Source organism: Schistocerca piceifrons, chromosome 5, assembly GCF_021461385.2.
Source record: "Schistocerca piceifrons isolate TAMUIC-IGC-003096 chromosome 5, iqSchPice1.1, whole genome shotgun sequence".
NCBI lineage: Eukaryota > Metazoa > Arthropoda > Insecta > Orthoptera > Acrididae > Schistocerca > Schistocerca piceifrons.
The window spans coordinates 317008180-317080268 of NC_060142.1; the positions used below are offsets into that span (position 1 = coordinate 317008180).

The following is a 72089-nucleotide window of genomic DNA, read 5'->3' on the forward strand; positions in this document are numbered from 1 at the left end:
TGAATAAACTGAAAAAAGTCCGAAATTTTCGAAGTTTTTTTACTGCAGAAAGTCTTCCCAAGCGAAATTTTGTTGGCAAAACTCGGTTTTCTAAACTTTCCAACCATATGAACGAGTTGAAAAAATAAACTCTTCTACCCCACCTTTAACAAGGTATATCTACTATTTGACTGGACTACGTAGCGTTACCAACATAAAAACCTAAACAGCCTACTTACAGCCTTAACTATTTCGGTTATCCATGGAACGGTCCAAACTTCCGCATGTCACGCTGTCCACATCCTTATACGACTGCAAAAAATCCAAATTGCTCTGTGCACTATGGGATTTAGCTTCTGAGGTCATCAGTCCCCTAGAACTTAGATCTACGTAAACCTAACTAACCTAAGGACATCACACACATCCATGCCCGAGGCAGGATTCGAACCTGCGACCGCTGCGGTCGCGCGGTTCCAGACTGTAGCACCTAGAACCGCTCGGCCACTCCGGCCGGCTTATACGACTGCAATAGCAGGATGTAGACAGTGTGAAGTATGCACGTTTGGGACTGTCCAGTAGCGATAGCGGTTATCATTGAAACAACCGGTTTTCGGTTGTTTCTGTTTTTCCCCACGAGATTTTAAACTGACTGCTGCAACTGCTCAAAGTACCGGGTTCTTGAAATAACCGAGTTTAGGTTACTTATTTCTATTATTTCTGTAATAACCGTCAAATCGAACAACGATTGAAAAATTCTGATTGTGTCGGTTTCAAGATACATGTACACAAATATTAAATTAAACAGACAAGTAAAAGAAAAGTTACTGCGCCCACTATTCGCTGCTTTTCTCTAGAAGTGATAAGTGGTTAAATACGAAAAAAGTCGCCAGTATTCTCCCATTCGCTCTAATTTATTGAAACTCTGCAGAAAAATCATTTTGTAGTCGGAGATCAACTACTATTTAGGCATTACGAGTTATCATTGCTAAAGGGTGAAAACTGAGGCTGAAGAACTCTGTTTCTCGTGTTTATTTGTCCGTTTTCAACAAGTATATGAAGTAATATTATGTAGACACAGGTTGCAGACGAGCCACTGTCTATTCTTTTTTATTTCCTATGAATGAAGCGTTAAGTTTTAATTTATTACTTCTACCATAATTTCCATCCTCTTTTCTTATTTCATAGAAATGGCAGCCAAATATTTAATCTTGTAAAGCAAATGAAGCATTATTCTTCATTGATACAATCGCAGACTAGGACTGGTGCCATTCTGCAATACAACGGATGTACGGTGGCGACAGCGAGAGACTACCGTTTTAAAGTTCTTATTTTTATTCACTCTATTATTTAATGAGCGTTTTATTAATGTGATTGCGTATTATTATTAACTGATTTTTTTATGGTTTGGCTCAGAGTATCCTTTTCACTGTCTGCTCCTTTTATTTGAGTTGAGTCCTTTTAATTATGTTTGCGGTGGTTATGAAGTCTATATTGCTTACTGTTCTCCGTAAGTAAAAGAATACGGTAATACCATATGTGTTTCGCAGCAGCAGATCTCGTTGAGTCTCCTTGCTGGAGCTTCTCCACCTGAAATCGCTAAAGATAATTTATCGCTCTACAGAAATCGATCGGTACATCCAAGTGCTATGCTGTGTCACGTGAATGGAATGTGGCGTCCAACTTTAGTTCGTGGAATTATTTAGGTTTTGGAGAAACATTCTCGACCATTCCCAAAACCGTGTAAAACTGCAGGTTCGCACCATCAAACCACACAACACTTCCAAACGACTTGCGTCTTTATAATCACAGAATATTTCTTTTGAAATGATTAAGGGTTATGAACTCTACACACCTGATACTCCTTTTGTGCTTTTATATGTATTTATTTTCTTCAGTACCATAAAACATAGACTATTGCCGTAATGGCGGCTTCAAACAGTCTCCTCTCAATCCGACACAGAACATCTCTCTTCCAATGTCCAACATGGAATAATTATCTCTTTGCCGTAGCTTAATACCGTCTGTATATCTTTGTTATCGAGCTCGCACGGAGATGCTTAAATTCCACAGAGTATTTATTTCTCGCGCAGGTATTTTACATTTCTTGTCATATTAATAGTGTGTCGTACACCTGCCTATGTTAGGCAAAATTTTCTGCGTGACTCACGTAGTAGTATCACCGTCAGAGGGTGGTACGGGTCTACATAGTTGGACCGCAATAGACCGGTGATGCTGTATTGTAACATATCACCCCGGACTACAAGACCGTTTTTAAATAAAAAATTTAAAAATTAACTTTGTAGGCTAGGACGCTGTCTCCAACATAAATGTGTGAGGTGCTCTTAGGTCAGTTCCCGACTCGGGCATGGATGTGTGGGATGTCCTTAGGTTAGTTAGGTTTAAGTTGTTCCAACAAATAAGTTCCAGGGGAACATTACGAAACACTACACCGCATAGAGCAGGTGGGGTCTAGTCTTTCCCACTGCTTGTATACGTGTACTTCTAAGCCACGACGTGCGGTAACAGGGATAGTATTTCTCAGTAATGCTGTATCAGTTCTTATGCTCGTTTCTGGTGGCATTGTTATCAGAAGAAGCGCTGACCACATTTTCCATTTTCCATATAACGCAATGTTTCAAACCAATATAAATTCTACGAATAAAAATGACCGTTTTTTTTTTTTTTTTTTTTGAACGGATACGAAGGCAAGTTGATATCCCGGTTTTTAGTCGGTTATTAGTAACAAATAAGAAACAACCAGTTAAACCGAGACCAAACACATACTGAGAACTTCAGAACCAAAATACCGATTTCGATTTCAACCGATCGGTTTGTCCCATCCCTACAGTCCAGATTGGGTGCATGGATAATCGAAGTGTTTAAGGCGATCGCTCGCGATAGTTAGGAAACCCGGGTACGAGTCCCGGCCTGGCACCAATTTCCATATGTCACTATTGGGATCTGTTGATGTGAAAGAATTCAGAGTCAGCGAGTTGATTTAGAAATATTTCGTACATCTGTGGATCGTCGACAATGTCTGCTCTTTCAGACAGGCACTTAAATTACGATCTGAATCTATTACATTTTATGGAGAGCAGAGCGTCGTGGCCATTACATGCTAGATTCTTACAGCCAGTATGTAATTCAACTGAAAAGCCTGCACCTGTACGATCCCCGTACTTACTGTGGAACGAAAATCCCACAGGAGCTGGCTTCCGTGCTGGGACGTAATACCCGCATGCGAGCATGTACACATGATACGCAGTTCCGTGAAAGGCCCGTGCTCCGCCTCGAGTACCAATTACACGTGGCATCCGAGTGATTCCTGATGAGATTAAAATAACCAACACTCTGCGTCCGGAGCGCTCACGCAAGCGCTTGTCCATTACTCGTAACGTGTAATTACTTGTTGGTGTCCGGGGCGACCGTGTCGAAGCATTTTGCGGCGCTGTGATTTGCCTGCCGCCTCGCAGGCGCTAGCCTTCGAATTAAAAGCCACAAATATCTGCAATCTCTCATTAGGCAGTAGCCGCGTTGCCGGCTAACGAGAGTGGGTGCGATGGACGGTGGCTGACCCGGCGCGGCCAGCGGAGAGCACCCGTGCGACGGCCGAGTGAGTGCTCCGTCCACACACTCGAGCGCCGCCACAAGAGCGCCCGAGAACTTCGATGGATGACGACAGGTTCGATCTTGTCTCTTGCAGAAGCCAAGGCATCCTCGAAACTCTACTTCTCTTTCGGCACACTTTCCTGCGTTCGGTAAAAGAAGCCTTACTTTATGGCTTTCATTAAACGTACGATAATTTTCCTGTTTTGAGCGCGTACATTTCGAGTTTGTGACACTTTTACGGAGATTGAATGTGTCTGCGGAGCCCAACACATTTCGGATAGGGATGGGCTATAATTAGGGTGACCAGATGCAATTGTTTAAAAAGAAGGACAAACAGCTTCAAAAAGGAGGACAAAAGAAGAAAAAAGAGGACACATCAAACGGGTCAACTGCAGTTTAGGATACCACCCGTCAGCTTTGGACAAGTCACGTGACTGCCCGGAATTACCGGTAAAACTAGTAATTAATTGTTACTGGTGGTCGGTGGTGATTCCCAGAGCAATATTTTATATTTTAAATTAAAAAAAAACATTCATTGTGGTGACAGTGTTTTTATATTTACGCGTAGTTTTAAGATTTAACAAAGACGGCTGCCTAAACGCCACTCCTGATTGGCTACTTTCAAGTGACTTGTCCAAAGCTGACGGGTGGTATCCTCATCTGCAGTATTCCCCGTCAAACAAACGTTCAATTTTTATTAAATGAGTTTATTATTTATAGACATAACATACATACATTTCTTAACAATTATTGATACTTCTACAAATAAACTGAATGACTATGAAACAATGAAATAAAACCATGACAGTCAATCTGTCGAGCTATTTCTTACCTTTATTGGCCACTGAGACGTACGTTCCAGCTCCACATATCTTACATTCCGCTTCATATTCATTTCCCTGTTTCTTGAAAGCCGGATATTTGCAGGAAAGGACATAAGAAAATGTACACTTTCGTTTAGGCATAGCCAAATATTTTACGTAACTCACTCGGTTAAAAATTACACTCACAAATCACAAGTGCACTGCAGGAAGCCAAGCCAATACAAAGCGAAGATACGAAACGAAAATTTTAAATAATCGATATCTGCATTCGCTTACAGGTCGATCAGCGATAACATCGCCGATCCTCGTGCCACCTACTCACACCACCTTCGTGTTTGTTTATCACGAAGGCTGTGCCAATAGGTAAAGTATTTAAGAAAAGAGCAATAGAACGGGACGAATTGTAAATTTAACTGTATTACTCTCAACTTTGCGAAAAAGCCGGACACTGTAAAAATCCGCCCGGAGCCCGGACAAAGAGCTAAAAAGAAGGACATGTCCGGATTAATCCGGACGTCTGGTCACCCTAGCTATAACCGTGCTCGAGAAACGCATGCTGCTAAGGCAAATTCTCGAGAATTAATCGGCTGCTCTCGAGAGTTTGTTGATGGTGCTGCGCTTTGTGAGAGACTGCACGAAGTTGCTTTCCAAAAGAAGCACTGAGCGCAACAGCCATAATCGTTTTCTTCCGTACTATGTGCATTGAAGAATTTGAAATTGCACTCTTTACATTGGTGTCAATTGCATTACCTTTATTAACTTTTTTATGCTATTTTGTAAAAACTGATATTTTTAGACCGTTACTCCGTACAAAATAGAGTTGATGCCGACATAGAAGATAACAGCAACCAGCCACCTTTTTTATGATGCTGTTTATTTGTTTAAATACCGCCGTTACCGGTTTAGAACCGACAGGTTCATCTTCGGAATGCTAGTTCGCGCTAAGATACATTTTACATTACCTTTCGCCTTTTATTTTCCTAACTGATGAAATTTCCTTGCGGTGGTGGTGTCCTACAACCAAAACAAGATGTGAGACAATTTCTTTCTAAATGTAATTGTGTCTCACAACGATTTTAAGTGGTGTAAACAAATTATTAAAGTGAAGATGTTTCGGTTACTTACGATGAAGAGTCCGCGCCATTACATTCCAGTGTGGACTACTTAAGAGCTTGCTGCAGCATATACGTATAAAGGTGCATCATACAGTATTTGCTGCTGCAAGATCATAAGCAGTCTGCACTGAACGTAATGGCGCGAATTTTCACCGTAAGTAACCGAAACATCTTCCCTTTAATAATTTGTTTACAACATCACTTAAAATCGTTGTGAGGCACAGTTACACTTAAAAAGACATTGTCTCACATCTTGTTTTGGTTGCAGGACACAACCACCACAAGTATATTTCATCAGTTGGGAAACCAATAGCCGAAAGTTAATGTAAAATGTATCTTAAAGTGAACTAGCATTCTGGAGATGAATCTGTCGGTTCGAAACCGGTAACGGTGCTATTTAAATAAATAAATAGCCTTATAAAAAGTGGCTGGTTGCTGTTATCTTCTGTGTAGGAGTGAACTCAAATTTTTATTGAATTAGTGGTATATTTCTCACAAGGGAAACTCCCCATAGCACCCCCTCCCTCCCCCAGATTTAGTCGCAAAATGGCCCAGTGGATAGCACGTAAAAAACTGAATGCATATCAAGCATGAAAACAGGAAGAAGGTGTACTGAACTGTGAAAAAAGAAGCAAAATAGAAAAATTAAACGGTCCAAGCTCAAGATGTGCAACATCGAGCGCATTGCAAGAATCACAGTGTCGTGGTTGTGTGGTCACGGTAGTGGACTGCAAAAGCGGGATATCCGCGTACATATCTCCCTCGTGATCCATTTTTCCCTCAAAATTATGAACTTTACGTCCGGTTACTGACGTGTCTTTCTCCTTCTATAGTCTTGGAAATTGTCATACTGTACATTGGTTAGAGAATATGAGTCATGTGGTAAGAATATTTTAGCGTGGCAAGTTGATGTGATGAATAGTGAGAGCAGCCGAGATGTCGTATATACCTCTCACTGAATGAAATCAAGAAATAATCAGATGTAAACTATGCTACAACAAAGCAATTTAGTCGTAACATAGCTACTTGTGTAGAACAAACAGAAGGTAGGTACGTCTGTAACTCCTTCCTTACACCTCGCTGTTGCAAATGGACTTTACACCGCGACACAGATACAAATTTGAAGACACGCTTCACTGACTGGACGGACAGGTCATAATTTTGTCTAAAAAAGTGGGCATCAGGGACATTTGAACACGGACCTCCTGGTTCGTAATCCAACATAGGAGCCATGTAACGATGAGGCAGCTATTCACGTTTGCCCACTGATGTAAATCATTGCCTTGTCTCTTTCACTGTTTCGAGTTTCCTTCTTTTGCACAGTTTAGTATACCTTCTTCCTGTTTTCTTGCTTAATCCGTGTTCTACTTCCACTGTGCCATCTTACCGCTGAAGGGGATGTGGTGGTGAGTTTCCCTTGTCAGAAGACTAAAATCGTAGAATTATTATTTAAAGAAAGACAGATCTCGCACGAAACAAAAACTGAAATCCTTTAAAAAGATTTTGCGCATATGCATATTTCTATAGAAGGAAAATACTGTAATGGATTATAACCAGAAAGTGGTTATGTACATTTACTTTCTGTAGAAAGCAAAAAAACAATTCTCATCAATCAGAATACATTTCTAGTTCCTGTTATCAATGCCGTCAATTTTTGTTTATAAATATGATTTTGTTAATCAGTTGGCCTTTAAGTTCCTGCTTATGTGTTTGTTTATACGTAGTTCTGAATTTTAAAAAATGTGTTTTTACAGAGAACGGAAGTTGCAGGTATTGCGAGGTTGACGACAGCTGGACCTGGGTAACTGTTTTCATTTTCCTTCCAGAACTGTGTAAGATCCCCCGTGCGTTGTAGGTAGATCTCCAGGTCTAGACTATCACGGCCGTTTTTCACGAGATTTATACTAGAAACTTCTTCGTCGAAAGGAGTCGATAAGGAACTACAAGAGTTATTGTTTGAAATGGCACTCATGGCTAGTATCGTTAGTAAATGGTAGTAAATAGTAAATGTTAAGGTCTCTATCTACAATTAAGCTTTCAGCGGCATTGTTTAAATTAATGGGATTTGTAAATGTTAACTTTTCGAAGTTTGGGTCGAGCATAGTAGCAACCACATCTACTCTGCTGGCCTCTGTAAATCGTAGTCTGACTATTAATGAGTTATATAAGAGTTGCAGTACAGCCATTACGAAAGAGAGGTATCGTTTTCAGTTGAGATATCACTTGTTACCAATTCCAAAGGCTCCAGTCCATTTAAACATATGTTCAAAATTCACCACTCGTGAGCTTGAGATTCTGAACATACAAATACAAAGATGATGAGCAAGTTGCAACGCGTTCCATTTACTCTGGTAGTCGTTGTAGCATACACACTGAGGTGATAAATGTCATTGGACAGCGATATGCATACATACTGATGGTGGTAGTATCGCGTACACAAGGTATAAAAGGACAAAGCGTTGTCGCAGCTGTCATTTGTATTCAGATGGTTCATGTGAAAACGTTTCCGATGTGATTATGGGCACAGGACGGCAATTAAGAGACTTTGAGTGCATAATGGTAGTTGGATCTAGACGCTTGGGACATTCCCTTTTGGAAATCGTTAAAAAATTCAATATTCCGAGATGCAGAGTGTCAAGAGTGATCCCAGAATACCAAATTTCAGGCATTAGTGGGCGATGGCCTTCACTTAACGACCGAGAGCAGCCAGTTTACGTAGAGTTGGCAGTGCCAACACACAAGCAACACTGTGTGGAATAACTGCAGAAATCAATGTGGAACGTACGACGAAATTCGACGTTTATGGACTATGGAAGCAGGCGACTGACCCGAGTGCTTTTGTTAATAGCAGGACATCGCATGCAGCGCCTCTCCAGGGCTCGTAACCACGTCGGTTCGATCCTAGACGACTGGAAAACCTTGGTCTGGTCAGATGAATCCCGATTTCGATTGGTAAGAGGTGATGGTAGGGTTCGAGTTTGGGGCAGACCCTGCAAAACGATGGACCCAAGTTATCAACAAGGTTCTGTGCAAGCTGGTGGTGGCTCGATATTGGTGAGGGCTGCGTTACATGAAATGTTCTGTTCCAATTGAACCGATCATTGACTGGAAATGTTTATGTTCGGCTGCTTGAAGACCATCTACAGCCCTTCGTATTTACAAACAACGATGGAATTTTTATGCGTGACAATGCGCCATGTCACCGGTCCACAATTGTTCGCGAATGATTTATGAATCCCATCGAACATTTATGGAACATAATCAGGAGGTCAGTTCGTGCACCAAGTCGTGCACCGGCAACACTTTCGCAATTACGGACTGCTATAGAGGCAGCATAGTTCCATATTTCTGCAGCAGACTTCCAGCGATTTGTTGAGTCCATGCCACGTCGATTTCCTTCATTAAGTTGGTTAAAAAAGACGATCGACATGATATCAAGAGGTATCTAATAACTTTTGTGATTTCAGTGTAAGACGTACCGTTAGATCTGGTTTCGGTTTCCTGAATTAGTGTACAGGTCTTACCATTAAATCCTGAATTTCAGCCGGCCGCGGTGGTCTAGCGGTTCTAGGCGCTCAGTCCGGAGCCGCGCGACTGCTACGGTCGCAGGTTCGAATCCTGCCTTGGGCATGGATGTGTGTGCTGTCCTTAGGTTAGTTAGGATTAAGTAGTTCTAAGTTCTAGGGGACTGATGACCATAGATGTTAAGTCCCATAGTGCTCAGAGCCATTTGAACCTGAATTTCATGGAGTTTTTCATTAGCATTGCATCTTGTTTTCTTGCCTTTTCTCGCATAATGCAAAGCTCACCGTTACTGTTAAAATAACTGCCATAACTAAATTCATAGTGTGTGCTAAACAAGACACCTGTTGCGTATCTACGCTGCCACAGTGAACAGGCTGTTACTGACATTGGCAGTTGTGAAGCGTACAACCTTGTTTTCGGTGTTCCATTTGGAACTACGGTATCTAATGCTTCACTAATGCTTAGCACTGTGTACTTTTCTAAGAAACGGTATGTCTCGATAGCTAAAGCTTTCACTTCCAAGTTTACAGTCTCTTCCTCTTTCTGATAATTTTCATCAATTTTTTTTCGATTTGGCAATGAATATTTTTGGTCCAACAGTGTATCAAAACCTCGAAAACAAGTGTTCTCTGCGATCGAGAGTGGTTTAAAATGGTCTGTTATCGTGGACACTAGTGCTGCAACTAGTTCTTGTTGCCTTTTACAACCCTCTATGAAGCGAAAAGTAAGATTTAGGTCAATGCTCCTGCAAGGAGATAGGTTTTGCTCGAGAACTAGTCCAATAAAATTACTTATCGTACCGTTCAAAAGCTTGGATATGTTTTAATTTTGGAGTACGTTGTATGTTAGCGGAGTCAGATTGAAAAATCCGACTTGGCGTGTTGTTTCGGTCACTATCTGACTCTTGGAACGGAATTGTCTTTGAATGGATAAGACGCATTTTGATGGGCTCGCATTATTAGAAGAATCAGCCTCCATATACATGGACGTCGGTGCTTCATCGCTCGATGAACTGTGTAGTTTAAGATGTGTTGTATTTTTTGAAATATTGCGGAGGTTATTAAATCAAATGTTGCAACAAACGTTACCTGCCGCCTCCGTAAAGTATCGCCAGGCATACGACATTCGTTTTCGTGTAGCCATACTGTTCTCAATCACAGCTTCATTTGAATGGGATCTGAGACACGAATTAGGGGCACAGACAGCCGAGCTGCGAGCCTGTTTGCCTAGCTGTAGTGCGAGCATTCACTCCAGATACCAACCGCGGCTCATGTTGACGCAGTCAACTAGCGCGCAGCGACACGCTCCGCCGCACTGTTTCCCGTGAGCTTCTCGGTAAGCGCTTGAGAACTACAAGCTCTAGAAATTCTCAGCAGGCTCTAGTGGCCGCGCCTCATCGTCCCGTTCCTAACTTTAGATAGTCTTTCTGAGACGTGGTACTTAGGGAAAACCAGTAAAAGTTGTGGACGGGGCCTAATCAGTTACCGTTGGTTGCACAGTAAACACGTACACTTTATTTAAAAAAATAAATTTTTTAAAACAATAATTTAAAAAAAAAGTTTGTAACACAAGCTACACGGAAGGCTGAAGGCCTTATTAAGAAAGAATTCAAATTATTAGTCAGCTGAAGACCACGAGCAATACTTCAGAACAATTAACGGCTGAAGGCCTAAATTACAAATGAGGAAGACAATACACGTTAAAAATGCCAAAATAATTTTTTAAACAATCATTAAAAAAGATTGACTGTATCACAAGCTACATTGACGTCTTAAGGCCTTATTAAGAAGAACTCAAATTATTTGTCGGATGAAGGCCACAAGCAATAGGAATAATTTAAACAAATTATTATTTTTAAACAATTGACTCAATCAGACCAAATGAAGAAGGGAGTGTTCCACAAACAGTGCTCCAAGGATCGACCTGAGAAAAGTCCCTACAGAAATACTAGAGGTCGCTCCTAAGATAGTACCACAGAACCCGCTATTGATAAACGCCGCTGCTGCCACTCCCGGACAGACAAAGCGAGCAAACGTAGTGGCGCCAGTGAACGCACTAAGAAAAAGAGAGATCACAATCCGAATACACGACGCCAACCTGTCAACGGCACAAACAGGAGCCGGAGCACGGCTCATTTTTGCTTTCACATTCCTTGACTTCGCCCGCTCGCAGCAAACTGTCGCTTAACAACCTAACCTAGACCTGGTCTGAAATACGCAAAACAGTCTGAAATTACGGACGCAAAAATATAATACCGTAAAATTGACTGATCGCACGTTTTCTTGCTTTCATCATATGCTAAACCTAAGTCCTCTGCTACACTATTAAACAAGTAACATCTTCTTAGTGTGGCGGTATGCCACCTGTGGAAAGCGGCTTACTCCAGCAAGAGCGCCAGGCCCCACAGAAATATCTCTCCACAGGTGTCGGTCTGTGAATGTGTTTCAGCCTGGAATATTACCGTCTCTGTGGCCCACGTCATCACAATGTGGTACCACTGTGTCAACGGTCAGGTAGAGTGCTGGACAATGTGTCTGTGTCTTGACTATCGGAAAAGTACCATTACCGGAGATGAGTCACGAACTGAGTGCATTTTTTTCCATCAGTCTTTGACTGGTTCGAAGCGACTCGCCATGACTTCCATTCCTGTGTAAACTTTTATATCCCAGTGTAGCACTTGCGCACAACATCCTCGATTATTTGATGGATATATTCCGATCTTCATTTTATCCTACAGGTTTATACCCTCCAGGACACTCTACTACCATCTAAGGTATTCCTTCACGTCTTAATGTATGTCCTTTCATACTGTCCCTTCTTCTTCTCAGTGTACTCCACATATTCCTTTGCCTAGCGGAGTGACCGCGTTGTTAGAGGCGCCATGTCACGGATTGCGGGCCCCTCATGCCGGAGGTTCGAGTCCTCTGTCGGGCGTGGGTGTGTGTGTTGTTCCTAGCATAAGTTAGTTTAAGTCGTGTGTAAAACTAGGGACCGATGACCTCAGCAGTTTGGACCCTTAGGAACTCACACACTGTAAGCAGGCTGTTTAGGTTTTTATGTTGGTAACGTCACGTAGCGCTCTGTATGAAAATCACTAACTGTGCTGTGTGCAGTGTGTGGCTGGTTTGCATTGTTGGAATTTGCTATTGTAGTGTGGGGCAGTTGGCTGTTAACAGCGTGTAGCGTTGCGCAGTTGGAGGTGTACCGCCAGCATTGGTCAATGTGGGGAGAGAGATGGCAGAATTTTAAGAGCGGACGATCTGGACGTGTGTCCATCAGAGAGAGTAAATTAGTAAGACTGGATGTCATGAACTGATATGTATATTATGACTTTTGAACACTATTAAGGTAAATACATTGTTTGTTCTCTATCAAAATCTTTCATTTGCTAACTATGCCTATCAGTAGTTAGTGCCTTCAGTAGTTAGAATCCTTTATTTAGCTGGCAGTATTGGCGCTCGCTGTATTGCAGTAGTTCGAGTAACGAAGATTTTTGTAAGGTAAGTGATTCATGAAGGGTATAGGTTATTGTTAGTTAGGGCTATTCTTTTGTAGGAATTATTGAAAGTCAGATTGCGTTGCGCTAAAAATATTGTGTGTCAGTTTAGTGATGATCAGAATAAGTAAAGAGAGAAATGTCTGAGTACGTTCAGTTTTGCTCAGCTGTTTGAAAATCAAATAACGTAAGGGGCTTACCAGCACAGTAATTCACTAATTTTTCTAAGGGGACGTTTCAACAATTTAAATTTACATATTCCTTTCCTCGCCATTCTTGCGGGAAATCTCCTAATTTCTTATTTTATCAATCCACTTAACTTTCACCAGCCGTGTAAAGCACTACATTTCCAACGTAATGATTTTCTTCCCATAGCCAATGTTTCAAGCTCCAACCGTGCATTATCTCAAATTATGACGGAATTTGATACTAGTAGATTTATTCTGAGCAAGAATGGCCCCCTTGTCTGTGCCAGTCTGCTTTTTACGTTCCTCTTCCTGATCAGTCACGAGTTACTTCGCTTCAAAGGTAGAGGAATACCTTAACTTTGTCTACTTCGTAGTTATCAATTGTCATAGATTGACGTAGTTTAATTTCTGCTACTCCTCATTTTGTTCGTCTTTCTTCGGTTTACTCTCAGTCCTTGTTCTGTGCGCAGTAGACTGTTGATTCCATTCAGTATGCCCAGCAGTTCTCACGTATTTGCGCAGAGAATAGCAGCTTCATCAGGGAATCTCATCATTGTCATTCTTTGACTCTGAATTTTAATCCCATTCCTGAAACTATGTTTTGTTTCAGTCGTTAACAAGATAGAGAGACTATATTCCTGTCTTGCACCCTATTTAATCGGAACACATCTTTCTTGGTCTTCCATCCTTATTGTTCATTCTTGTTACCTGTATGTACCGTATATTACTAGTCTTACCCCGTAATTCAAACAATTTTGTAAATTTTGATCATACAACACAACTTTTCATTTTACCTTGTTTTACAAGGTCGACAGATCCAATGAAAGTGTCCTGATTTTTCTTAAGCTTTGCTTCCATTATCAAGCTCAATGTAAGAAGTCGCTATCTGGTGCCAACCCTTCGTGCCGAAACCATCGTCACCCAAAAAATCCTCAGTTTCCTTTTCCATTCTTTTGTATAATATTCGTATCAGTATCTTGGAGAATCGGATATTAGATTCATTTTGCGGTAATTCCTACACTTATCTGCCCATGCTATCTACGGAATTGCTTAGATTATGTGTTTCGCCAAGTCTGATGGTATGTCTCCATTCCTATCGATTTTAAAGACCAATCTGAGTAGTCTTTTGGTTGCCACATCCCCCTATAGTTTTAAAAATCGCAAAGGAATGTTATACACGCCATCTGCCTTATTCGATCGTAAGTTTTCCAAAGCGGTGTTAAACTCCAATGCTGGATCCACTATATCCTCCATATCGATTCATATTTCTTCTTCTATTACGTCATCAGATAGTTTTTTCCTTTCATAGACGCCTTCGGCATGCTCTTTCCACCGCTCCACCCTCTTGTCTGTTATTAACAGTGGATTCCCATTCCCACTGCACTCTGAAGGTTTGGCGCCCATGTTTTGCTTTTCATTTCTTTTTCGAATTCTTCGCATTTTTTCTGCAGCCTTTTCGCCTTGGCTTCCCTGTAAATCCTATTTGTTTCATTCTTAAGTGTTTCACATTTCTGTTTTCCAGAATTTCCTAGAGCGTTAGTACATTTCCTTCATTAGTCGATCAGTTGAGCTATTTCTTCTGCTACCCAAGGTTTCTTCGCAGTTAGCTCCCTTGTACCTCGGTTTGTCAAAGTTCTGTGATTCCTCGTTTAGAGATGTATACTCCTCTACATCTGAATTTCTTCCTGTGATATCGCAGTAGCTATAGCTTTAGAGAACTTCAAAGACACTAATCATTTTTCATTACTTCAGTACTTTCTTCCTAACGATTCTTTTACTCTTCAGCCTGCTCTTCGTCATTACTAAAGTGCGGCCTTAGTAGTCTATATCTTTTTCGGGTACACCTTATAATCCAGTATCTGATTTCGGACACTGTCTGATGATGATATAACCCGTGTGCAATGTTCGCGTCTTCCCAGGCCTTTTCCGAATACACCTCCTTCTCCCGTGATTTTTTCAGTTTATTTGCTATTACCGGCTGAAAGTTACTGCAGAACCTAATTAGTATTTCTCTTCTCTCACTCGTTCTAACAAGCACATACTATCTCGTACCTCTGTCTTTTAATCCTCCTACTACTACTCGTTTCAATCTTCCATGGTTAGTATGAAAAGTGACTCATTTTTGCCATGATGATTTTCAGGAACTTCTGGTAATAAATGTGAATGAAGTTGCGAATGTGATAAATGTACTCAACCTCTACAGTAATGATACAACCATATTCTTTGTAGGGCTGTGTTTGAAACTATAGATGTTGGTGAGTGTGAGTCAGAGAGGAGCACAATTTTTGTGTGTTGGACAGTCCGTACATGTAACTGGTTTGAGGAGGATGGAAGTTGTCCTGCCGTGTAGTGGAGGGAGCATTATTTGAAAAGGAGTTTGAAATAAAATGTTTTTGGGAAAGATATTAATGACATTATATTAATGGAAGAATGAAAAAAGCCAGATTTTAAGGTAATCCAGTTTTTTTATGAAACTTCCTGGCAGATTAAAACTGTGTGCCCGACCGAGACTCGAACTCGGGACCTTTGCCTTTCGCGGGCAAGTGCTCTACCATCTTTTTTTTTTTTTTTTTTTTTTTTTTTTTTTTAAATCTTTATTATGGAACAAACGGAGAGTACATATATATATACACAAAGCAAAAGTTCTTCAAGGTACCAGTTAAACATATACAAAGGAGTGTTAGGTAAACAAATTATTAGAATAACATGAAATACAACAAATTAGAACATATCCTGTTTTCCTTTTTTTTTGTTTTTGTTTTTGTTTAAAAATTTGTATTGAACAAACTAAAAGTACATATATATTCACTATGCAAGAGTTCTTCAAGGTACCATTTAAAAATATACAAATGACTGTTAGTTAAACAAAAAAAAATATTAAAAAAGAAAAACATTAAATACAACAAAATATAACATATTCTGTCTTCTTCCTTTTTTTTAAAAAAAAATAAAATTGTGTTTGTTTTTGGTCGATGCATGAGAACGTGGATAAGGGTGTTGTATCATGTGACAGGTAGGCATGATACACCCCAACTTTGAGGGGGTCAAGGAAGACGCTGCGGAGATAACCGGCAAAAGTTTGTCTGTAAGATGGTTGTCGGGTGAGGGTGCTATGCGCGGTCACAACTTTGTACCAGAAGTCAAGGACTGTATGCGGACCACTCCGAAAGAGATATTCTAAGGCCTGTCCTCGAAACCAGATTAGGGTATGGTGCTTAGCAAGAGGGTAGTGAAATGTCTGGGGCAACAACAGGAAATCCGGGGTTACCGTCGTTGGCGGGGCACGGAGGTAAAAGCCCACGATTCGTTGGATGAGGAGCCATACGTTTTGTTTCAGGGGGCACGTAAGACGGTGCTCGTCGGTGTCTTCGAGCTGACAGTCAGGACAGAGTGGGGAGGTGGCCAGTCCTATGCGATAAAGTCGACTATTAGTCGGGAATTTTCCATAGACTAAAACATACCAGAGTGCAGACACAGACGACGGTAAAAAAGGGTGCATGCACACACCCCCAAACCGTGCGCCAGTTAATGTCAGGATGCTGTAGCACCATGGGGTCGCAAGGGTTGGACAGCATAAACAAACGATAATAATCTTTTGTACGGGGAGGACGGGTGACTGGAAGATCGGCCCGAACGTAGCTGAGTTCTATGAAACAATTCGCGACGTAGTACAATAATGGAGAAATAGGTGCCACATTGATCGGTGGATCGAGAGAAGCTGGTCGGAGGGTATCTAAGAGACTGCGTGTTAAAGACGGGACCGGCCCCTGCCAGTGCCGCAACAGAGTGTGGACAAAGAGTGCAGAAGAGCGTGCCCGCACGTTGATGAGTCCGAGGCCACCTTTTGCAGGAGGCAGTGTTAGAGTGTTGTAGCGGACTTTGAAAAGTGCCCCTGCTGACACGAAATATCCAAAGGCTGATTGGATGCGGCGGCCAAGGAGTAACGGCAGTGGGAGGATCTGGGCGACGTGTACCAGTTTAGGGGCGACATAGATGTTTACATAGGACACACGTTGGAGTTGGTTTAAGTTACGGTGCACTTGACCGCGAACATGGTGCCGAATTGACTGCAAAAGCCGCCGGTAAGCCAGGGCCACTGTGCGGTGTGTGGAGCTCGTAAATTCGATACCCAAGTAACGAAGGGTGGCACTAACTGGGAGTGGGGTCGGCACCATAGCCGGGAGGCCGCGCCCAATGTGCATCATAGTCGATTTACGGACATTAAGAATGCTACCAGAAAGACGTCCATACTGCTGGATCCATTGGATGGCGTCATTGAGTTCCGTGGAGGAGCAGGTGAGAAAGAGGAGATCGTCCGCATAAGCCCTACAGTGAAAGGTGTGGTCACGCAAAGTGAGGCCCTGCAGTCTAGAGGTAAGTCCCGTGATGAGGGGCTCAAGTGCAATGGCATATAGTAAAGTAGACATAGGGCATCCTTGACGCACAGAGCGGCGTATAGGAATCGGTCCTACAAGCCTCCCATTGACTTGTACCATCGAGACCGCGGGAAGGAGCAACCGGCGAATGGCATCGACAAAAAGCAATGGGAACCCCATACGTGTCGCCACCATGAGGAGGAAAGGGTGTCGAACGCGATCAAAGGCACTCGTGAAATCGACGGATACCAGTGCTGCACGAAGGCGACAAACCGACGCCAGTGCAATGAGGTCACGGCATTCTCCCAGGGCTGTTTGTAAGGTGGCCCCACAACCACGTGCAGTCTGCTCAGGAGAAAGGACCGTAGGTAAGACGGTGCGTATGCGCGCTGCTAAGAGGCGTGCATAGATTTTATAGTCTGCATTCAGTAGTGTAAGGGGGCGATATGCAGAGACATGAGACCCTCCCTTCGGTTTAGGCACAGGTAGAAGAATGCCAGTGACGAATTCAGGTGGAATTGGGAAGGACGGAGTAAAGAGTTCCTGAATCATTTCCGTCCAGCGAGGAAGCATTAACGTGGTGAACGCCCGGTAAAACTCCACTGGGAGACCATCTGGTCCGGGTGATTTGTTCTTGGCCCCTTTGTTGATCGCATCTACCACCTCTTCTGCGGTGATTGCAGACATCATGGACGTTGACTCCGCTACGGTGAGGGTCCGTTCAGGGGAAGGACGGAGATCATCAGGAATGGGCGTCGCCATCGGTTCATCATCATAAAATTGGCGATAATGTTCAGCAAAGGCAGACACGACCGCCGCCTGTGTTGTGTGGTGAACACCATCGGAGGTCGTGATGTTGGGGACGAAAAGCCGACGTCGACGACTATGGTCGGATGCGGCATGGATTGTGGATGGGGTTTCGTCGTGGAGGAGGTCTTGTCGTCGGGAACGCACCACGACACCATGCAGTCGTGCACGTTGAAGAGAGAGGAGACGAGCTTTAGTACGTTGTCGTTCCCTGTGGGTGTCAGGTGATGGAGGGAGCGCATCGAGCTCACGGAGGACGGCGTAGTGAAAATTTGTGGTTTCTCGATGCCATGCTGCTGCTTCCTTGCCACATTGTATGAAGGCCTTTCTGATCGCAGGTTTGGCACATTTGAGCCACCAATGGAACGTGGATGTGTACTGCGGAAGGCGTCTTTCGCAAGACGCCCATGTGGTGGCAATACATTGTCGGCAATGTGGATCATTAAGGAGGGAGGTATTAAGCTTCCAGTAACCTCTGCTGCGCCACACTGACTGAGGTGGCAGAGCCAGGGAGCAAATGACGGCGCAATGGTCCGAAAATGCAAGGGGCCATCGTTCAGCTTGGGCGACTTCATTGCCGAGGTGAGCAGAGACATAAAACCGGTCCAGTCTGCTCGCAGAATGTGCTGTATAATGGGTAAAACCGGGGGTATTGCCATGAATTTTCTCCCAAACATCCACTAGATGAAAATCTTCGATTAAGGTGAGCAGCGCCGGGCATGGCGAATAACCAGGTACTTGGTCCTGCGGATGGAGGACACAGTTGAAATCCCCTCCCATGATAAGGCGATCATAGCGTCCAGAAAACAGGGGCGCCACGTCATGTCCGAAGAAAGTGGACCGCTGCCGACGGTTCGTGGACCCAGACGGAGCGTAGATATTGATGACGCGCGTGTCGAAGATGGTAACAGCCATGCCTCTTCCACAGGGAAGGATTGTCGTGTCCGTGAGTGGGATTCCTTCGCGTATGTAGAAAGCCACTCCACGCCCTGATTGATCACATGTGGACGTGTATGAGTCGTAGCCGTAGACTGGTGGTAGTGTGGCAACGCGTACTTCCTGAAGAAGGGCGACGTCGACGTCAGAGGCCCGAAGCATGTCACATAGGAGTTGCAGCTTGGGTGCAGTGCCGATCATGTTGATGTTCAGTGTGCCAAACCGGTATGTTTGTTTCAGTGGTGGTGGACGCGCATCTACCATCACCAAGGGAAGTAAGAGGAGGGCACCGACAGGAAGTCCCGTCCCATCAGCTGCAATGCCTCGCTTTTGATGTTAACAGGTAGCCTCGTCCGGCGGAGGTAACTCATCCGGAGGAGGGGGCGTACCTTCCTCAATGTCGTCGGCCCATGCTCCTGTGCCGTGGGTCTGTCCAATGTCCATGGGAATTGCGTCGTGGTGAGAGAGATCTGGAGTTGTCGGCGGGGAGACAGGCGTCTCAACCGGCGCACCGATCGTTACATAGTGCGTGGCGACCTCCATAGTGGTCCCGTCCTGCGAAACGTCTTGTTCATCGTGAAAGTTGTCCGCCGACCTCTGCGTGGAAATGTCGGCTGCTTGGGTGTCGTCTTCGTCGTCGCGGGTGGCAACGCTCTGAGAGCCCGTGGGTGAACGGCGACGGCGTTTGCGCCTACGTGGCGAGCGTTGTTTGCGCACGTGTTCCTCAGTGTCGGACGACGGCAAGGAGGAGCGTCGACCTGGTTCGAAGGCGTCGGTGGGTACAATGAGATTGTCAAACAGGTGTTGTGAAGATGTACTGGTCTCCTCAGCGTCCGGTGCGGGAGCCTGTTCGGCGGCAAGGTTGTCAGGTGGGACGTCTGTACCGTCCGTTGGTGACTGGGACGGTGGGACGTGCCGATCGGAAGGACCGGGCGACGGACTGGACGAAACTGTAGACGTGGCAAGAGCCGCTGCGTAAGTGACCGGTAGGGCGGTCATCGTGGGTGTGACGGACGCTTCCGACAACGGGAGCTGCGCGACACGTCGTTGAATGCATTCAGACCGTAGGTGACCTTCTTTCCCGCAACCGGAACAGGTCCGAGGTTGGCCGTCGTACATTATAATGGCACGGCAGCCTCCGATACGTAGATAGGAAGGCACGTGTTTCTGCAACTCGATGCGGACCTGTCTAACACCGTTTAAAACTGGATAGGTCTGAAATTGGACCCATCGTTCGGCAACATGTTCCAGAACGTTGCCATAGGGACGGAGCGCCTCGATGACGACGTCTGCAGGTAGTTCGAACGGCAGTTCGAAGATCCTTATCGTCCGTGTGCCGAGACCTGCGTGATCGACGGTAACGGGTCCGACGTTGCCGTCGGAATGACAGAAGCGCAGTCCACGTTTTGCCTCTTGAATCACCTTGTCGCACGCCGCATCGTTGATCATTTTGACGTAGACGGTACTGCTAACTATGGACAAGTGGATACCAATTAGATCCGTTGGTGGTATTTTAACTTCATCGCGTATAAATCGTTCTACCTCCAGGGCCTTGGGTCGGGCGAAGTCGGAACAAAAGTTGAAACGTAATGTCTTCTTCCGATAGTTGTGCGCCATGGTGGTCTAGAAGGAAAACGGCACTTACAGCGGCCGAAGTAAACACAAACACACCGTGCGCGCCTCGCCCGCAGCGCTCTGGCGCGTGACCGCCTCGCAGCACTGCCGGCGGCAGACTGCCATCTGAGCTACCGAAGCACGACTCACGCCCGGTACTCACAGCTTTACTTCTGCCAGTACCTCGTCTCCTAACCTTCCAAACTTTACAGAAGCTCTCCTGCGAACCTTGCAGAAGGTAGGAGACGAGGTACTGGCAGAAGTAAAGCTGTGAGTACCGGGCGTGAGTCGTGCTTCGGTAGCTCAGATGGTAGAGCACTTGTCCGCGAAAGGCAAAGGTCCCGAGTTCGAGTCTCGGTCGGGCACACAGTTTTAATCTGCCAGGAAGTTTCATATCAGCGCACACTCCGCTGCAGAGTGAAAATCTCATTCTGGAAACATCCCCCAGGCTGTGGCTAAGCCATGTCTCCGCAGTATCCTTTCTTTCAGGAGTGCTAGTTCTGCAAGGTTCGCAGGAGAGCTTCTGTAAAGTTTGGAAGGTAGGAGACGAGGTACTGGCAGAAGTAAAGCTGTGAGTACCGGGCGTGAGTCGTGCTTCGGTAGCTCAGATGGTAGAGCACTTGCCCGCGAAAGGCAAAGGTCCCGAGTTCGAGTCTCGGTCGGGCACACAGTTTTAATCTGCCAGGAAGTTTCATATCAGCGCACACTCCGCTGCAGAGTGAAAATCTCATTCTGGAAACATCCCCCAGGCTGTGGCTAAGCCATGTCTCCGCAGTATCCTTTCTTTCAGGAGTGCTAGTTCTGCAAGGTTCGCAGGAGAGCTTCTGTAAAGTTTGGAAGGTAGGAGACGAGGTACTGGCAGAAGTAAAGCTGTGAGTACCGGGCGTGAGTCGTGCTTCGGTAGCTCAGCTGGTAGAGCACTTGCCCGCGAAAGGCAAAGGTCCCGAGTTCGAGTCTCGGTCGGGCACACAGTTTTAATCTGCCAGGAAGTTTCATATCAGCGCACACTCCGCTGCAGAGTGAAAATCTCATTCAGTTTTTTTATATTTGTAACTTTGTAGTTTCTTATTATTAGACCATTCTGCATGGTTAATGTCTGCTGTAGAAATTTTATAGTGAAGCACATGGAGCTGTCTGATAGTTGAAACAACTGCCAAGGAAGGCAACTGTATAAGAGAGAGTTATTAATAAATATTTAAGCTAACTTGTCTAGGTATGGGAACTTTATGAAACGGTGTGTTGTTGTCATGGCTTAATGAAGCATTATTAGCTTGTAGTCTTTGTTCTCATTTCTCAGTCAAGATTAGTTCCACTGTTTCATTTTTACTCTCATGTCTCCGCTTATGCATTCTCGTTGCACATCGCGAGTTGTGTAATGAGAAGCATTTTATGAAATGTGATAAGAGACCGCCTTGCATTGCACATGGCAAGTACGGCAAATAAAATTAGATTTTTGATGTCACGTCATTATTCTTAAGGTCGCAAAGCAGAGGAGGGTTCCGTGCACACAGGCACGTCAAAAAATTTAATTAAGATCTAAGTTCATATTCACTCTAAGGTACAGTGATTGTCAGAGTGTATTTGTGAAAATAATATCATATCAGTTCAGAGGCTTAATACCAGTAAAACGTTTCAATGAAGTACTGTACTGTGAATTTTTAATCAGTTTTATCAGAGAGTACGATGCGTTAATTTTTATGTTCATTTGCTTTGTAATTACAGTAACAGTTATTGTTTACAAGACTAAGATAAAGATTAGCTATATTCAATGCCAACGTTTTAATCTGAGTCATTTGTTTTGCAGTCAGGTAGCACATGTAAACTTCATCGAAAACGGATTGTTTTCTCTCAGACAAGTAGTCTGATGTAGCGGCTAGCCTGAATTTCGCATTGTTTGGCGTGAACTCCACACATTTCCGTTCAAAATTAAATTTTCACCTAGTTCTGTTGCCCTGGACTGAGATTTACGTACTTTGATATCAAAAGAAATTTTACATATTTCTCAGATACGAACTTGACAATTACAAACACGAGTTTAAATTTACACATTAAGCTTTCAATTAAATTGCCATATCATTTTATATACTTAAGTACACTTCAGCATTCTCTACCTTATTCTTGTGACGTCGTCATGTATACCGGAACTGTTATTGTTGGCTTGATGTGTTGTCGATTCTGCACATCGCTATCCCATGACCTGTCACCTCCGTGTATTATGGTTTGTAAAATCAAATACCTTACAATGTCGTGGCTTCAGCAAAAACTTTTGATTGAAAACGGATGTGGAAGAAAGAAATAATGTTTTAAAATGCTTTGACTATTGGGTTATGGGATGTGATATCACTCTGAGATATAGTCAAAATATTATTATTTGACAAATGCAGAGAGATTTTGTTTTGTATTCAGTATTATTAGTACAGGATTTGTTACCCATTTTATATAGAGAAACGTACATCGTTTCTTTGTACTTTTGAAAAATATTCATTAATAAAAGTATAATTTATTAACATGCACAGAAGATGGGGTAATAGTTTTGATCGTCAAATTTTTCAATCCATAAGAGTCACCCAAGACAGTTTAGTTTTCCTATTAATTTAAAGACATGTGCTTCAATATCTTACCAGGTTCAACGTGTCATTGCCTTACAGTTTCGAGAAACTTATAAGCAAAAGCAAACCTAGAATTAGGTTTACAATTCTGGTTACCACAAGCTGAGTTTAATGGCGTTAATTAGAAAGAGATTAAATTCATCTGTAATAATATTGACATCGTTTGTAGCTCTTGCACAATCTCCACTACTACGCAAGTCTATTTTAATGATACTATAACCAGCCTTGTATTTATGAGGGTTTTACATGTAGTCATCATTTATCCAACATCTGGTTAATCTAACTTGTGGTCCCTGTTGTCCTTTCATTCAAATGTAAGCTGCTCTATCTCTACTATCCGTTTCAGCAGCTTACAATCCTAATTCCTAGAAATTAGGTGTGAGTTAGGCAAAGTTTTTGTGCCCACAGCTAATTACTTTAGTTTCATTATGTTTTGTAATCACTGTTCTGGAGAGATTACTGATAGATTTTGTGAAATTATTACCGTCTCGCAACCTCAGGTTATCTCTAATGGTGTTAATATTCAGATTATTTAGGAATCCATCATAGTGGATTTATTCATAATTTTTCTCTTGATCTTTAATCGTTAGTTTTACGAATATAGCTTTGTGATCTGCCAGATAGATAACATTAAACAGCCATAGTTCAAAGTTAATTTTTGTACACACATGTAACAATATTATCAAGGGAGGAAGTAAGTCTCTTGGGTAGTTGGCACAGAAGAGATTATAGGATCTAAACATGTCAATGTTTCTTACGTCGAAGTGTAAACAACCAAAAACTCATTTCTTGGTGTTATTTTTTTACATTGAGACAGTTTTTCTAAATACTGTATGAATTCTTTACTGTCCTTATCAAGAGAGTGATATGTAGGAAAAAAATGTAGTATTGGCAGAAGTATATCAGCTGACTCAAATGCAGTTCCAACGTAGAGTTTTCATCTCAAAGACGTAAATGGGTAGTCCTTGGGTAATGTAGAGACATGTTTTCCTTGTTGGGTTTTATAGATCGCATACCTTGTGGTAATAATTGCACTTGCTTGTTGTAGAACATAAAAAATCATTCCTTCTCATCGACTCTTTTTTTCTTTTCGCCAGTTTTAGACTTGGATGACAGAATGTTTTGTTTCACGTTCAACAAGATTTATGTAAGAATGATTTTAATCACCTAATGTAACATTAGTATGGGCTGGAAGTGGTGGTTCAATACCTAGTGTTGTTGTTTTCTTCGGAATGTGCTGATTTTCCCACAAACACTGTTGAATCCATTGCTTTAGCTCCATTTTGAACTGTTTCCTATAGCTCATCTTCCAATTCGTGCTTACATGACAATAAAGCTGTTAATGACCAGAGGCCATAAATAGTGCTAGTTTGTGTCAGTGAAATCCTCATCACTACCACTAGATTTACGGAAAGCATCGTTTTACCACTTTTCGTCATGTGAACGGCATTTCTTGTGAAATCTGTAGAAACTTAAAGGTATTTTGGCGTAATTGCTTCGTGAGACTATTTACTTTAAGCAGTATCTTGCGAATTTGTACCTGTATGGTGCTGTACGTAATATTAATTGAGTATGACTTGGTTCAGTACACTCTAACCTGATAAGGTAACGACATAGTCATTATTCACCAGATTGAGTAACCTGTCTCATTGTATATGGTATTCGACCTTACAGTTGATGTACATTTATAGCTGGTTGCTAAAATTTCATTCCGTATAGTGGCACAATTCTTACAATGACTATCTTGCAGTAAGAATATTCACTGCAATGTATTTGTAACACGTTGTCGGATCGTTTATGCCCTTGATCAGTTTGCACAGCGCTTTTATCAGGTTCACTGCGTTTACTATAAGGGAGTTTAATTTCCGAATGTTTCCCGCATGCTAAGGCCACTACCCGTTTATTTTCCAAGAATTATGCTATTCTTCACCCAAACTCCCTTCTTGCACCACAATACATTTGACTTTTCATTGTCTGTTTCATTTAGGTTAATACATTTTTTTTGTTTCAAATATACTTTGCTCATTCTGTTGTAGCAAAATTTGACAGCTGTGGTCTAAGGTTATGATCTCGTCATCTAAGACTGATATATTTTGAGTTTACCGTCTGTGTTGTAAAATTTTTTTGGCTAAATTTTTGTCTGCATGTCGAGCACATCCATATTTTTTATTTAGGGTTTATGTTTAAACACTTGCAGAAAGGAATTGGAAATTTCTCGAATACTACGGTATCAAGAAACGAGTCTGCATCGTGTTTGAAAGATTCATGGGCTTGTTCGGGTGCCTTTGTGTTAAGGATTGTGAAAGGTGCGGAATTACTTGCTCGAGACACTGTAACTTGTTCAGAGCTGTTATTGTTTATGAACTACTTCGTCTTTATCCTAATAAGCAATATGAGGTTTGTAGAAATTATGTTTATTTTTGATGAAGTGTTCGTTTTACTCGCAACGACCGCGGGCGTTTTAGCTATGAGGCATTGTTTGCTAATTAAATAGCGAAAAATCTACAGAAACATGGCATCTGTTAATGCAAATTACAGAGCAGTACGTTAGCAATTTCCTACTGCGCTGCTGCTAAACGTTTTAATAAATGCAGAGAATAATAGTTGGAAAGAAATGGTTCAGACATGCTAATTTCGAAGGTTACAAGACGCAAAACGTCAGATCTTAACGTACCTTCCGTAATAATGTATGGCATACTACAAATCGTGGTGCTAACCCACACGAAGTTGACTAGAAATAGAAAACCAGCATGTGCTAGATCAGCTGCCCGATTTGGATGATATCAAACGACTGAAAATTATCATGCGTCTATCGTCTTTTTTCCATTAACAAAAAATTAAATTAATTTACCAGCAAGTGAAAAAATTCAAATATTTTGGGGAATATACAAAAATAGGGCTATTAGACAAGGCATCCAACAAGCAAAGAATAGAAAAACTTTAGATAGCATACAAACTGACTCTAGCGCACTACAATCAAATAAATGTTTCAAGAGAAGCTAAACTCAGGCACTACAATACAGTTGTACTACCAGAAGCAATCTACGCCTCAGAAACGACCACAACTGCAGCATCAGGCATCACAGAGATAGGAAAAATAGAACATAAAATGCAAGAAAAAATTACTGGAGCAGTACACAGAGATTGTATATTATATCAACACAGAGACAGCTCACAGACATGATCAGAGAAGCCGACTAACATTCTGTGGATACATACATAGATGAACTACATAGATGAACTACAACAAACTCAGGAAAAGGATTTTTGATTTAGTAAACAGTTCAATAAAAAATTGGTTTCAAGAACTAGAATGAGACCTAAAACAAGTATGGATCAGTAGTGAAACGATAAATGATAGAGAAAAATTCAGAAACAAAACTGTGTAAATTAAATTTGAAGTAAAGGTAATGAGAAAACAGGCAAAATAAGGACAGAGCAAAGAAAACAGGAACACAACCAAAGAATGATGAAGTTTTGGGAAGAGAAAAAGAAGAAGGAAACGAGAAAAAATTGAATGATCATGTGACATTTGGTGATGAGTATCGCTTTTGTCTGTGGTAATCAGATTGTCAACGTGCCCATAGAAGAAGAAAAGAAAACAGAAAAGGAATACTTGCGGATCAAATGTTTGTGTTTATTGGAAATTTAATACTTATTTTTAACTTTAACTGGCTTCAGTGCCGTAAGTGTGATTATTAACACGAGTTCAAATGGTTCAAATGGCTGTAAGTACTATGGGACTTAACATCTGATGTCATCATTCTCCTAGACTTAGAGCTACTTAAACCTAACTAACCTAACGACATCACACACATCCATGCCCGAGGCAGGATTCGAACCTGCGACCGGCTTAATGCAAGTCTCATGGCCTAGTTAAGAGTATAAGATTACCAACACTTTGTTTCTACTTTCATTTGTACGTTTCAGTTTAATCATGATTTTTATGAGGACGTTTCATATCAGGCACTCACAGTCTTTGACATAACGTTGTAGATTATTTACATTTCTTTCAATTAATTGAACCTGAGGTGCCTCTTACATCCTACCTAGAAACTGTTGTCTTTTCCGAGCTATCTTATCTTTCATCAGCGCATTATCATTTCGCATATCATCAGAGTACTCACTTCTGACCACTTACTTACACTGCAGTTCCCTCCTGTACAGCGCTACACTTTATCGTGGTAAATTTTGTGTGAGGCAGTGGTGGTGGTAGGGGGGGGGGGGGGCGTCGGCAATTGTTGTGCTTGCGTAAGATGCCGGTAGATATCTGGCTCCATTATGACCGGAAGTCAGTTACGCTTTCACAGAAGCGCAAATTATGGATGTAGGTAGGAGCAGCTTGTTTCGCTGCTCCCTGTGGCGGACCATGTCCTCGTTTCTTTATGCTTGGGACCGACTGCAACGTTAAAATATCTGCGCTAGAGGTGATGCCTCCCGTCTATCTCGCTATGCTGATAAGTTATCGATCTACTATTCTTTTAGAATTATGTGAAGAGTTTAGTTTAAGAGAATCGATGATGGTATCAGATATCGTGCGGCCATCAGTGAACCCTTATGTCAAAAGCATTTTGTGTAGTACAGTGGGCATAACATAACTTGGACGACATCTTATGCACAAGCGCATTACTTGACTAGTTGTAAATTACAGCTTTCTAGTCTGCAGATGATAGTATTAAGCGATTATGTCAGCATGGTCATTATTTCGACTAATATAGACGTTCGTATTTCACAGTTTTCCGCTAGAGTACTGAAAAAGAAATAGTCCCATGAGCGAAGGACCAACCAAAGCAAAGCAACTCCAACCCCGTGCTGCTAGAAAGAAATTTCGTAAGACAGATCTAGGAGCCCGTCCAAATTGTAACATTTCGTCGATATGTTTTCGACAACGTTGATTACACTGTCTCAAGTGCCTCTGTCTGGAATAATTTTCACAGCATGAGGCATATCAAACTCATCACCCGAGCCTCACCTCTTTCAAACTCTGAAGAGGCCCAGAGTCCTAAATTGCTTCCCTCTACAACAGAAGCAGGTTACCTAGATGCTACTGAACTTCAGATATTTTAATGTAAGTGAAGCAGTACATTACAGCAGGTTATTGTTCTACAATTGATAAGTCCTTATTAATCATATGCAATTGATGTTCCTGAGACATATTGAGTTCTATATTTACATTAATGGTGCAAGCTGAAGCAATTGTTTCAGCCTACGTCATTATGGTAGGTAAAGATGAGAGTCAATACGTCTCGGGACCATAAGTTATATGTGATTAATTTCTCACCTATACCTGAGATACAGGCAGGATTGACCCCATTTCTCTCAGCGCTAAGGTGTTACTCCAACACTTTAGTGCACTGGCAATACTGATGCGAGTTTAGAAGGGGAATAACAGTGGGATGAGGCGTGAGTTGGAATTAGTATCGGGTTGGGAGTCGAACTGGGGTAGATCGTACAGGATCGGTAGCCGCTGTGCCAGTGCGCCACAATGATACAAGTTTTAATTAATTGCTTCTGCCTATAACATTATCGTATGATCAGTCCAGTTCCGCTGAACATATTCACACTAATTTTCGAAGATACACTGTGTATATGTAGTAAGTGGCTCCACTCAGTGTAGCCCATTCCACACGCGCCAGAAATCCCTGAATGGAAAAGATTTATGCTGTCTACCATTAACAGTTAATGGTGAGAGAAGTGCAGTAAATTTTTAATAATTCATTAATTCACCATCAAGTGGCTTTATAATACACTGTCAACAAAAGACAACACGAAGGTACCACATTGCCAATCAAACCCATTTTTCACCGTCAGTACAAAGGTTACTGACAACATCACACTCACAAAATATACAAATACTTAACTGCGAATAAGTACTCACTTAATAAACTGAAAATAGCTTCACTGTACAAAAACGGTGAATATATTTTGTCTAAACTGGACAGTAAATGCTGGGGAGGTATAGGGTATCTGCAAACTGAAAAGCAAGCCGCGTCCTTGGTGGGGGAAGCTGTCTTTGCCGGAAGAGCACTGCATCTGCTGTACAGGAGACTAAGAATCATTTTCTCCCTTAGCAGATTAGAACAGTGTGCACAGATTTACGTAGATTCCGTCCATACACAGTACCTGTATTAGCGTCATTAGTAATTCGTATCTGTATTCCGTGTGATGTTAAAGCATTTTGTGCAAAATAAGCACTCTGCGGGCGTATCTGCGCACTGCTTCGCCAGTCGTAAGGTTTGCTGTGGACGTCCCGTATATCACACCCTATAGTTGCTTTTTGTGACGTAGTAGGGTAGACAGTGGGGCAGACAGTGGGGAATCACCCGCTCGTTGTTCAGTTTGCAGACCTATGAAGGAGGCAAGTGCATGAACACAAACCGGCAACGTACATTCCCTCGCGCTCCTACCCCTCACATCCTCTTAAATCCATGGAACACAGTTTATTCCTTAAGCCGTTCTCCCGCACAGTAATATGTCAAGCACGTTTACTGTTTGTTTTTAACCCACTTCATTTAAAGATAAACATTTATTTTACACCATTAGAACAATATTTTCAATAATTGCAATTTTCCTATCCACTGCAACACGGAAACTATTAGTCCTAAGAGAAATATGAAGAATATCTATTTTTAGGAAAATTAGTGTAATTTAGTTTTGTATCGATGAACCATGGACCTTGCCGTTGGTGGGGAGGCTTGCGTGCGTCAACGATACAGATAGCCGTACCGTAGGTGCAACCACAACGGAGGGATATCTGTTGAGAGGCCACACAAACGTGTGGTTCCTGAAGAGGGGCAGCAGCCTTTTCAGTAGTTGCAGGGGAAACAGTCTGGATGATTGAATGATCTGGCCTTGTAACACTAACCAAAATGGCCTTGCTGTTCTGGTACTGCGAACGGCTGAAAGGAAGGGGAAACTACAGACGTAATTTTTCCCGAGGGCATGCAGCTTTACTGTGTGATTAAATGATGATGGCATCCTCTTGGGTAAAATATTCCGGAGGTAAAATAGTCCCCAATTTGGATCTCCGGGCGGGGACTACTCAAGAGGACGTTGTTTTCAGGAGAAAGAAAACTGGCGTTCTACGGATCGGAACGTGGAATGTCAGATCTCTTAATCGGGCAGGTAGGTTAGAAAATTTAAAAAGGGAAATGGAATTCAAGAGTAGGAAAAGTGAGAGAAGGAAACATAGTAGGTGAATATGGATTGGGGCTAAGAAATTAAGGAGGAAGCCGCCTGGTAAAATCTTGCGCAGAGCATAACTTAATCATAGCTAACACTTGGTTTAAGAAACATGAAAGTGGGTTGTATAAATGGAAGAACCCTGTAGATACTAAAAGGTATCAGATAGATTATATAATGGTAAGACAAAGATTTAGGAACCAGGTTTTAAATTGTAGGACATTTCCAGGGGTAGATGTGGACTCTGACCACAATCTACCGGCTATGAACTGTAGATTAAAATTGAAGAAACTGCAAAAAGGTGGGAATTTAAGGAGATGGGACCTAGATACACTGAAAGAACCAGAGGTTGTACAGAGTTTCAGATAGAACAGAAGGGAACAATTCACAGGAATGGGGGAAAGAAATACAGTAGAAGAAGAATGGGCAGCTTTGAGGGATGAAATAGTGAAGGCAGCAGAGGGTCAAATAGGTAAAAAGACGAGGGCTAGTAGAAACCCTTGGGTAACAGAAGAAATATTAAATTTAATTGATGAAAGGAGAAAATATAAAAATGCAGTAAATGAAGCAGGAAAAAGGGAATACAAACGTCTCAAAAATGAGATCGACAGGAAGTGCAAAATGCTTAAGCAGGGATGGTTAGAGGACAAATGTAAGGATGTAGAGGCTTATCTCACTAGGGGTAAGATATATACTGCCTACAGGAAAATGAAAGAGACCTTTGGAGAAAGGAGAACCACTTGCATGAATATCAAGAACATTGATGGAAAGCCAGTTCTAAGCAAAGAAGGGAAAGCAGAAAGGTGGAAGGAGTATGTAGACGGTCTATACAAGGGCGATGTACTTGAGGACAATAATATGGAAATGGAAGAGGATGTAGGTGAAGATGAAATGGGAGATATGATACTGCGTGAAGAGTTTGACAGAGCACTGAAAGACTTGAGTCGAAACAAGGCCCCCGGAGTAGACAACATTCCATTAGAACTACTGACAGCCTTGTGAGAGCCAATCCTGACAAAACTCTACCATATGGTGAGCAAGATGTATGAGACAGGCGAAATACCCTCAGACTTCAAGAAGAATATAATAATTCCAATCCCAAAGAAAGCAGGTGTTGACAGATGTGAAAGTTACCGAACTATCAGTTTAATAAGTCACAGCTGCAAAATTCTAACGTGAATTCTTTACAGACGAATGGAAAAACTGATAGAAGCCGACCTCGGGGAAGATCAGTTTGGATTCCGTAGAAATATTGGAACACATGAGGCAATACTGACCCTACGACTTATCTTAGAAGAAAGTTTCAGGAAAGGCAAACCTACGTTTCTAGCATTTGTAGACTTAGAGAGAGCTTTTGACAATGTTGATTGGAATACTCTCTTTCAAATTCTGAAGGTGGCAGGGGTAAAATACAGTGAGCGAAAGGCTATTTGCAATTTGTACAGAAAGCAGATGGCAGTTATAAGAGTCGAAGGGTATGAAAGGGTAGCAGTGGTTGGGAAGGGAGTGAGACAGGGTTGTAGCCTATCCCCGATGTTATTCAATCTGTATATTGAGCAAGCAATAAAGGAAACGAAAGAAAAGTTCGGAGTAGGTATTAAAATCCATGGAGAAGAAATAAGAACTTTGAGGTTCGCCGATGACATTGTAATTATGCCAGAGACAGCAAAGGACTTGGAAGAGCAGTTGAACGGAAAGGAAGGTATAAGATGAACATCAACAAAAGCAAAACGAGGATAATGGAATGTAGTCGAATTAAGTCGGGTGATGCTGAGGGAATTAGATGAGGGTCGAAATTCAAATGGTTCAAATGGCTCTGAGCACTATGAGACTTAACATCTATGGTCATCAGTCCCCTAGAACTTAGAACTACTTAAACCTTACTAACCTAAGGACATCACACAACACCCAGTCATCACGAGGCAGAGAAAATCCCTGACCCCGTCGGGAATCGAACCCGGGAATCCGGGCGCGGGAAGCGAGAACGCTACCGCACGACCACGAGCTGCGGACGAGGTTCGAAGTAGAGAGGATATAAAATGTAGACTGGCAAGCGTTTCTGAGGAAGAAAAGTTTGTTAAAGTCGAGTATAGATTTAAATGTCAGGAAGTTGTTTCTGACGTATTTGTATGGAGTGTAGCCATGTATGGAAGTGAAACGAGGACGATAAATAATGCTGAAGATTAGATGGCTAGATCACATAACTAATGAGGAGGTATTGAATAGAATTGGGGAGAAGAGGAGCTTGTGGCACAACTTGACCAGAAGAAGGGTTCGGTTGGTAGGACATGTTTTCTTGATAACCTGCCATTGTAGAAACAGTAACCGATCTAACAACTATGCCAGACACTTGTTTCATATAGCCGTTGCCGACCACAACGCTGTATCCTGCCTGTTTAGATATCTCTGTATGCGAATGCGCATGCGTATACCAGTTTCTTTGGCGCTACTGTGAAGAACACAGGCTATTAAAAATGGAATATTGGCAAGACTTTCTCGATTGCAACACTTTTAAATTTGAGTAGAATATTTGTTACTAGATATATGACAATGTATGTTCACACTTGGAAAAAGTTACGTTTCTGGAGTAACTTCCATAACTTTATAAAAAGACACCAGCTGACATAAGGCTCACAACGCCCTCTCCTACATGTTAATAAATGTGTATGATTGACAGAAAAGATCGATTATATGTATGTATTAATTGTTTTCTACTGTAACGAATACTACATTTGTGCTGACCATTAGAGACAGACATCAGCTGAGCGTCCTGTCAGCACCAAACATGACCTCGATCAATATACGTCTCTTGCATCGAACTTGGGCTCACTTGATTAACGTCTGCAATTAATATTAATGTAGGTCCAGTTGATATTACTTTACTCCTACAACTTTTCTGCAGTTCTTGTCTGAATATTCATACGCTTGCGGATAACAACTGTAACTTTGATATTTCGCACACGATGTTTCCTGGTTACAAAGTAAGTATTTCGTATGTAGCACAGGTAAAGATTTACTTGTTATCATACATTTTCTCGCATACACCATACTCAATCTGATAAAAAATTACCTTCGTTTCGCCATTAAATATGCAACTGCTCGTTAGTAAAAGTAAATTATCCAAGCAGCAGCTTCTTAGAGGGTAGAGATACATTTTTTAAATATGCTACGACTCTGCAGCTCTGCATGCAGAGTAAGCCGGGAAAAGACGGAGGAGAATGTTAAAATAGCTGTAAGTCGATGAGTAATAAACCATGTTGCGGGTTAGTACTATACAGAGATTTGATGAGATTGAGAGGCTGCACAGCTAGCTCTTTTATTTCTTTTATTTTTAGTTTTAATAGACTAGGATGAAATACGTACGCTGATGTGCAAAACATTATGACCACCTAGTTAATAGCCGGCCGGTGTGGCCGTGCGGTTCTAAGCGCGTCAGTTTGGAACCGCGTGACCGCTACGGTCGCAGGTTCGAATCCTGCCTCGGGCATGGATGTGTGTGATGTCCTTAGGTTAGTTAGGTTTAAGTAGTTCTAAGTTCTAGGGGACTGATGACCTCAGTAGTTAAGTCCCATAGTGCTCAGGGCCATTTGAACCATTTGAACCACCTAGTTAATAACTTATTTGTCCACATTTGGGACGAAATACATTACCACCGATTCTGCGTATCACGGTCCGACGGTTTCTTGGTAGATTTGTGGAGATATGTGGCACTAGATGTCTACGTACAGGCTTTGTAATACGCATAAATAAAGGGCCGCTGATATGCGTACGCGGTGATGGCGCCCGATAGCGACCCAGATGGCTTCCACAGGGTTTACATCGAGTGAATTTGGTCGCCGAGACATCAACGTGAGTTTTCTACAATGCTCCTCAAACCACTGCAGCACTGTTCTAGCTCCGACACACGGACAATTACACTGCTTAAAGATGACATCGAAGTCGGGTAAGGCATAAGCATGAAGGGATGCAGGTGGTTTGCAGCTGTCAGTGTGTCTTCGATTACTATCGAAGGTCCCATGCAAGCGCAAAAGGATGCCTCCCAGAGCATAATACTGCCACCACCAGCCTGCGTCCGTTGCCCGCTGCACGTTTCGAGCCACCGTTCACCCTTAAACGGCGTTTTTGTAAATTTGCAAAAATATTATTCACCCGAAGAACCGACATGTTTCCATTGACCGACGGTTGAAAACCGATGGTCCCGTGCCCTCCGAAATCGTAATTGAAGATGTAATTGGGTCAACAATTGAAATAGTAGGAGTGGTCTGTTGCGGTGCTCCAACAATGTGTGCTCCATCAATGTGTACCCCGAAACCTTTTTGTATGCACCAGAATTGTGCTCTTTGGGCAGAGATGCCACAGATCACCATCTATCCTACCTTACAGAGCAGGCAATCTTCCGTCCCCACGATCTGTGAAGAGTCGCCGAACCATTTAACGCCTAGTGATAGTTCAACTCATTCTACATTTTGTCTGTCAGTAGTGGTTTATCTTGTAGTGAAGTCGAAGTAGATACTCCGTGCAAATTGGTATGGGTGGAAGTTATGCTTAACAGCCAACTAAGTTAATAATTGGCTCCTTCTACCGACCCCCAGGCTCCGATGATATAGTTGCTGAACAGTTCAGAGAAAATTTGAGTCTCGTAACAAATAAATACCCCACTCATACGGTTATAGTTGTTAGCAAAAATACTTATTCAAAACCGGTGGTAGGCAGAAAACATCTTCCGAAATTGTCCTAAATGCTTTCTCCGAAAATTATTTCGAGCAGTTAGTCGACGAACCCACGAGAATTGTGAATGGTTGCGAAAACACACTTGACCTCTTAGCCACAAACAATCCAGAGCTAATAGAGAGCATCATGACTGATACAGGGATTAGTGATCACAAGGTTGTTGTAGCTAGGCTCAATACCGTTTCTTCCAAATCCACCAGAAACAAACGCAAAATAATTTTATTTAAAAAAGCGGATAAAGTGTCAGTAGAAGCCTTCCTAAGAGACAATCTCCATTCCTTCCGAACTGACTATGCAAATGTAGACGAGATGTGGCTCAAATTCAAAGATATAGTAGCAACAGCAATTGAGAGATTCATACCTCATAAATTGGTAAGAGATGGAACTGATCCCCCATGGTACACAAAACAGGTCCGAACGCTGTTGCAGAGGCAACGGAAAAAGCATGCGAAGTTCAGAAGAACGCGAAATCCCGCAGATTGGCTAAAATTTACAGACGCGCGAAATTTGGCACGGACTTTAATGCTAGATGCCTTTAATATGTTCCACAAAGAAACACTGTCTCGAAATTTGGTAGAAAAATTCAGGTCCTACTTAACGTACAAAAGCGGCAAGACGCAGTCAATACCTTGGCTGCGCAGTGCCGATGGTACTGTTACCGACGACTGTGCCGCTAAAGCGGAGTTATTGAACGCAGTTTTCCGAAATTCCTTCACCAGGGAAGACGAATGGAATATTCCTGAATTTGAAACACGAACAACTGCTAGCTTGAGTTTCTTAGAAGTAGATACCGTAGGGGTTGCGAAACAACTCAAATCGCTTGATACGGGTAAGTCTTCAGGTCCAGATTGTAAACCAATTAGGTTCCTTTCAGATTACGCTATTAGAATAGCTCCCTACTTAGCACTCATATACAACCGCTCGCTCACCGATTGGTCTGTACCTACAGATTGGAAAATTGCGGAGGTCGCACCAGTGTTTAAGAAGGGTAGTAGGAGTAATCCATCGAACTACAGACCTATATCATTGACGTCGGTTTGCAGTAGGGTTTTGGAGCATATACTGTATTCAAACATTATGAATCACCTCGAAGGGTGAAACACGTATGTAACATAGCAGCGATGGCGAGGCATTGTAGCATCTGTGACCAGAGAGTATGCGCTTGACCGCGCGAGTGTTGCGAGCGGTTCTCAGTCTGTGAGTTAGTCGTTGCGAGTCTGTAGCTCTGTCTAGTCGGTCAGTAGTAGTCGTGCAGTGCAGTACGCTAATAGTCGTCATGCAGAGCGGTCGGTCAGTAGTAGCAGCCCAGTGCGGTTGTGTGATGTAAGCGGCCGGCAACACTGGTCAAGATGGTGAATGAGGTATACTATTAATTAATATAATCATTAGATAATGAAAAAATTTATTTATTGTAATTATTCTCCAACAAGTCCCCCAATAATAATTTTTATTTCAAAAGCATTTTCTCAAAAAATTTAATTTTTTATTGAACTAAAGATTTCGTTGCACTTCCCATTTCATTCCACTTCTTTTGAAGAAAAATTTCACTAAAATCACAAAAAAAGAGAATATTATTATTTGCAATGCAGTTCCTCCAAGCGGTGCGCAACAACAAGAGCAGAAATGTGACATCCATTTATTCTGAGGTAAGACTTTAATTTTGATTTTTTGCACAGGGCCAAAGACCGATATTTCGGTTTAATTGAATTTTCTTATCACTGAATGGACTTTAATTTTTGGTGAAGAATTTATATTTGAGTCAGATTGCGAATTTCACATTTTGTTGCCATTGTCAGTACATTTCATTGTGGGCAGGTTACGCTTAGAGCAGTGTCCATTAGCATTCATAATTAAATATTGTCATATTTCTTTCTTTCAAATTTTTGTGGGGAGGTTACACTCGGCTCCCATTTCTATTAAGTATTGTCATTTTTTCCTTTTAAAAATTACGGTGGGGAGGTTACACTTGGCGACACCCAGTCCAGGATCGTATTTCGTTGAGAGTCTTTTGAGCGACAGTCAGATATCTGCTCTTATTTGCTTAGATATAATTAGGATTTAGCGCAACGCTTTTAATAATATTGTGACTTTCTTTCTACAGGTCAACGGCAATTTGTTGCTTTGTTGTATTTGTGTGTTGCTTTTGCATTGTGCTTATTTATTTTGTGAATAATTTTGACTATTGTTAAAATGCCGCGAAAGACTGTGAATAGTGTATCGCGAGGTATTATGAATGAAATTACCGACCCAAACAACTTTGCCGATAGGACATGCGACACGCAGTGTAATGATGACAATCCTGCGTTCACTAACAATCAGTGCATTCCAACCACTAATGATGACTTTCACCTTAATGATGAACAAACGAACTCAATTGTCTCGTCTGTTAACTTGACGACAATTGATGACGCAGAACGCTCTATTGTAATGAGCGCTGCCCAGCTTAACACACCCGATTCGGGAAACTCAAGTAATGTACAGACAAATTTGTCTAATGAAAATGAACAGGATACTCAAAGTACGATGGATCTATTTAATTCCGAAATAATGTCTGACAGTGTACATCCGACTGACAAACCTTTTTGTAAATCTCAGAATAACCAAATGGTTACAGTAAGCGAGAGAGTTCCAGATCCACCACTAAACAGTACAGAGAGTATAAACGCTAACTTTGGCTTTGAACAAATTTTGGTAAGATTGCTACAACAACAGAGTGAAAATTTCAAACAACTTAGGGAAGATAACAAACACTTAAATGAAAAACTTGACAATAATGACAAAAAACAAGACAAACTTAGTGAACAGGTCCGACAACAGAGTGAAAATTTCAAACAACTTAGGGAACAGAACAGACAGCTTAGTGAACAAATTAGAGATGTTGCCGCGCAGTGCCATGACACTAAGGAACAGTTGCGCGTGGAAATTGAGGCTTGTTCTCAAAAAAATAGCGAAGAAATTAAGTCTGTTGCGCAAGAATTAAGGGAAATGCAAACAGCCGCAACAGAAACACTCAGAGACGAAATTAGCGGAGTCGCTAAACAATGCTCTGAAAAAGCTGCACAATTACGGGACGAGTTTAAAGCAATGACGGTAGAACTTTCGCGCACAGTGGACGCAAAGATAGACGCGAAATTCGAACAGCAAAACACTCAGATTAACGAGCGCTTTAATCAGCACATACAGAACAGTGATACGCGTTTCCGCAGATTTATTCAAGATCAAAACAAAGTAAAACGACAAGTCATGGAAACAATCACTGCACAAAGACAAGAGGACAAACGTAAAATGTTTGCGAAAGCGAAGACGTATGTAGATAATAATATTACTACAGTGTCCGGCAAAATTAATACCATAGAACAATTGAACGCGGAATTAAGGGATGAAATTTCTGATCTTAAATCAAAAACAGATACACACACAGTAAATATTCAAACAGTGACAGATAGATTCGAACAATTAGATCTAACACAGGATTGCGATGTCATCAAAGCTGATGTTAAAAAACTGAGCGAAACTACGCGTAAGTTGCAAAAACAGATTAATGCGTCTGATTCTAAAACCGACGATCAGGTTAAAATACTGACTGAAAAATGTGATGAATTGGCCAGTCGTATTGAAGTTATCGAAAATACTAATGACAATAAATCAGACGATACTGCACCGGTTTCATTTAACCAAACACCTGAATTTCAAAATTTACAGCAGGCAATTAATGAGATCGATTCGTCTAACAACACGTTACGTAGGAAGTTGTCAAATTTACAACAAGAAGTAACAGAGATGAAAAACATTTCAGTTAATAACATGCCACAACAGACGCCACTTTATGAACATGTGTCAGACTCACGCAGCGCGTATAATTTGGGTAATCTACAGAGAGTACGGGACCTAGATTCCGATCAACCACAGTTCAATAGATTCTCTTACGATCCTGAACCTGTTCCATCACACAGAGATGATAATTTCGACTACAAACATTTTCTGTCAGTGAGAAAGTTTAAGGTTTTCAAAAACGATAGAACGCAGATTCACCCACTGGATTGGATTCAACAATTTAGCTTTGCTCTTCCACCGACTTGGCCTGTAACACATAAACTTGAATTTATTTGCAGTTTTTTGGAAGGCGAACCGGCAACTCGTATGAGACCGATCGCGAGGCAATGCTATTCAGTAGAAGAGTTTCAGAATGCTTTTCTGTCAGCGTACTGGTCGAAGACGACACAGCGCGGAATTAAAGATCAGTTAATTAGTTTGCCGAATTACGAGAACTCAAAATTTCCCAGTGTGACGCAATTTTTTGAGCACATGGTACAACAAAACCAATACCTGAGTGAGCCGTACAGTGAATCCGCACTTATACAATTATGCATTTCCAAATTACCACGGTCATTACGAGTGTCACTTCTAACAGGTCAGCAAAAAGAAAATATTTCAGCGTTCAGAGATCTTTTACAGCTCTTGGAAGTACAGCAATCTGATTATTCTTTTGTAAACAAAAACTTTTCTTATAATAACCAAGGTCAACAAAAGTACAGCAATTATGATCAGACACGTAATTTCAATAGGAAAGATAACAGACACTTTAGGAACGGCAACTACCAAAATTCTAATAACAGCCAAAATTTTAATTATCAATATCGTCAAAATTTTCAGCAACAGGAAACACATTTTGGTAACAATGGAGGTTTTTCACAACAACAACATCAAAACCAGCCGGTTAGCACACATAACCAACAATGTAATGCACAAGGTCAACCAGGCTTTAATGTTCCGCCGCGTTCGCGTATAGTCCAAGATCCAACAAATAGTAACGTACGGCATCAAGGAAACAACTACGTACAAAGAAGACAGTATTTCAATTCCTATCGTAATGCACCGTATAGGAATGACTATTACGACAGACGTAAAAATAATGAGGACAATTTTCAGCGAACATCTAACAACAGTCGGTCATACCAACAGCAAAATCATACGCAAGAACATATTCTCATGAATGAACCCGACAGTAGGTACCATCCAGAGCGTAACACGTCTGGAAGAAGTAATAGGACAGTTCAAATAGTCGAAATGCCACAGAATCCTCCTAATAATAATAACACGTCAGATAGAATCTGACTAGATACTGTACAGATCGCATCTTCCAATAATACAAGCACTACTTCAGACACGCAAAATGTTGTTCACGAAAATGTAATTACTTTTGACGATATCAGAGACACTCTCTTGCAGGAAAGACCAGCTATTCAGAAAACCATTTCTCATCCTGTTATTGAAATTAAAATTGGTTCTTCGAAATTCTCAGCAGTAATCGATTCCGGCTCACCTATATCAGTCATAAATGAGGAGACTTTTAACGAGTGTAACAAAGAGAATACCTATCCGACATTACCTTTAGGCAAAACAAAAGTGAAAGGAGCCGTATCGAGTAAAGGAGTAGACGTTAAATTACAGACGCATTTATCATTTTTTATTGGAGGTCATACTTTCCACTCTAATTTTTGGATTGTTCCTTTATTGACAACAGACGTTATTTTAGGTACGAATTTTCTGGTACAACACGACGCAGTTATCGATTTTCAAAATTCTTATTTAATGTTAAAGGATGAAAATGTACAATTGGCTTTAGAATTTCAACACTCTTTATCTGCGGAAGAACAAACAATTAACCGCACAGAGGTCATTTCCGCAACACGTGACATAGACTGTAATCCCACATTGTTCACGGATACGTACGTACACAACTATAATACTCCAGACGAAGCTGACTACGACGAAATGCAATTGATTTCTGATAAGGTTAAAGAGAGCAGTGCAACTACAGACGATGAACGAACGCAATTACACAAAATTCTTTTACAGCAAGCTCCAGTTTTTGACAACATTCCTGGTACTATGTCCGGCTTTATGTATGAATTTCAAGTGAAACAGCACGACACATTTAAAGCAAAGCATTATCCCATTCCATATATCCACAGAGAACAAGTTAAAGAATTGCAGGATATGCTTGATCAAGGAATTATAGAACCAGCAGTTAGTCCGTACATAAATCCGTTACATATTGTTAAGAAAAAAGATGGCTCACTTCGCCTTGTACTTGATTCACGTCACATTAATGACATTATTATTAATGAAACATATCGACCACAGACATTAGAGGAACTTCTACAGAAATTTCACGGTACAGCAATTTATTCTACACTAGATTTGAAATCGGGATTTTGGCAAATTCAACTTCATCCGAACTGCAGAAAATACACAGCTTTTCTCTGTTTCGGCGACTGTTATCAGTTTTGCAAATTACCGTTCGGCTTAACTATTTCTTCTGCAGCTTTTATTCGCGGTTTGAACACCATACTTCCGACAGAACTAAAGGACAGAATTACGACGTACGTAGACGATATTCTTATCGCAGAAGCTAACTGGTCTGAACACAATCTGATTCTTGAACAACTGTTACAAACTTTCCATGCACAAGGACTTACAGTTAACCTCAGTAAATCGCATTTTGGCAAAACTTCCATAAAATTTCTTGGACACGTAATTTCAGCAGAAGGCATTGCGCCTGATCCAGAAAAACTTCAGGCTCTACGTGACATTAGTGTTCCTACGACGAAGAAACAATTACGCAGTTTTTTGGGCTTAATTAACTTTTTTCGTAAATTTATTCACCATTCTGCTTTAGACACGCCTAGACTATGCCAATAAACAGGTAAAAACACTATTTGGTCTTGGGATAAGCAAGCACATTCTGAATTCATGAACCTGAAACATGCTCTGTTGAATGCTCCACTTTTATCGCACCCAGATCTTACTAGAAATTTTTCCATTGCCACCGACAGTTCCAACACCGCTTTAAGTGTACATATTTTTCAGGAAATTGAAGAAGATGGCTCTACAGTAATTAAAAACATCGCATTTGCAAGCCGCATTTTGTCACCTGCTGAGCGAAATTATTCCGTTACAGAACTGGAAACATTATGTGTTGTATGGGCTTTCACGAGATTTAGGCATTTTCTTTATGGCAGACATACCACCGTATACACAGACCACAGAGCGATACAATTTTTACTTTCGGCTAAATTTACTCACGATAGATTAAGTAGATGGAAACTATGTTTACAGGAATTTAATTTTACGATTGTCCACATTCCCGGCACACAAAATGTTATAGCAGACGCACTATCGCGTTCTCTCAGCAACAATCAGCAAGACGTAGCAACCAACTTCTGCAAAACAAATTTCAGTGTCATGTACATTCAGCAAGTAGCATTTGAAAATTTTATTTCATCGTCATTACAGGACATAGCACAAGAACAAAATAAAGACAACGTGTGGAAAGAAATTAAACACCTTTGGCAAGATAGGAATAATGTTACGATTAGAAACCATTACACTGTGCGCAATGACATTCTGTTTCGCCGCTCTCATCCTGACAGCAACAATTGGTTATTATGCATTCCTGACGAACTGGTTAACAAATTAATTTGGTACACTCATTTAAGCTACGCACATTACGGAGCAAGAAAATGTTTTCTTATACTGAGACAGAACTGTTATTTTACCAACATGGAGAAACGTATACGACGAGTTTTAGCGTCTTGTAAAATTTGCCAGAAAGCTAAATCTGACACCACTTCACATATTCCTCCTTTATATCCCATTATACCTGTTAAGTTAAGACACATGGCCGCAGTAGATATTTTTGGTCCGATTCCGAGAACTAACAGAGGTTTTTGCTACATTTTTGTCGCTGTTGAGCTCACTTCAAAATTTGTTACTTTCACTCCATTACGCAAAGCTACTGCTAAAACTGTTTCGAAAGCATTTGTAAAACATTTTCTATCTCATGTAGGGCATGTAATGAAAGTAATTTCTGACAATGGATCTCAATTTCGTAGTAGCGTATGGACACGCATGTTACGAGCTAGAAACATTTCTCCGATCTATATATCCAAGTACCATGCTTCTTCGAACCCCTGTGAACGATTAATGAAAGAAATTGGTAAGCTGTGCCGAATATACTGCCACAAAAGACATATTGATTGGGATACACACATACTCTCATTCCAAGACGTAATTAATTCCATTCCAAATGAATCCACTATGCTATCTCCGTCTGTTATACAGAAAAATGCTGAACCACCTAACAAAATTAAAGAATTAATAACATTTCCTACATCTCGTCGATTACGACACCACGAAATAATTAACATTGCGCTGAACAACATCAAACGTGCCGCAGAGCGCCGGGGAAGACAGTAAAAACAGGTTTGTACACGCCGCGACTTTCACGTTGGACAGAAGATATTAATACGTACACACTATTTATCCAGCAAATTAAAAGGTAAGTGCAGTAAATTTGAACTTCTATACGCAGGTCCATATCGGATTCGCAGCATCCCTCACCCCAATGTTGTACACGTCGAAACTTTGAGAACCAGAAAATCGAAAGGCAATCACCATATCTCAAACATTAAACCGTTTATTGAATGAAGACACTTTATGATTCAACACACTATGATGCCATTTACTAATGCAATTATATTCACCTGACTAATTACTGATGATTATCGTATTTTTTTCGTGGCAAGTGCCCGGCAAGGTAAGGTTAGCAGGTCGCTCTTCTTGTCGTTACACATCAGACCGTGCATATTTTTTCAGACACACTTACGTATTTTATGACTAATTATGCAATGTTAGCTAATGACATGTTAATTTCATTACATTTTTTTTATTAAAGTCTTTAATTCTCGCCTTGATTAATTACACTACATACAAGCTGAACACAACGAACGTCACATTTGTCTTTTTATGTACGATTGTATTCCAGTTTTGTTTGTATGCACTGTGAAATGGTTAAGATATACCACACACCAGTCGACTTTGACATTTTTTTTTTTTGCCTTATGATATCTCAACATCGTGACTGTTTTACATTTTTTGCTGCTGCATTGTGATATTCTCTGTACATTTTGGCTTTGAACACTGTCAATGTCTTTGACATATTACGTTTTCTGTCATGTTATACTGTATGGTTAATTATGTTACCATAAACCAGTCATTATCTAGTGGGTATATGATTTATATGCAAGACATTAATCTTTGTTCATCAATTTCAGAAAGGAATGATGATTCTAAGAAATAAATTTAACATAAATGGGAATTTCACCTACGGAATAAACGAAAGGAGATGCAATAACTTTATGGGGAAGAGTAAATGGATCAGGATTGGCAGGCATTAACAAGAATATACTATACTCATCACAGAATAGCAGTCTTAACTAATTTTTTCTTTCAGAATACAAGGTGATTGATGCAGGCTGTCAGACTGAACTACACATCTTAGTTTTAGTGATGAAATATGCTAGAGATAAGGAGTAGTTGTATAATGATTAATGAAGTGATTTTTTGCTGATGAAAATGAATACTGATGAAGGATTATGACTAATGAAGTTTTTCTTTACAGGTGATGATAATAATGAAGTTATGATAATGTGGATAATGAAGTGATTGATAATGAAGTTTTTTTTTTTTTTTTTTTTTTTTTTTTTTACAGATGAGGATAATGTTGAAGTTATATTTAGGCTATGTAGTTATTTAAGTATTTGTTGCAGTTTGTTTTGACAGCAGGTGTTACATTGCATAGTAGGATGACGGAAAATTTTGGAAAGGACAGCTATGGAACACATTTTATACGCATTTCACTACCTGTTAATTCGAAGTTCACTACTTTTCAGCATAGTGCGCGTTTCTTCTTTCAGGTCAATAATCCATTTTGTATTTTTCCAGGAGAAGCTTTTCATGATACTTACTGAACCTGTTACTTATTATATCGGTTCTAGTACTTGCATTTTTATTTTTTACCCATTTGTGTTTATCATTTATAAATGTGATCACATATACTGCCTTGTTACATAACCTTGGTACAGCTGACTCATGACGAATGACGTTACCTATCCTCATTTGCAGCAATAGGTCAAAAACAAATAGTGTTATGTCTCAGCAATTAATTATCGATCCCAACGCAATGCATTGCTAACAAAAAAAAATGTATTACCAGTCCCAAGTAGTGATACCAGTTTGAGAAAATTCTGAATAATACTGATTAGCTCTGAATAGTATGTCGCTTGAGTAATGACTTCTTAATGAGACAAAAAAAAAGTATATATTTAAAATAATGCTTTGTCACTAGTTAATAACTGCCACTGTTTATTGTAATGAGACTACTTATAATGCCCATGATTATTAATGCTATGACTGTAATTAACTGATTTTTAATAATGACTTCGTAATAATCTGAATAATACTGAATGATGATTCTATTCAATACTTGCTGGCCACTGAGTGCCAATAATTAATGTCACTTGAAGAATTGTTATTAATTATGCCATTAATTAGCCCTTTTTTTCCCATGTTGAGTTTTCATGTTTTGGTTAATGGCCAATGAGTGCCAATAATTTGTATCACTCAATGTATTATGTTAATGCTAGGCCAATAATTGACTCTCCTTTTCAACTAAGACTTCTGATGAACATTATTCTGTCATACTAAATATACTTTGTAACTGGCCAAGGACCGCCACTGTTTATTGTAATACGATTACCCATGATGCCAGCTAGTGATTCTTAATAGATTGGAATGACACATAATTAATTAACTATGGTACTGTTTAATAATGCTTTGTAATTAGAAAAGACTAATAATTCTTACTATTGGAATGACAAATGATTAATTAACGACAAATGATTAATTAACTGTAATTAGACAAATGATTAATTAACGACAAATGATTAATTAACTGTAATTAGGAGAAGGTTAATGATTCTTAATTACAATCTGTAACTGAAAAGAATGCGATTATTTCATAATGTTTTGTAACCAGGAAAAGAAGGCTACTGATTCTATGTAAAACAATTAATGAACATTTTTCTGTAATACTACATACTTGGTACAGAAATGTTCAATAACTAGGCTATGAATGCCACAAACTACTCATGAAGACTGTAATTGTCAATATTATGTGACTTGATGTCCTTCACCTCATAAGCTGACTACCCTGAATTACTGCAATGTCCATTTGTCCTGTTTATCCTAGTGATCATGGAGCACTATCTTTGGTTTTGCACTAATTCTACGTGGGTGTGCCTTGTAAGAGCGTGGTGTTGACACGACATGCTGTCCACCACCGTGAGCGATGAAGACATTATTATGGTCCCACTGTTTGGTGTACCTAATGTACTGCCAAAATGAAAATATGGAACATTACTACGACAGTTCAGTGTCTTGGCTACACTGATAAATTCTGATGGGAAAAGAACTTCAAGTTGTGTCACTTGGTGTTGTACTTCTGTGGAAAGATATGGACTTTCAGAACAGCTGTGTGCAATCTAAAGTGCTACAACCATGATGCAATCCTTCCCTTTCCTATCCTAATTCTTGTCACATAAGGAAAATAATTTTTTTTTTTGGTTAATAGCATTTATGTTCGTAGGTTATACATTTTTTTTTTTCTTTCTCGATTCTCTGAACTCCAGTGTGAGTACACTTATGTCACTGGTCGACATGATGTTTGCCATTATGTTTATTTGTTGTGAAAATGCTAAAGACATTTCTTCAGTGCGTGTGCACTTTGGACATGATTTTTTTTTTTTGCCATTATGTTTGTTTGTTGTGAAAATGCTAAAGACATTTTTCAGTGCGTGTGCACTTTGGACATGATTTTTTTTTTTTGCCATTATGTTTATTTATTGCAAAAATACTAAAGACATTTTTTTTGATTTGTTCTGAAGTACAGTATATGTACACTCTTGTCTTTTATATTGTATATACATTTTTATTGTAATGATATGTTCTGAACTACAGTGCATGTGCACTTATGTTAGGTGTTAATATGTTTCCTACTGAACTTCAGTGACTGTGCACTTTTCTCATTTTTCAATATGATTTGTACTATTCTGTATATTCAATACTTCAATGCGTATGCACTTATGTCATTTGTTACTAATTGTATATACATTTCATCATTTGCTGATATGTTCTCAATTGCAGTGCGTGTGCACTCATGTCACTTTTCAACATAATATTTTTTGCCAGTCTGTTCATTTGTTCTGAATATGCTAAAGAATTTTTTCAGTGCCTGTGCACTTTGTTATCTGTCAAATAATTTGTATATACTTTTCTGATTTGCTACTATGTTTTGTACTCACATTTTGTCTTTGTCTGATATATTTTGTACTTAGTGCGTGTGCACAACATTTACTTTATGTACTACATCTAAATATTCTGTAAATTGTAGAGGTTTATTAATTAGGAAAAAAATTTTGCCGCGATTGGCAAGTCCAAATGACTCACCATCGCTGCCAAATTTTTGCCCCCCCAGTGGAGGGTTATGAAACACGTATGTAACATAGCAGCGATGGCGAGGCATTGTAGCATCTGTGACCAGAGAGTATGCGCTTGACCGCGCGAGTGTTGCGAGCGGTTCTCAGTCTGTGAGTTAGTCGTTGCGAGTCTGTAGCTCTGTCTAGTCGGTCAGTAGTAGTCGTGCAGTGCAGTACGCTAATAGTCGTCATGCAGAGCGGTCGGTCAGTAGTAGCAGCCCAGTGCGGTTGTGTGATGTAAGCGGTCGGCAACACTGGTCAAGATGGTGAATGAGGTATACTATTAATTAATATAATCATTAGATAATGAAAAAAATTATTTATTGTAATTATTCTCCAACAAGTCCCCCAATAATAATTTTTATTTCAAAAGCATTTTCTCAAAAAATTTAATTTTTTATTGAACTAAAGATTTCGTTGCACTTCCCATTTCATTCCACTTCTTTTGAAGAAAAATTTCACTAAAATCACAAAAAAAGAGAATATTATTATTTGCAATGCAGTTCCTCCAAGCGGTGCGCAACAACAAGAGCAGAAATGTGACATCCATTTATTCTGAGGTAAGACTTTAATTTTGATTTTTTGCACAGGGCCAAAGACCGATATTTCGGTTTAATTGAATTTTCTTATCACTGAATGGACTTTAATTTTTGGTGAAGAATTTATATTTGAGTCAGATTGCGAATTTCACATTTTGTTGCCATTGTCAGTACATTTCATTGTGGGCAGGTTACGCTTAGAGCAGTGTCCATTAGCATTCATAATTAAATATTGTCATATTTCTTTCTTTCAAATTTTTGTGGGGAGGTTACACTCGGCTCCCATTTCTATTAAGTATTGTCTTTTTTCCTTTTAAAAATTTTTGTGGGGAGGTTACAAGGGAACGATCTATTCATACGTAATCAGCATGGTTTCAGAAAACATCGTTCTTGTGCAACGCAGCTAGCTCTTTATTCGCATGAAGTAATGGCCGCTATCGACAGGGGATCTCAAGTTGATTCCGTATTTCTAGATTTCCGGAAAGCTTTTGACACCGTTCCTCACAAGCGACTTCTAACCAAGCTGCGGGCCTATGGGGTTCGTCTCAGTTGTGCGACTGGATTCGTGATTTTCTGTCATGAAGGTCGCAGTTCGTAGTAATAGACGGCAAATCATCGAGTAAAACTGAAGTGATATCAGGTGTTCCCCAGGGAAGCGTCCTGGGACCTCTGCTGTTCCTGATCTATATAAATGACCTGGGTGACAATCTGAGCAGTTCTCTTAGGTTGTTGGCAGATGATGCTGTAATTTACCGTCTAGTAAGGTCATCCGAAGACCAGTATCAGTTGCAAAGCGATTTAGAAAAGATTGCTGTATGGTGTGGCAGATGGCAGTTGACGCTAAATAACGAAAAAACATGAGTTCCAAAAGAAATCCGTTGGAATTCGATTACTCGATAACTAGTACAATTCTCAAGGCTGTCAATTCAACTAAGTACCTGGGTGTTAAAATTACGAACAACTTCAGTTGGAAAGACCACATAGATAATATTGTGGGGAAGGCGAGCCAAAGGTTGCGGTTCATTGGCAGGACACTTAGAAAATGCAACAAGTCCACTAAAGAGACAGCTTACACTACACTCGTTCGTCCTCTGTTAGAATATTGCTGCGCGGTGTGGGATCCTTACCAGGTGAGATTGACAGAGGACATCGAAAGGGTGCAAAAAAGGGCAGCTCGTTTTGTATTATCACGTAATAGGGGAGAGAGTGTAGCAGATATGATACGCGAGTTGGGATGGAAGTCATTAAAACAAAGACGTTTTTCGTCGCGGCGAGATCTATTTACGAAATTTCAGTCACCAACTTTCTCTTCCGAATGCGAAAATATTTTGTTGAGCCCAACCTACATAGGTAGGAATGATCGTCAAAATAAAATAAGAGAAATCAGAGCTCGAATAGAAAGGTTTAGGTGTTAGTTTTTCCCGCGCGCTGTTCGGGAGTGGAATGGTAGAGAGATAGTATGATTGTGGTTCGATGAACCCTCTGCCAAGCACTTAAATGTGAATTGCAGAGTAGTCATGTAGATGTACATCTTTCCGTAGATGCTCACAACAATAGCACATGAACATTTGACCGGCTTCGCCGTTATCGAGATACACGTTCACACGCTCTTTGTAATAATAGTCTGCTCTTTGTCAAAGACGCTTCTCTCAATGTATTTCCCCATTTGCACCCCAAATCTGCGATAGGGTGATCCCCTGTCCGCGTATGCTCCGCTTACGTACTTTTGCTAGGGTGTCACGTGCCCACAATGCCACTAGGTGTCATCCAACGTCGCGCTGTGTATTGGTCGTAATGTTTTGTCTCATCAGCGTATAATAAGTAAATACTTCGTTATAGGGCAGATTATAACACAGTAGAGTTACTGGCTCCGAGCACTATGGGACTCAACATCAGTCCCCTAGAACTACTTAAACCTAACTAACCTAAGGACATCACACACATACAAGCCCGATGCAGGATTCGAACATGCGACCGTAGCAGTCGCGCGGTTCACGACTGAAACGCCTAGAACCGCTCGGCCACCGCGGCCGGCCAGTACAGTTACTGTATCACAAAATGAGCACCCGACTCCATAGCCAAACGCTAACGCACATCCATGTGATGGAGCTCCACTCGGACGTAAGCTAGTTCTATCCTGGTGGTGGGTTAAATTTTCGAGGTCAGTGTTTGACAGTCATGGCGAGAAGAGGTGGTGGCGTAAAGTTACTGATCTCAAGAATTTAAGCCAATGCTCTGAATTAAATTTCGAACCTCTCAGCAGTGTTTTCAAGTGGAGGCATGTTTCACCGTCGATATCCGACCACTGAATGGGAAAGTTACGCTCGGCGATCCCCTTGGTGCTATTCGAGAGGAATAGGCCTTTAATCCTGTCCCTTCTCTATTATCATCACCACAGAACACAAACGCAACACTACAGTTTACACGCTACCATTACACTCACCTACACTCTACAAATACACATACATGCGCGGCACAGCTCTTACGACCCGCGAGGAAAGTTGCCAGTGAACGCGGAGGAAGATCACCCTAACCCCATGGCTAAACCAACCCCATGTGATATCCCAGTCATTGATGTCGTATGACATTTACATTTGCTTAATGAGTTTGTCGTTAACAGGTGTTGCCTTAGCGATGACTAATAATAATTCAGAACCGAAGGGTGGGGTATATCGTGGGTATTGGTACAGAAGAATGGAAAAACTAACTGGAGCCGACCTCGGTGCAAATCAGTTTGGATTCTGGAGAAATTTAGAAACACACGAAACAGTGCTGATCATACGACGTATCCTGGTAGCTAAGTTGAACAAAGGTAAATCAACTTTTATGGTTTGGTACACTTCGAAAGCCTTTTAGACTACATTATTCGAAATTTTGAAGGTAGCAGGGATAAAGTACAGGAAGCAAAGATAATTTACAACTTACACAGAAAACAGACGACAGTTATAAGAGTCGAAGGGCCGTGTTGTAGCTTATTCCGAACGTTCTTAAATAACTGAGCCAGCGGAAAGCCAAGGAGAAATTTGGAAAGGAAATTAAGGTTCGGGGAGAAGAACTGAAAACTATGAGATTTACTGACAACATTGTAATTATGTCAAGCACCGAAAGGGCTTGGAAGAGCAGCTGATCTAAAGAATAGTGGGTCGTAACGGCGTTATTAGTTGAACATCAAAGAAGCAAAACAAGGATAATGCAATGTAGTCGAATTAAATAAGGAAATGCTGAGGGCATTATATTAGGAACTGAAACATTCAGAATAGTATACGAGTCGCTATTTAGTCATAAAAATAGCTGATGGTGACAGAAGTAGAAAGGGTATTAAATGCAGAGTGGCAGTAACAATAAAATCATTTCTGAAAGATAAGAATTGTTAACATCGAATGTAAGGTTACTTGTTAGAAAGTCTTTCCTCGACGTATTTGACAGAAATGGAAGTGATAAAGACCACTAATCACGAATCATCATCCATTGTCCTCTACAAGCACAAGAAACAACTTCCCTACTACAGCGACTAGCGAGTTCCGTGCAGCAGTTAGAACCATACCGCCAGCAACTTACAACAGATTTAAAAGCACATTCACAGAAATATTACAAGAAATAAAATGTAAAATTAATTAATTAAATCTCATGTCTCATGGTGTACTTCAGTTCTTTGCTGAAGCTTGCTAAATGGTCGTCGTAACGAATATCAACTTCGTTTAACAGTTTCTTTACGATATCGCAAACGCGTACTCCTGTAGCTCACAAATCATTTCGGAGCACCGTTCCGACTTCGCTGTGAATTTGCTTGGATTGGTAGCGATTTTAGCTTGATGGTAAATTAATGTAGTATATTGAAATTTCGGGAAAACATTTTTGTAGGTAACATATTTAAGTATTTAATACTGCAAGATTAGACGTTACTGTAAGTGCGAGATAACCGCCGGAAGTGTGAAATTCTGGTACAGTAATAACCGTCAGAATATTGAATTCAAGGAGGCACACGTGCATGCATTGTATCGTAAAGGTGTCGAATGTCAATTTGTGGGGTGGAGTTCCATGCCTGTTGCACTTTGTCGGCCAATACAGGGACGGTTATGCTGGTTGTGCATGGAGTTGTCGTCAAATGATGTCCCTCCCATATGCGCTCCATTGGAGGCAGATCTGGTGATTGATTAGGCCAAGGCAACATGTCGACACTCTATAGAGCATGTGGTTTATGACAGCGATGTATGGACGAATGTTATCCTGTTGGGAAACATGCCCTTGAATACCATTCATGAACGGCAGCACAACGGATCGAATGAGACTGAGGTACAAATTCGCTGTCAGGCTGCGTGGGATAACCAAGAGAGTGCTCCTGCTGTCATACGAAATTTCACACCACACCACAACTCCAGGTGTAGATCCACTGCGTCTAGCACGCAGGTAGACTGGTCGCAGGTCCTCAGCTCGCGTCCTCCTAACCAACTCACGGCCATCACTCGCATAGAAGCAGAACCAGCGTTCATCGGAAAACACAGCAGACCTCCATCTAGCTCTCCAATGAGCACTCTCTTGGCACCACTGAAGTCGCAAATGGTGGTGGCTTGGGTCAGTGAAATAAACGCTAAAGGGCATCTGACTCGAAGCTGTCCTTGAAGTTGTGTCACTGTGGTGCCAACTGCTGCTCAAATTGCTGCTGTGCGGTTTTGTTCATTAATCACTGAGGTAACAACACCTGCCAATTCTAATCTATTGAACGTATCCTACATCCTGTCCAGAATGTTTTGCACTATAGCACTTTGATGTACGGTTGCAGGTTCGATAGCCCAAGCTTCCTCATCTTCCGACTTTTAATGCAGCTCGACTAAGTAAATCTGTTTGCTAACAGAATACGATTCAAATTATAAAAATTAAAAATAATTCTTCTAATTCATATCATTCATCTCTTTCAATTGAATGGAAGTTAGTTTTACTTAAATGATAATTATATACGACAATGGCTAAGCAAACTACGGAAACACTCTCGTAGTGAGCTGTTCACTAATGGAACATTACCATTACGTACATGGTTATGATTACGAAAAGTCACTGAAACGTTTGTCTTACTATTGCTAACTAAATTCTGCACGGTGTTACTATTATTATTTGCCAACTCTGCTGGAATGAAACTTCTGCAGGTACGAGGCGTATTCCGAAAGTAAGGTCCGATCGGTCACGAAATGGAAACCACAGCGAAAATCAAAAGTGTTTTATTTGCAATAATTAGCCACACCCTCTAGCAATGTCTGCGATATTTGTTGTAGCGCTGTACCAACTTTCCAATACCTTCGTCATAGATGGCAGCGACTTGTACTTTTCGCCGATGCTCTACGCTGATCTGCAGTTTGCTGTCTGTGCCAAGACGTTGACTTCATAGACGGCGGTTCATGTGAGCAGCGATGAAAATCAGAGGGAGCAAAATCCGGGTTGTATGGAAGGCGATCAAACACTTCCCACTGAAAACGCTGCAGGGACGTCCTCATTGCTCCTGCAGAGTGCTGCCGAGAACTGGAAATTCGTGACAGTTACGTTGTGTGGGCTGCATCAAGTCAGGTGAAGTCTCTCGCGGCCCATCATACTTGGCGGGAGACACTGTTTTCTAGGCATCTTTACGTGCTCCCTGTGCGCAAAGAACTGAAAAGACAGACGTAATGCGATAAACGGGCATACTACAGGCACTGTCCAATACACCTATGCAAAGCTTTATCGGATTTTCACAGCGGTTTCCATTTCGCGACGATCAGACCATACTTTCGGAATAAGCCTCGTAACTTTCAGTGCAGAATTCGGTACTGCAAAGTTCAAGGTAACAACAAAAAGTTTCACAACTTGTGTTCAATACACAGTAGAGGCTGTTTTTGGCTTGTAATCTTTCCGTCTGGATTTCCTTACTCCATATCTCGTCCGTTTCTATAACAAAATGTACAGCAATGGATTAGTTATTTGACAAGTATTTCCAAATGTATAATTCAAATAACTATTTCTTATGTATGTCACAAATAATTACAGGTTTCTTAAATCAGGCTGGCAACTATGTGGTTAATACAGAGACATGGAAACAATCTATGATATCATTAAGCATCATTTTACAAACTTCATAAATCTAACTAGGTGTTATCTACGTGGCAGAAATAATTTACTCATTCAGCTGCTTCCGCGCGTGTGTGCGGATGTTTGATCCTCATCAAAGATTATCGGTTTTCAACTGTTTCTTTGAACATCACGACGCTAAACACAGACTATCTCGATGCAACCAGACTGTGGGTGTTGCCAGACGGCAACTCATGAATGTACGAGTGGTTTCCTTAGCGTTATACATGAATTTATGGTTTATTGCTAAATGGCAACACCATGCAATAGAGGGTTAATTTTCTATTTCTATTGAACTTTTGCCGTTATTAGTCTTTCATATGAATGATTTTATTTGTCCATCTGGCTCACAGGGGTCTGCTCTCTGTTCGCGTTTAGTTTTTAAACCATCGTCGCGTAAAGCCTCGTCGCTTACTGCCGCTGTTACTGTACGCCGAGCTTGTAGGTTCGTAAAACGGCTTCTGGTGCAGTACACTGCTAAGACAATTTCTCCCTGTCACTATTACACAGTTACGCCCCAGGGTCAGGTAACAGGACAGGAGAACGAAGGTTCTACAACACTCCAACAAATTGGTAACAAAGCCACACAAATGAGTTAAAAAGGTTTTCTTATCTTTCTGACTTGTCCGGTATTGACGTCTGCAATACTGCATGCAATATAACACAAGAAAGTCCCTCTATGGCTAAGCGCAAATAATCGTAGGTATACTCCACAGTACATAGCAAACGCAATTTACAAGACCTGTCTGCTCGAAACTAAGAGTTCACTAAACATGTTCCCTGTCTAAGTCACCAAGTGGGTGAGAGCTCCTCTTCTGCTTCCTAGTAGGCTTATGTCGGTTGTCGTCCGGTGATTAGCGGATTGTACTCGGCCGGCAATGGGCCCAGGCGAAGTCGATGTCTTCATCCTCAGCGCTGTCCGTGGCGCTGGTGGAACTCGCACAAGTATCTATGGCACTGGCGGCCTCTGGAGCTTTTCACCTCACTGTGTCTTGTTCGGAAGTCACAGCATTTAGGACACAGCATCGGTATCCGACACAGGAACGGGATGAGCAGCTGCAGTGCTCCCACCACCTCTCGAAGGCAGGTGATGGACAGTATCCATATCAGTTAGGTCAGTCCTCCAGCAGGCCTGCATAGTAATTGCGGCTTGCACTACACATCAACGTTGCCTCGAATGTTGGCACTGTACCTGGCACAGCAGCCTCCCTCCAGCGAGACTAGTCGTTTCATACACAATCGAAGACAGCTAGGTGTGCTAAGGATCGAGCTCCATAGCCTCCCCTCCGACTGGATAGCTCCAACTGACACAAAGTCTGAGACTATGCACTGGACAGTCGGCAAATAGCACTCAGCAATCAGGATTTGTCGAGAGGGATGGGGTATTTATGTTGATGCTGACAGTTCTCTCTGCAGCGGTGGCGACAGCTATGACATGTGTCCTGGTGTTCCCTCACTGTCGGCTCTTCCAGAGAATCAGACTTTCACAACTTCACCTCCCAGAGGCACTTTTTTGCTGGTTCGGCACCTGATGATACTGATGATGATGATCTCAATTTGTGGGGCACTCAACGATGTGGTTATCAGCGCCTCTACAAATTCCCAATCTTTTCCCTGTCCAGTCTTGCCATTTTTTCGGAATGACGACGAAATGATGAGGACAACACAAACACCTAGTCCCCGGGCCGGCACCTGAGTACTTATTGTTGCGTTGCAACTAGCTTTCCTTACGACACACTTCTTTGTCACTAATGCAACGGTACCCCTCTGCTTCCACGATGTCATTGTGCTTTGCTTGCAGACTAGGGTGCTGTGATAGCTTCCGTGTTTGCCGCAGTTTACTTAGCATTTCCCCCTAGGTGACATTCTACTGGTCACTGACATAGGAGCTCGTCGGAGTGGCCGAGCGGTTCTAGGCGCTTCAGTCTGGAACCGCGCAACCGCTACAGTCGCAGGTTCGAATACTGCCTCGGGCATGGATGTGTGTGACGTCCTTAGGTTAGTTAGGTTTAAGAAGTTCTAAGTTCTAGGGGACTGATGCCCTCAGATGTTAAGTCCCATAGTGCTCAGAGCCATTTGAACCATTGACATAGGCAAGTGCGTACACAGCCTGCCGTAGTGGCCGAGCGGTTCTAGGCGCTACAGTCTGTAACCGCGCGACCGCTACGGTCGAAAGTTCGAATCCCGCTTCGGGCACGGATGTGTTTGACGTCCTTAGGTTAGTTAGGTTTAAGTAGCTCTAAGTTCTAGGGGACTGATGCCCTCAGATATTAAGTCCCATAGTGCTCAGAGCCATTTGAACCATTTTTGAAGATGTCCGAATTGGCGGCAATAATACGTCGTTGCTTGTCATCAGGTGTTGTTCGAAAGTCCTTGTAGACAGCATCTTTCAGCTTTTCCCACAGAAAAAGTCTGCAGGCGTCAAATCCGGGGAGCGGACCAGCCAAGCTATAGGTCCTCTGCGTGCAATCCAAATGATTTGAAAACAATTTGAGAAGATACGCTGCAGTACTTCGTACACTATTGGCTAGACAACCATGAAGTTGGGACCAAATGTTCCTCCTAGTCTACAGAGTAACGTCGTCTAGAATCCTTGGAGTTAGGAGTCTGTCTATGAAAAACGGGCTTATGAGCTGACTGTTCACTATCTCACACGACACGTTTACATTCTATGGGTGCTGAGGTTCCACATGACGAATCCAAAGGGGACTGTCAACAGACCGATAGTGCATGTTTCGGCGGTTTGCCTGGCCAAGATTGGTAAATGTGGCTTCATCACTAAACAAGATACATTATACGAAATTTTCGCTCTTCAGCGGAGTGTGTGCTGATATGAATCTTCCTGGCAGATTAAACCTGTGTGCCGGACCGAGATTCGAACTCGGAAGCACTTGCCCGTGAAATGCAAAGGTCCCGAGTTCGAGACTGGGTCCGGCACACTGTTTTAATCTACCAGGAAGTTTCAAGATACATGATACGTCTGGAACACACTCTCTTAATGCCCATGTACAGAACACGATCCTCATAATCGTTTCCATGAAGTTCTTGATGGAGAGAGCTGTAATAGGTATGGAACCTACGTCGATGGAGAAAGCGTGGGACACTTGCCTGTCTCATGCCACTATCTCGTGCGATTGTGAGGGAGCTAACGTTCGAATCAACTGTAACAGCAGCAGGAACATTATTTTTTCCATCTTATGCCACATTTTCTAGGTATTACTCTAACACTTTCACGTAACTGGTTGAAGATCTTGATAAATAATTGTGATAAATAATTGCCGAGACGGTTGATTTCTGTTGGGATATCTCGCCGCATACATCGTACAAGAAAGAGGAACGAATGCATTCTTCCTAAATTCTCCACGCACCATGAGCACGTCGACTTTTTCCTCTTTGGTAAATCCCATCGCCCACTCACGACCTACTTACTGGACTTTCATACACTAACTGACTAGCAAGCTGGAGTGCACTCAAGGAATACACAAGCATACTGTAAGCAAACATAAGAATATCGTACGTAGCAACTATGCGGGTCGAATGGCACAGATAACTGTCATTGTGGGAACTTTTCAAAATATTATATCTCGTAAAGGACTCGCACTAGAATCCTGCAACAAACGCCATTTACTTTCTATTTTATACTACTTGTAGTTTGTTACTGCCAATAGACGTTGTTGCTTTTTTTTAAAAAAAAGTGGATGTTTGCACAAAAAATACGCTTTATAAGTATTATTACAATCTGTTTATTGGCCAACAATACGAGCCCCTCACTACCAATCCATTCTGCGGAAACCGCACAGCAACTGCACTTTCCATCTCTGCAATATCTGCAGTGCTGATTTAGGCGATTCACCCTGTGTATCTAAATAAACACACACACATCAGACTGATCGACTACATTTTAGTGCAAGCTTTTAACGAGAATGCAACGAGCAATTAGAAAACACTGTTGTCATGAGTATTGACATGTTCGGCAGAGGTTGTTTCATTTTAACCAGCTACACAAGTAATCAGTCATTTTCTGAGGCTACGGAAGTAACCAGGCAGTTCTTTTCTGTGTCGAGGGCAATAACTGTAAATGGAACAAATTTCCAAACACTCGTTTGTTTGATGTCTTGAATCTCAGCACAATTGCAGTGTGATGATAGAGCTGATGGTAGCAGCCGTGACTGAAGTTCGGTCTGAGAGTGCTCGTTATGAACCATCTCTTGTTCCCTTTGCCAGTGGATCTTCGTTTCATGTATTACTTTTCAGAGTATCATTGTGTTTTTGTTATATGTGGGTGGATTTGTCTGTACGAGGTGCCCTCTGCGCATCTTCGGTGGTAATTAGATCCCTAGCTGGAGGGCATCTCTCTTGTATTTCATTGTTTGACTCTTTGTTTGCCATTTGGTTGACTTCATTATTCCATAAGAACCCGGCAATTCCCTTAGTCCATAAAAAAGCGATTTCTCTAGAGTTTCTTTGTTGTTCTGACACAGCAGCAGCCATCTAAGGTGGTCTGTAGAGGTTCTTTTCGTCCCTACCAATGTTTACTACACAGAAACGAGGCCATTTGTATTACGATATGGTTTTCTTTTTTTAAATCATTATAGGCACAGTCAACTGAGTCATCATATTGGCAATCATTTTGAGTAGTCTATGTTAATATAGTAACATGTACATCCAGCACTTGGGTGACACATTAGTAATGTTACTTAAAATATGCTAGCAGTCGTATTTCTTGAATTTTTAGCGTCGAAAATGCATACGAAAGTAGAGATGTTTATCTAGTGTCCAACATCGGCTGGAATATCGTTCCTGCTATGTTTCGAATAAACTGCAGATAACCAACGGGTAGTTGGTATCTCCTCCTCCATTCTTATCAAATTCATTGAGAAGAATACCCTTGACGCCTATCCAGTCTAAGTAGAAAAGATTTGAACCAAACATGTTCTGTGTTCGAACTCCATGTGTTAGACGTTGCCAGTAATGATGTCGTGAGATAATAAAAACAAGATAAGTAGTAAGTACGGCTTGATCGAAGCGGTCTGTAAAGCTTGTAAGGGTGTTACAGATGTTGAGCTGACACATAATTGTTAAAAAAAATAACGTTAGCAAATCAGGTCGCCCTGCGTGAAGATTCAAGCAGCTTACCAGAGGTTGTATTGCCAAACTGTTCTTCGTTTGGTTTCCTCAAATCTAACTTAAATTTATCACTTCCGAAAAAACGCACAGTTTAACTGGTAATGAGCATTTCAACAAGAGGTAAGTCACGCACTCATAGAATCTGTACATTACCTTATTCTAGCGCATCCAAGTGCTTGAATTTGCGCACGCAGCGACCTGATTTGCTAACTTCAATGCTAAATAACTCGGAAACGGAGCAACGTATCGAATTTTTTTCTTAACAGTTATTTCTCAGCACAATCTCCCCTGCGTTACCCTTGCCAGCTTTTCAGACTGTTTCTGATCACCCTCTATAAAGGGAAATAAACACTGATCCTATTACCAATTCTTCATGGCACGTGACTTTTCCTTCTCCAGTACGTCTACTGCTTCACATCATTACCCACTATTCGCACCAGTAAGACACGATTCATATCATTTCTGGGATACGAATAGAAATAGGTACCTTCGAAAATAATGTGTCGAAACTGAATAGTACGTATGCATATATTATCATGCGAGTCGATATTCTCCGTTATTAGACGATGGTAGAAGGTACATGTGAAATAACGTGATGATGAAGAATCGGAGACGAAGGCTTCTGGTATTTAAATAGCAACTACGCTGTGAAAGATTGTCAGAATTAGCGTCTAGCCGCGTGGTTGATGAGTGCAGCAAGTGCAGCAACTGTGCTTGGCTGCGATCCGTCACCGGCTTGGGCGAGTCTGCAGACACAGGGGCTGACCTCAGCGCGGCAGAGTTGCAGGCCTTGTCATTGCCCTGACAGCAGGTAGATTTGCGAGCGCTCCGCCGCCACTGTGCAGCTGAGCTGGCCGCGGTGCGACTCGAGGCGGTGGCGGCGCTGTCACCGCGGGTGACGTGTAGGTCGCTCCACAGCCTCGTGGTCAGCCTCCTTCCCGGTAACGCGAGGGACGGTGTCATTGCGGCAGCCTCACTCCTAATAGAAGGAGTTTCCTGCATGAAGATTTGCAGCATACCATTTACTGCTCGCGACTGTTGGTTATTGCTGGTTGCTTTTTTCCCGTTTTGCTGTTTCCGGTTTCCGGGAGACGAGGACTATTGTCCAGCCTGGAAATAATGGGCTTGAATTCCCTTGATCCGGAAAAGCTGGTGGTGGTCGAACCAACTCTTTTCAAGACGGAGTGATGTCGACAGGACAAACAGCTTTTCCTAACGCCCATTTGAAGAAACCTACTGAAGTTCATGACAGGGAGCACCACTTTACAGTACGTACCTCACTGTCAAGCCATATTTATTTATTTATTTATTTATTTATTTATTTACATAGTTTACGCCCACATTGGAGCACTAGAATCAAACATAATACAACAGAGTCTACAATGATTAAGATTGGGTCTTAGCAGTCAGCAATTTCTTCGTTTCCCAAAACTTCTTCATTCCCTGTGATCTGGCTGTTCGTTCTTCTGAAGATATGACATACTTCTTCCGTTCTGATGGTTTGAATGTCAGCCGTGTGTATTTGTTCTTCAGAAGCAGTTTCTCTTCTCTGTGTTGAATTTGGTGTGTGGTGATGTTCAGTTCATCCAGATCACTTTGTACTTCTTCAAACCAGACGTTTTTGGTTTTACTGTTACAGAAATAGTCAAAAAGTTGCTTAAGGATTCTAGTATTTGGTAGGCGAGATATGTGGCCGAAAACTGCAATCCTTCTTTTCCACACTGTATCAATAATTCACTTTCTTTAGACACTATTGAATTGGGAAAAAGTCTCCACTGCTCAGTAACTTGATGTTAGTTACTGATAATTTTTCGGAGCATTGTACTATGAACTTTCTACAATTTGTCATTTGTTGCCTGAGTATTTAGTCTGAATATTGTTTCATTTGCATATGTCGCTTCCGGTTTAACGACGGAAGAGTAATATCGAAATTTAGCATTTATTGAGACAGATCGTTTTTTGTACGTTGGCCACGTGGTTCTCTGCGCTCGCTGAAGTCTTAATGTTCTACTATCTATTCATGCTCTTTCATTAACATTCCAGGTAGTAATCTCATCAAGACATTTAAACTTTTTTACTACTTTAATATTTTGATCATTATGGAGTATGATATGGGCTGTGTCAGCTGGGATGCTGGGCATCATTTCTGTTTTCTCAAACGAAATTTGCAGTCAGACTTTTTGACGCTGATCGTTCTAGCTGTTCTATCTGAACATTTGCTTCATCAATATTGCTTGCTAACAGTGCCAAATCATATGCAAATGGAAGGCAGTTAAGTCGAATATTTCTTCCAATTGTAACAGATGGTGGGCGTATCTCGTTCCATTTACGCTTGATTTTCTCCAGCACACAATTGAACAATAATGGAGACAATCCATCGCCTTGACGAAGGCCAGTATGAATCTCAAAAGGTTCAGAGAATTCTTTAAGAATTGAAAGTAAAGATTCACAATGGATACTATCGTAGGCTTTTCTAAAATCGACAAACGTGATCACTAGTTTCTTGTCCCTAACCCTTTGATGTTTCATTATCCATTTGACACTAATAATTTGATCAGGACAGCTTCGTCCTGGACGAAAGCCTCCTTGATATTCTCCTAGTTCACCATCAAGCTTTTCATGAATTCTGAAATACAGAACCTTGGAAAAAATTTTATAAGTAATATCCAGTTGTGTATCCCTACAATTATTTGGATCCTTTTTTGTGTAGTGGATGGATTATTGCAACATTCCATTCCTTTGGTAACTTCTCAGTATTCCAAATGTCAGTAAGATGTTTGTGTAAGTTCAGCATAATTTGTTCATTTACATATTTCCAAAGTTCAGCCACTAGTTGGTTCTCCCCTGCTGCTTTATAATTCCGAAGTGGGTTAATCGCTGCTTGTACTTCAACTGAATGTGGTGGTATAACTCTCTCGAGCCATATTAATGTGTACAAATGTCAAAAGCGTGAATAATCAGCTTTTGCAGCGCATACCGCTGCAAGATTTGTAGGAAGAGCATCAGTGATGTTGTGGAAGGCACCTATGGGGACGTGGAGCCTTGCCTACTCCAGCGATGTGGACAGCTGCGATCCGTGGGGTGAACATCCCGATTTTGGTGGGCCCACATATTCTCGATTGAGTTTACATCCAAGGAGTTTCGTGGCCCTTCGCGCCACGCATGTACACGGTGAGCTGTGTGATGCTTGTAGAGGCCACAGTGCCGAGGAAAAACGCACTAAATTTGTTCGTATACATGGTCCCCAAGGACTGATGCATATTTATGTTAATTATTTGTGTCTTCCAAAATGACGAGATCATCCAGGGGACGCTTTCCGTTCTGGACCATTCCGACGATTGCTGCAGGTTTTTACTTTCAGACATTTCATGCCATACGTGCTAACGATCATCTGTCCGTGGAGCATAAAACGTGATTCATTTGAAAAGGCCACTTATCGCCACTCATTGGACGTCCAGTTGGCTACCGGCGTGCAGATTCCAATCTTTGTCACCGATGGAAATGGAAATGAGCGTTTGGCGTCATTAGCTGGGAGGCCCCTTACGGAGCAGGTGCGGCCGCCTTGGTGCAGGTCTTATTACATTCGACGCCATATTGGGCGACCTGCGCGCCGGATGGGGATGAAATGATGATGAAGACAGCACAACACCCCGTCCCTGAGCGGAGAAAGTCCCCGAACCAGCCGGGAATAGAACCCGGGCCCATTAGGACGGCAGTTTGCCACGCTGACCATTCAGCTATCGGGGCGGTTTTTGTCACCGATGAACAGCAGTCAGCGTGGATGCTTGAACTGGCCCCAGCTGTGGAGGCACATACATAGAACGTTGACTGAACGATAGTTGAGCAGACACTGTTCGCAGCCCCTTGGTTCACCTGGGAGGTCAGTTATTCAACAGTTGCATGTCTATTCGCCCCCAAACATCTCCGCAGCCGTCGTTCACTCCCGTCATCTATGGCCCGTGGTTCACCACAGTTGCCTCGGCGCCGGTTTAGAATAGTGCCACTTTAGTATTCAGAGCATACTTTAACCACAGCGACACGTGAACAGTTTACAAACTTTGCCGTTTCAGAAGAGCTTGCACCCTTGGCCAGAAAGCCAATGATCATGCCCTGTTGGACGCCACATGAATCCCCATTACAGAAACGAATGCACTCTTCCGAATTCCTCCTACATGCTTTATGTGCCCTCCACTGTTAGTGCAGCCACTTGCCGCCTGTGAGTGTTTATTGTGCGTTGAAGTCGACTACAGGCAGTTTGTCACGTTAATGTGTGTGGACAGTGTACGTACGTTAGCATGGAATGGCCAATTTAAGCTCCCCATTCTGCCCTGGAGAGCTATGGTCGAAAGACCTGAATGTTAAAATAATTTCTTGAAGCGGGTTTGGAGCTGGCAAAATGTACCTCCGGCGGCAGTCCTCGTGGGATGTAGAAGTCGTGTGCCCTCTGTGGCACAAGGTGATGTTTCCGTAGTGTATTTAAAACTCTTTCATGATCAACAGGTCCGCCCCGATAGCACAGTCGGCTCACAGCCGTGCGCCGTCCGACGCTCCGCTCTCGGTGTAGTTTACTTCCGCGTCGGGGTGTTTGTGTCTATCGAGTCCAGTACTAACGTACTCCATGGCGCACTCTTACCACCGTGCAACGATCAACGTAACGTTTCTGGCCGAACATCCACGACCCAGAGCTTTCGAAGTCGAACAGTTCATCCGAGAGGATCTACGTTTGAACCCCAGGACGTAATCGGCATACACTTTTCCATCACTGGAAGTGTTGTCTACATCAGTATGTCGACGGAGGAAATTTGCACTGACATAATTCACCGTCATGCCACCGGACTAAAATTTAACACTCTGACGGACATATGGGTGCTGTGACAGTCGCCCATGTTGGATTCGGTCTCCGGACATTGCGGGTGTTTGAGCTCCCGTTCGAGGTGCCTCAGGATGTGGTCATTGCCGCTTTCCAACCATATGGAACCGTCTTGGGTCACGTCGCGGAGAAGTGGCAAAAATTTACCACCTACCCCGTACTAAATGGCGCCCGGCAAATAAAAATTGAGCTGACGAAACATGTCCCATCGTACCTGCTGATTGGCGGTGTGAGGACCATCGTCATGTACGATGGACAGCCACGAACGTGAGCAGGATGTGGCCAGGAGGGACATGTACGTTCCGAATGCTTACACCGCCGTTTAATACAGACGCCGTTACGTGAAGAGACCCAGGCTTCGACGGTCACGTCCTTACCCATCACCTACGCCAAGGTTGCACAGGACCCCGTCGTGCCACTCCCGATTGCGCCAGCAGCATCGTCAACGCCACCCGCCGCAGCACAGCGCGCCGACGACACAAGCACGGCGTCGCCTCCAGTGCTCGCTTCAGGACCGTCCCGTTTGCAGACCGAAACCGACGTTCCTGTTGGAACTATGGACGTCGACCTCGGTGTCGTGCCGACGTCTGCCTTTGTCCAGACAGGTTCGGCGTCAGATGACGGGCGACCACATTCTGATTCAGAAGGCCACATCAGAAAACAGCGGTAGCCTCGCAAACACAGGAAACGACGACGAACGCCTTCCGATGACGCCCCTTCTCAGACAGCCCCGCGAGATGTCGACCTGATGTCTGACGGTGATCTCCCACATTGCGTCCAGTCACACGGTGTGCCAGCAACAGGCGCCCCTCCTGTGACGCTTCCTCTCCCAGCCAAGGACGTGTCTTCGCCGTTGTCAACGAATGATGACGGCGGTCCGCCTGCCACTCATGATGCGGAATCCACAACACCCGTTCCAGAAGTACGTGACCGTCACATGTCCACGTCGTCAGCTTCCTGGGCCGATGACGTTGAAGAAGAAGTGAAGAAGAAGACTGCCAGCGTGTCTGCACAGGTGTCCACCACGGCGACACTGGGGCTGGCGCCCCGCCAGTAATTATCACCACTGCAGAACCACCGACGGGTCTCCACCTGCCGGCTACTTCTACCGCACGTTCGGCAAATACTGAGGATGGCCGTACACAGCAATATCGTATTGCCACGATGAATCTTGCCACCATTCGTGCCCCCCACAAACTGGCCATGTTCCGAGACACTATTTACTCTGCGGGTGTTGATATAGCACTCCTACAAGAGGTGTTTGTGGCAGACTTCCTAGATCCCACCGGATACACCGCCTATGTTTCCCTCGCATCCGACACCGGTAGCGGCGTCGCCATCCTGCTACGCGACGGACTCCCTGAGGAGGACGTCATCTACCTCCCCACTGCGCGAGGTATGGCCCTCACACTGTTGGGCGTGCGTATTATTAATATCCACACTCCGTCCGGATCTGGCCGCCGTCATGACCGACAAACTTTTTTTGCCGAAAGCGTCACACCCCTCTTCACAGGTCCGCAGGACGATTTGGTACTCGGTGGGGATTTTAACTCGACACAAGAGCCCGCGGACCAACTCCCGCGACATTCTCCTTGTGCATCTCTCTCAGTGGTCATCGACCGTCTTGTGGACACTTGGAAGAAGCTCCACAGAATTCAACCGGGCTATACATTCTACACCTCTCACTGGTCAAGCCGCATAGATCGCATCTACGTTGCTCGCTCCCATGCTGATGACACACGTCATGCGGAAGTCTGGCCTTTGGCCTTTTCAGACCATGATGCGTACCTCTGTGACGTCACTCTCGCCCGACAGCGAGTGTGGCATAGTCGTGGTCTGTGGAAACTCAATGTCGCTCACCTGACCTCCTCAGACTGTCGCCGTATGCTCGAAGAAGCGTGGGCACGCTGCCGTCAACGTCGAGAAGCCTATGACTCCACCTTATCATGGTGGCCCTCCTGTGCAAAAGCCGACCCTCAGGACGACACTGATGAGTTATGGGAAGGAATTTAAGGCGTGGCAAACTAATACCCTGCACCTCTACTACACCATACTACGTGAATGCGCGACGATGCCTTTCTCGCCAGCCCGGCAGTCGATGGTCCATCGCACGAAGGTGCAGATCTCCTTGATCATGCGGCGTTACTTGGAAGGAACTGCAGTCCGTTCTCGTGCTTCTCATCGTATCCCTCAAGAACGTCCGTCGATGTACCACCTCCTTCAGGAACGACAACGACGACGACGAGCTCTGATCCAAGTACTCACTGATGTGGAAGGGCGCCGGCACGACACCCAACAAAGCATCGGTCGTGCTCTCCATGCTCATTTTGCCGGCCTATACACAGCCGTACCGCATTCTGCAGCACTGATCACAGAAGTCGCTCAGCTTACTACGAACACTCTTCCGGAGGATGCAGTGCATGACCTCCAAGACGACGTAACCACAGATGAAGTGGTAGATGCTATGAAGGCGGGTACCGATAACAGATCTCCTGGACCTGACGGTATACCCATCTAATTTTATAAAAGTTTTCACTATTTGTTGGCTTCCACGTGGACGGCAATCGCACAAGAGCTGATGTCACCGATGACAGTGGTCCCGAGCGCCTTTCTAGATGGCATTATTATCCCCGTACATAAACCGCACGGGTTATCGAGGGTCCAGGACTATCGACCAATTACTTTGCTCAACAGCGACATGAAAATATTCTCACGCCTATTGGCATCGCGACTCAAGAAGGTCGCACGTTACGTCACATCCTGCGACCAGACTTCCCTAGAAGGCGACAACAACATTCGTACGGCCCTTTGCCGTTGTAGAGGCATGATAGCATTGGCGCATTATCAACGTCTCCCTGGCGCCTTGGCTTTCGACCGTGTTGACCACTTCTATTTACGGACAGTTCTTCAGCATATGGGATTTCCTGGCGGTATTGTCACAGTGGTTATGCCCCTGTTGAGTAGTGCAACCTCAACAATCATGTACAATGGTCGCCTCACACTGCCCCTGGTCATCGCACGATCTCTACGACAAGGCTGCCCTCTTTCCACGATTTTGTACGCTTTCGCCTTGGAACCCCTGCTCCAGGGCATGCGCCAACGTTTGGAACGTATGGCTGTGCACGGCCACCGTTTTTGTTATACAGCCTACGCAGACGACATAGTACTATATCTGCTCAGTGAAGATGAAGTACGAGCAGCACTGACTTGGGTGGCAACTTACGGCGAAGCGTCGGGGAGCTGCCTCAACGTGTCAAAATCGAAGGTCCTGCTCATTGGTGAGGGCTTGTCGTAGAGATGCGTTGCCCCCCTTAGTGTCGCCGCCACCATACGATGTCTTGGACTTGATTTCGCAGCAGATCTGCGCCGCTCAGCGACTATCAGTGGTAGACGCTTGCTACAGACAATCAGAGCAAATCTCGCAGATCGCCGGCTACGAGCTCTCGACGTTATCCAACGCGTGCAATACGTGAACATGTATCATGCTTCCCGTATACCACACATGGCTCAAGTACTACCAGTCCCAAATCCCCTGGCCCGACGACTGTTGATGGCTTTCGGCTCCTTCGTCAGCTCGGGGATGTTATTCAAGGTGCAATATGAATCCCTTGCACTGCCACGAGATCGTGGCGGGGTGGGACTCATCCACGTGCCGACTCGTGTCAAGGCACTTTACGTCAGTTCCCAACTAAAACTTTGGCATCGTTGCCCGCAGAGCCTTACTAGCCTCCTGCTTCACAACATTGCGCCGGCCTCCTTGTCCCCCCCAGTACTGATATCGACCATTCCAACCTCCTTTTATTACATCCAACGACTTTTCCAGGAGTTCAGCTATGTCTACCGGTCCTTACCACTTACACGCCGCTACCTCACGAAAACAGTCTCCGAATTGTTACAACAGTGCCGCACGTCCAACCCCATCGAACGTAAGTATCCACAGTACGTGTGGAGACACATATGGAAGGCGATCCATGCGCGTTTTCTCGAATCAGACGTTCAATCAGCGTGGTACATCACCATGAATGGCAAACAAGTTAACCGAGATCGTCTACACCGCATCCATCTCGCCGATTCACCCGTCTGCACCCACTGTGGAGTGGATGACACGGATGTTCATCGATTCCACTGTGGCAAAGCGTTCGACGTCTGGACACTTGCGCGGCGAATTTTGGCGTTTTTTACTCGACATACAACAGCTCAGATCGAGGTCCACATGCTTTTGTACCCCGATAAGACTTTCTACCCCTCTGCCAAAACTCACTCTGTGAATTGGATCTGTGGCCACACGATACGCTATCTTTTTACTTCTGGCGACAAGTCTACGCTAGGATTTTGGACTTATCTCAACGAACGACACTGCGTCCTGATACGCAACCCACGCTATAAGCAATATTTTTCCAATTTCTTACGGAGCACCTTCGATGACCCACCTCGGAACTGGAACGTCCAAGCCCTGAGAAGCTGAAAACTGTATTAACAGAACCGAACTGAATAGATCTGCTACCCAGAACCCACGCCTACGCAATGAGAAGACACGTTTGGACGAGCTGGCCTGCAGTAGGCGGAGACACTTCAGGAGCTCCTGTAAGAACTGGTCTTTAACTACAAGTCACACGACGACTTTATAAAATAAAATGAAAAAAGCGAATAAAAAGAAAAAAAAGATAGCTGAGTGGTCAGTGCGATGGACTGTCAAGCCAGGGGCCCGGGTTCCATTCCCGGCGGGATCGGGTATTTTCTCCGCTCAGGGACTGGGTGTTGCGTTGTCTTCATCATCATCTCATTCCCATCGACGCGAAAGTCGCGAAGTGGCGTCACCTCAAAAGACTTGCACCAGACGACTGGTCTACCAGACGGGAGGCCCTAGCCACAGGACATTTCATTTCGTGATCAACAGAATTATTTCTTACTTTACGGAAAACAAAATTGGCGAGTGTTGCCATTTTTAGCGAATGTGAATAAGCAGAGACCTCAGATTAGGTTGCAGAGCAAGGCAAATGTTTCAGTGGAAAAGACAGACTTGGAAACGTGTTCTTAGAATCCAAGAAATTATATCAGTTTCCCTGGAAATGTATGGAAATATAAGTGTTGTGTTTCTGTGTGTGTCCTTCTGCTTTATTAAGTTTTGTGAGGAGATTATTGACGGGAAAGACTAAAAAAGTGCTTGAAACGAGGATGTGACTGTTCGCGGTGCACGTTTTCCAATCCAGTGGTCAGATCTGGAAGTATTTTGAAAGCAGCAGGATTGCTAAAGTTCGCTGGTTAGAGGTATTCTAGTGGATCTCCGATTCTTTGAAAAACTGAACTTCCATATACACAGCTTCAAACTTGTTATTACTTTAAAAATGAGTTCCAGTGTGTTACATATTTTTGTCATGCACGTAAGCCAGAAAAAGTTTAGAAAATATTTGAAATTACATTTAAAATGTGTAGGAAGTCTCTGAGTGCTGTCATTCTCAAATTGTCAATGGCTATAGTCTGGGAAATTTTTGTACCGTTTTATGTATAAGGTGTTCTTTAAACATCTCATAATTTATGACGTCATATCACCTGAATTATTTGTCGCAGAATGATATTAATTTTGCAGGTACATTCGTTGGTATATATGGATACTGTTTATATGTCGTACTTTGGTTGGAGGGATGCAAATGAGATGTATTGCCTGTCAGCGTCTCCCTATCAGCAGATAAAATCTACGAACTCACCTTCTAATCTTCTGTTCCATGGGCCATGGAGACAGCAGCATTCGCCACATATTGCAAGGAATTCTGTTGCATACACAAATGACTTAATTAATGAAGGCAACAGGGGAAAACTACAGACCAGTAACAAACAGTGAACAGTAATTAAGTCACATATTGGTGATAAAACATAATTGCGAGGTAGTCTTGTCACAAAGAATGGAACTCAGCCAACCCACAATTTTGGGCTACGTCGCGAACCGACGACTTGCTGTAGGACAAAGTGCATATACGAGGATCATTTCAAAAGTCCTGCACACTGCACATGCACGACCGTTACGGTGGGGTGCTCAAGTTGAAATTCATATAATTTGTGGACTAGACAAAAGGCGTGACGGTCGTAAATCTGTTTGCTAGTTCATATGGCTATGTCGTGAGTAATTCAGTTTTAAAATGGAAGCCGAAACCGAGTCAGGTCGGATTACACGTAGTGACCAACGTTTATACATCAAAATCGATTCACTATGTGGAATTAACACGACGGAATTGAGAGAAATGTCTAGGAATAGTGTAGTGGAACGTAACACAGTATCGTGATGGTCTTCTAGTTTCCGTGAAGGTCGGGTAAGAACTGAGGACAACCCAAGAAGCGGAATGCCATAAAGTGTATGGTAATGGCTACACCTCTCAGGTTCTTTTTTAATGACATTTTGACAGGGGCTTCATGAAAAAGATATGAGGAAATTGCATATGAGGCAGAATGTCTGTTACTTCAGTTTACAGAATCATAACTGAAAAGTTAAAGATGAGCAAAGATGCTGCCAGATGGGTTCCGCATGATTTGAGTGAAGAGGAGAAAGCAGGCCTCAAAAGAATCACAGAAAAATTGCTTCACCATTATCGAAAAGATGGAGAACAGTTTCTGTAAAGGACTGTTGCACTTGATAAAACATGGTTACAAGATTTTGAGACGGAATTTAAGTCTCAGTCGTCACAACGCAAAAGTTCTGACTCCCTATGCCCCAAAAAATATATGAAACTGATTTTAGTCTTTGCATATGAGGCGAATGGAGTCGTAGGCACGGAGGGCTTCTGTAAGTACAGAGTACTACAATCTGTTTGTGCAAAATATTTTGCGCCCGAAAATTCGTCAAAGGAGGCCTGACATGTTTGCAGCTGGTGTCCTGGTTTTGCACGCTAATGCAAGACCACATATTGTCCTACCAGTAGCGACACACTTGACAAATATGGATGGGAAATGCTTCCCACCCCACTATGCAGACTTGGTATGACCCCACAACACTTTCATTTGTTTCCCAAACTGAAGGGATAACACTGTGGAAAACGTTTTAATGCAACTGATGTCACTTCCAGTGAGAAGACCCGAGTAATCAGACAGCTCAACGATGAAGCTGCCTATCCGGAATACAGAAGTTTCAACACGTTGGAAAGCTGTCGTAAGCAAGAATGGAAATTATAGTGAATGCCTATAAAGGTATTTTGTAAAATAAATTGTTTTCTTCAGTTCTATCTTACAGTGTGCTGAACTTTTGAAATCACTCTCGTACATGAAAAAGAATGAGAATGAAAATAGAAACACCGATAACTTGTCCAATCCCCACAGAGAAAACGATAGTCTGAAAAACGGTTAAATTTTGGGAATCGCAATTTACGAAATAGACAGCTGTGAGGAGTCACGTAATACAAACACGCGAAGAGCGACAAAGCTTACAACCTTAACATCGATGGGATGGAAATGTCCGTTGGCTAGGGTGGAAACAGCATACTCGCATCTTGATCACAGCCGAAACTATCACAAGCGTTCTACTGCGAAACGTTGTGACTACAGTTGATTGGGTCTGCACAAGGTGTCTTCCAAAGAGACGGAAGCCAACATTTGTACAACGAAAATGGCGGCGACTTCTGCAGATAAATCAAAGCAGACCAAGAACTGCAATAAAATGGGCCTGGGACAGCATCCATCCATAGTTTAATAAAAATGGCTCTGAGCATTATGCAACTTAACTTCTGAGGTCATCAGTCGCCTAGAACTTAGAACTAATTAAACCTAACTAACCTAAGGACATCACACACATCCATGCCTGAGTCAGGATTCGAACCTGCGACCGTAGCGGTCGCTCGGTTCCAGACTGTAGCGCCTAGAACCGCACGGCCACTCCGGCCGGCATAGCTTAATAAACTCGAGTACAGCACAACAGCGTGCCTCCTCCGATAAAAAAATATCTCTGAAACCAACTTGACCGGGGTTGGCAACGCAAACTGTTCCAGTTCTCCGAAGACGGGAGGGGCTAGTGTCCATACGCGTCGGTGTGGTTGCAGCTCGAATTTGAGAAAAACAGCCCCGAAATTATACAGATTTTCTCCATCTTGCGAATTTTCTGAGCAAT

The 72089-nt window shown here is 42.4% G+C and overlaps 1 protein-coding gene across 1 annotated transcript; it reads right to left on the minus strand.

Annotated features, from left to right (window-relative positions):
- Positions 1-19191: 19191 nt before the first annotated feature.
- On the minus strand, positions 19192-60093 carry LOC124798968. Its single transcript, XM_047262504.1, has 2 exons — positions 59775-60093; positions 19192-19805 (listed from the first exon to the last, which is right to left on the minus strand). Exons 1-2 carry the CDS (start codon positions 60091-60093, stop codon positions 19192-19194), a joined length of 933 nt encoding a protein of 310 aa, XP_047118460.1.
- Positions 60094-72089: the final 11996 nt, after the last annotated feature.

Bases quoted from the DNA above. Each gene is read 5' to 3' on its own strand.
- LOC124798968 (XM_047262504.1), bottom strand. From the start codon at position 60,093: ATGACACCGTCCCTCGCGTTACCGGGAAGGAGGCTGACCACGAGGCTG. The intron at 19,806-59,774 runs GTAGTTGCTATT...CCACGTCTACAG, and splicing joins TTCTGACAATCTTTCACAGC to TTTCGTCCAGTCCGTCGCCC.